This window comes from Lethenteron reissneri, unplaced genomic scaffold (genome assembly GCF_015708825.2).
Source record: "Lethenteron reissneri isolate LAM-NWPU_2019-01 unplaced genomic scaffold, ASM1570882v1 scaffold_216, whole genome shotgun sequence".
Lineage (NCBI taxonomy): Eukaryota > Metazoa > Chordata > Hyperoartia > Petromyzontiformes > Petromyzontidae > Lethenteron > Lethenteron reissneri.
This window is the reverse complement of record NW_026891738.1, coordinates 813,289-885,377: the sequence shown is the minus strand read 5'-3', so window position 1 is coordinate 885,377 and position 72,089 is coordinate 813,289. Positions and strand designations below refer to the sequence as shown.

The 72,089-nt window shown below is 43.5% G+C and overlaps 2 protein-coding genes across 3 annotated transcripts; one reads left to right on the top strand and one right to left on the bottom strand.

Moving 5' to 3' along the window:
• Nucleotides 1–761: 761 nt before the first annotated feature.
• Nucleotides 762–19,803, bottom strand: LOC133339749 (interferon-induced very large GTPase 1-like). Of its 2 annotated transcripts, none has more exons than XM_061547916.1 (3): nt 19,760–19,803; nt 13,250–13,349; nt 762–11,319 (listed from the first exon to the last, which is right to left on the bottom strand). In XM_061547916.1, exon 3 carries the CDS (start codon nt 9,160–9,162, stop codon nt 4,075–4,077), a length of 5,088 nt encoding a protein of 1,695 aa, XP_061403900.1. In that variant the 5' UTR covers nt 9,163–11,319; nt 13,250–13,349; nt 19,760–19,803; the 3' UTR covers nt 762–4,074. Both variants share the same exon structure in this region, with proteins under 2 accessions (XP_061403900.1, XP_061403901.1).
• A 19,044-nt stretch (nt 19,804–38,847) lies between these two features.
• LOC133339745 (interferon-induced very large GTPase 1-like) lies at nt 38,848–62,479 on the top strand. The gene is made up of 3 exons (XM_061547907.1): nt 38,848–38,908; nt 49,401–49,500; nt 51,979–62,479. Exon 3 carries the CDS (start codon nt 51,982–51,984, stop codon nt 59,227–59,229), a length of 7,248 nt encoding a protein of 2,415 aa, XP_061403891.1. The 5' UTR covers nt 38,848–38,908; nt 49,401–49,500; nt 51,979–51,981; the 3' UTR covers nt 59,230–62,479.
• Nucleotides 62,480–72,089: the final 9,610 nt, after the last annotated feature.

Sequence of the window (72,089 nt, the reverse complement as noted above, 5' to 3'; positions counted from 1 at the left end):
CCTTTATATTAAGTTCGCATGCTTGCTTGCTTGCGTGCTTGCTTGCTTGCGTGCTTGCGTGCTTGCTTGCTTACGACCGTGCAAATCTTTCGGTCGTTTTTTAACCCACTTCCCGTGATCCAATCGAGCTGACATTTTCCACACAGACTCGTTGTGCCAGACAATTAATGTGGAGGACGCGGGGATCGATCCCGCGACCTTTGGCATGGGAAGCGAGGGCGCTACCAACTGCGCTACTCCACTACGGCCTGTGGAGCGGTTACACTATGGGCTCTTACACTCTGACGTTCAGCCAAAGCCATGAATGCGTTCTATTTGAATATATGTAAAATAATTTCTTTTTGCGTAAATAGTGTAAAATTTTGGGAATTTTTTTTCACGAACAATAATTGTCTGGCACAACGAGTCTGTGTGGAAAATGTCAGCTCGATTGGATCACGGGAAGTGGGATAAAAACGACCGAAAGATTTGCACGGTCCTAAGCAAGCAAGCAAGCACGCAAGCAAGCAAGCAAGCACGCGAACTTAATATAAATGATTTAAAAAGCAAGGCAATTGAACTCGAAGAACAATGCAAGGAGAATACAACTCTATTTGGGACCTTTTTTGCAAAACAGAACCCGACTTTCCTCACATTCATTGCCGTATGGTCACTATTTTGATCGTCTCATTTTTTTATTTTCCCTTGGTGTGTTTTGTATTTCGTGTTTGTCTTGTTCACCACTTTAAAATGCTGCTTTCATTAAAGCACAAAATAAGTGAATATTTTGATTCTTATACATTTATTGAATAAAACAGAGAGTTATGACCCCAATAAAACATGTAATTGTGACTTTGAAAACATTATCTTAAACTGATATGTTGTCTATCTAGTCGCGCAGCCACTATATCATGCTCATGCTCCGGAACATACAAACAAGTATTAATTAATCAAAATAACTGTGACCCCTTAAGCATTATAAACATTACACAATAAAGATTAGCTTAACAAAAAAAATGCGACATCCAAACAATCCTTAGTTCATTGGTTGTTGGAATACCAACCATATTATTTAAATCAGATTCTTATTCCCCAAAAATACACAGATAACAAATATCATATGGCAGATAGCAAAGCACTATGCCAACACTCCACTTCGCAAATATGACTTAAAGATGTGCAATATATTCCTGTATTGTATTCAGATAGTATAATTTTCATGTATATATGAAGTTGCATGCGATCAAAAATAACAACTCAAATTCCAGAACGACTCCCAATTGCTCACGCACCTTATTTACAATGACCAAATTGGCAATGGACGTAAGTAACTTAAAGTTGTTAATGTAAAATATGAAGCTTCGTGTAAAATAATTATGTGAAAAGTCAATTATTTGTGATGTCTTTGGAAGCGGTTGGCAGTTGTAGAACTTGATCTTTCTTCTTGTCCATCCTTCTGAAGCATTCGTCAGCAATGATGCCACTTTTATTCGTTGCTTTTATGAATCCATCTATGTCGTATTCTTCATCGCCTTCCATATCCCTTCAAAGTGAGGTCTTCCTGCAGCCTGGATTCCAAACAATGCCCAGATGATGATGGGTTGTTCTACTTATTGATCTCAGCCTATTCGTTGGTATTTATAGGACCTCTGAATTTGTCGTTTTGTTGATCCGGCTTACACTCAGCATTTACATTTTAAAGTTGTTTGCTTTTGTCCATTGATATTTATGATATGCCACACTTAATATACAGTTTTTTCCTTTGTAAAACCATATTCATGCTATGCGAATTGTGGTGTTAAAAATAATGTAGACCTTGCAATAACATACAATGGATCTGGAGGAAAGGAAGATGAGTAGGCAGCGTGGACAATATTTGCTAATACGCTTATCTGGATATCACCTAAAAACATTCTAATGCACAAGTCCTCCCCTCAAGTCATACATCATATTGACTTCGATGCATCAAACGAAGAAATTGTATTGATTGTATGCAAAACTGTTATTATTTCTTAACATTTACCAACCTGTGCTATTATATGTCCACGTATGAAAATGTTGTTATCGTCATTATCATCAGCTACTAAACGTTCAGCTTAATAAAGCAATAGCACTGCCATAAATACACATTTTTATATATATAAAACAGATTATTTGTGATAACGGCACTTTTTCATAGCACAAACAGAGGTCAGTAATAAAGAGTGCATAAGGGTTGAACTACGAATGTGAGTTTTGTTTATTTAACTTGTAATGATGTAGGTGTGCCAGTAATGTATCAACCGATTCCACCTTCATCAGTCTCTTGTGATCTACATGTATGCATTTTATATTTACGTCTTAGGCACGATGTTGATCATTGGCCAACCTCTCTTAACGTCGACTGTGCCCTAGAAAATGTGGTTAATAAGTTCCTCTGGTCTTAGACAGATATTTCACAGCATGCTGCCAACCTTACTGTCAATTGTCTACTTTGTATCATAACATCATTAATCGAATAAACGTTTTAAAATCAATAGGGTCACAATACACATCTCTCCAATATCTGAACCTCAACATGACCATTCAACAAATGTTTTTTCACATCCCATCAGCGACACGACATTTTGGAAGCACATCATTTCAGCAACATTGATATTGTAGGGAGTCATATTGGCTGCCTGTTTGTGTTACTCAGTTTAACACGTATGCTTTCGCGACAAATATCTTCCATAATAGAGGTTTTTTGGGTTAGATCGCGTAAATTTGTGTTACTATTTGCAAAGAAGTTGCTAAACATTTCTTATGTTGCTGATTTTCTTGACTGGTTCTATTTGATTAGTTTCCTAACAGTCTCAAGAGCTTTCTTCTGTTTCTGTTGTTTACATTTGCAGTTCTGACAGTACAATGTTCTTTAATTTAGTAAATTAAATGAGCCTTGTAAACCCAGCTAATTTGTGTGTCCCATGTGGTGCCTTTCCAGTCATTGGAAGCATTTGTTGCCATTATGGATTTACAGTACCCTGAGGTTTGCTGAAATTGTGTTGTATTTACTCAGATATGTATTATTGATAGGGTCTGAACGTTTAATTGGAGAGCAAACGAAAGTAATTGTGCGTAATGGTGATATCATTATTTTAATGGGAAAATGGCATTCAGCAAGACAGAATTGCTGCTGAAAAGGGAAATAAGCAGCAAAGAAGAAGTTACTGGTAAAGATGTTTCAATATTTACTTAAATGTTATATTTGGCAGATATCCATGCTGAGAACAGAATACTTGATAATATTAGAACTTTTCAGCTTTGCATTTGACTTCAAATGGCCATATGCTATCCCATGGAAATATATTATTATGCTCATGCTGAAGCAATTTTGGATGAACATAAAAGTTTGAAAGGAACGATCGTGAGAGGCAAAATACCAGTCTTGGGCATTCATTAGAGGGGATGGGCAGCTGATTAAAGCTCGAGAAGACAGTACACAGAGGAGAATCCTCTGCCTCATGAAATAGGGGTCCGACACCAACATGAGGAAGAAAGCGCAAGGCTGGTGAGTATTTGTGGGAACTTGAAGCACAAACTTACCATTAAAACATGCAATATTGATTTTAGATTTAAATTACAAATGTTAAAGTAGAAACACAATTTAATATTAAGCACGTAGTTAGCTGATGTGTAATTTACCACTTTCATTGACATTTCTATTATTAATTTTGTATTTACATTTGAAGTGCATCACAAACAAAATGCACGTTTAAATAAAACAGGGGTATAGAGGAATAAACACATTGAAAATGATTGTACAGTAGATATTTCTTTATGAATTACTTAAAAGATGCATATATTTATTTTGCGCGAAAATGTTCACGTCTAATGTAGATGATCAGTTTACTATAACATCCACAATGTCTCAAGTTAAATGTATGTACATATGCATGCATGTAACGATCGTTAAATGCCATGCCATTTTAGAGATTATGCTGTTTGATGATGACTTGTGTTCGTTGTTATTATTAATAACATACCAATTTTAAATCTGCATACTTTGAAACAGAGCCACGTATTCATAAGTTCATCTGTGACATAGGATGCTCATTTGTAGTTTTATTAATCAAACTACAGTTTCTCTAAATCCTCAATAACATCATCTTCTTTAATACATTCCCAATCTGATGGGATTTTTCCCAGCGCCGCAAATTTTAGGTTATAGCGCTTTTCTAAGTCTGACTTGAACTTGCAGACAAACCATTTCCAATATGGTTGTGTGGTTAAGTCTGGTGTTATGCTCCAACAAGCATATTCTGGCCCGGCTGTACGATAATCCTTCCATGGTATTTTTCTGTCTGGAGAAAATATGTTGCAGTTACTGGCAACTAAACTAGTGCAGATGTCGATGACAAAGTGATCAGTTTCATGCCAATGTCCTCCACTCACTGCCCTGGGGCGGTGAAGGAAAACACTGTGGTCTCCGTCATGATTGGACATCGTGTTTGTGCAGATGGCTTTACACAACGGGCACTGCACCCAGCACCCACATAGCTGCCGAAATAGTATTTCATAAGGTTTGTTATGAACGTGTTTCAAATCATTTAAGCATGTTGAAGAAAATGTATCTTTTACTCCTTCAACCACGGTTTTTAGTCCTTTTGTTAATTCTTCTTTAAGAAATCCAATATCGGTTATTTCGCTGCAGTCGCCTTGGTCCAAAGTGTGTCTTGGGAGCTTGATGACGTCATCAAGCTGTGTGCAAAATGTATCCAGCCATGAAGATGCATCATACTCGTTGTTTTGTACCATTTCAGTTGCTTTATTAATTGCATGAGTAATTGCAGCTGTGTAATCCTCAAGACTTGACTTTAACATCTCATGGATTATTTCATTATCGTTTCCCTTGCAATACTCTTCTACACGTTCCGTAATGTATTTCTGAAAGTGTTTTTTTGGATGGTGAATATATTCATCAAATGCTTTAAAATCTTTCTTCTTCGCTAAATCTATGAGAATGTAGTTTTCTAATTTTGATCGATTTCCGTTGAATGCCAGGAATGTGGACTTCATCCTGCCTGCAATGTTAACACAAACGTTATCATAAACTGCCTGTTGAATGGATGTTTTCAGTTTGTTACACAAAAAATCCACAAAAATAGTTGTGGACGTTGCGCCTTGGCAGCGGATTTTGAAGCTGTCGAAGTATTTTTCTTTCTTACTGGTGAAGTATACTAATGGATCGTTTTCCCTCTGGAAATTCTCATGCATTTTCTGAAATCGCCCCGTAACCTCTGCCAATATGTGGACAGATAAATCAATTTTGAACTTATCTGTGAGCTTACATTTTTCATTGGATTGTGAAAATTTCTGTATGTCTGAATTCATTACCTCTAAAATTTCATATATGTAGGATGGGTTGAAATTAGTTTTATGTTTCTCTTGGGTGGCAATGCATCTATTGACATTTAATTTTATCTCAATAATTAGTTCTTTAATTGACTTAGTATTCTTATCTTTGAAATGGTGACTCAGATATCCAAGCCATTTCGGGTTCATCATGTGTTCGTTTTGTTTAATGTCAAATTCTGTCCCTGTGTGATAGTTCCATATCACTGTTTCTAGGTGTTGAATTTGATTCGCATGAACTTTGTAAATAAGGTTTTCAATTTCTTGTTTTACATCAAGCGTTGCAGGGCTGGTCATACCGTCTTTTATAACTTTAATCCAATCCTTCCAGATTTCATGAAAAGCCCTGTCCCATACTGCTTCATTAACATTTTTTTCTCTCAATTTTGAAGCCAAATCCTTGCTCTTTCTAATAAGTTGATCTTCGTAACTTGATCTCTGAAGATCGAGATTTCTTTTTTTGTTTTTTAGAGCCATCAGGGCAGAGTAGTTTTTGTAAGCATCAGACAATAGCTCTTCTTTCACTGTTTCAAATCCTTTTTCGAATTTAACTTTCCATTGAACCAAGAATTCTGCATCATCTGCGCTATTGAAATGTTCTTCCATTTTCTTTTTAATATCCTGATAGTTTGACAAAATTCTTCGTTCAATCTGTAATCGTGTCATTGTATCTGTATTGTTATCAATGCTGTTATAGAGTTTGTTTTCCTGCTGAAGAACATGACTCCTGAGTTCCCAAGTCCATTTTCCATACATTTCTTCCAGTTTGGTATAAGCTGCGATCTCTATTGTGTTCTTAAAGCTAGAAAAGAAGTTTTTTGCGAGCAAAGCCGTCCATAGATTCTTAATGCGTGCTTTGAATTCTGATATTTTCAAGACGTTGATTGTTTTTTCTTTTGTCGCATTTCTAAGTAACATTTCTTTAAGGTCTTTAACATTTTGGCAGTAGCTTGGATTTGGCGGAGCCATCGGAGGGTCTCCCTCCCAAAGATGAGCAAAGTAACGGATCTGAAAGTTCACGTCAAACCTGATCACTGCGTCAAATGATGCAACAGCGCACTGCTCCTGCTCTGCAGCTATGCGGGTCATCTCATCGAGTTTCTCCTGAAAGCGTCTCCTTCCCTCCATGTTCTTATGGTGTGCATTCACTTCTCCTACGTTTTGGTGGACAAACACACAGCTCGGTGATAACTTCACCTGCCTCATTTTCAGAAACGCCTGCACAGCAATTTGTAGAATGTCTTGCATTTCAGAAGGGTTCTCTCCAAAAATGTTGATCACGGTCATGTTTCCCAGCCCAATCACAAACGTCGCCAGCTCATTGTCATGACTATGTGTTGTATTTGACAGCTCTACAGAACGCAGTCCTTCTGTGTCGACTATCAACACAAAGTCATATCCCAGCTGTTTACTGAACTCTGCCTCCACCTTCACTAACTGCATGTAGGCCCCTCGGGTGCATCTCCCACTGCCAACAGGAAACTGGAGACCAAACATGGCATTGAGTAGCGTGGACTTCCCACTGCTCTGTATTCCCAGTATTGAGATAACAAACAGCTTCACGTTCCCAATTTCATCAATGATTCTGTCCAAGATTGAGCTAATCCAAATGAGAGGGACATGTACAGCATCACCATCCATGAGTTCAAGAGGAAATCCAGAGATCATCATTTCTGCAGCAATCTTGGGCAAAGTAGCTGGGTGTTTGTTAACTGATGGCATTGTCTGTGAAGCTTCATAGATCTGACCAACTTCCCTAAAAACGTGATCAATTCCAAAGGAAGAGGCATCAAGTTCTTCTGATATTTTATCCAACTCTGATTGCTTTATAGCAATGATACTCGTGTTAAAACCTTGTTTTTTCAACGCTATTATTGCCATCCAGGCCTGATGATAAATGAGATGAAGTTGTGTTAAGCGATCTGCAAACATATAATCTGAGTATATGCGTAACCAATGCAGAAAGTATGTTTTTACTGTGCATGACTTATGGTTCAAAATTTCAATCAATGATCTCATAAATTCGTTAAGAGGAAATGCTTTTTCAAGCTGTGCTTTCCTAATGCGTGTTTTTTCTCCTAAAATATTACTTTTGTATTCCTCAACACTTTGCCCCCCCCCCCTTACCATCATGCGAGTCAATTCTTTGTCTTTCTTGCACCACGACTGCCACAATTTCCCTTGAAGAGGCAAAAATTTATCCTTTATGGAACACAGTGGATTGTCACTTATAAGACTCAGCAAAACTTTCGCCATACCCTTGCCCTCTTCACATTGTTTATCATCTTCATCAACAATGAAGCTATGCTGTCTTGCAATAGCTGAGAAAGCTTCGATGCTAATTTTTCTTTCTGAATTGTCTAAAAACAATTTGATTATTGACGTCAATTCATCGATTAACTCAGCCTCATTTCGATTCTCGACAGCAATTTTCGCGTTTGTTCCAGATACTCCACTGGAAACTCTCCTTTTGTCAGCACAGAGGCAAATTAGCGGCTTTGGGGAACTCAAACATTCGTCTAAGATACGTTTGCCTTCTTCATCGCGATCACCATCTGACAGTAATATAACATTTATAGACGAAATCTCATGTAAAAATTTCACCTGTGTTTTGTGTTCTCTTGCATCTCCGTGGAGATTAGTGAATGCTATGCAGTCATTAAATACATCATCGTCCTTCCCACCTGGAAGATACCAGGCGATCTCTGCAACTCCTTTCATTAGTTGACCATTCCTGCTGCTGCCTCGGCAGTATCTATGAAAGAAAACTCGATGCGTTTGATTGCCGAGTAGAGAGTTCATTATCTGAGATTTTGATGCAGGTGATTCACCAAATCTTACGAAGGACACGAGTGCAGTGTTGGCATCAATGATTGCACAGTTTTTAGATTGCACTTTTTTGGTAGATGCATCACGGTATTTCCAGCTCTTTTTCATCTGTCTGAATGACCATATAGGGAATTCTATTTCTGAACGACAAGGATTTGGAACTAAAAGCGGAAGTGCGAACTGGATGAATGAAAGTTTGGTGTAAATGTACTGCCTTACAAAATTGTCTCCACAATGGAAAATTGTCATTTGTAAGTCCATAGGGTGAATGTGGGTTTCAGTGTTTGTCCTAGGCCCATCGCTGTTATTTATTACGTCATTATCATCAGAAAAGAAGCTATCACTATTAGGGCTTTTATTTGTATTTGTGGACTGAGATAAGTTGTTTAATTTGCCTGGGTTTTGATTTTCACACTGAAAACTAACACATCTTGCTCGATAGTCAATCATCATCAGTTTTTGCAGATAAGAAAGAGCAAGTTCTTGTTCTGTGCATCGATCAGGGTTAGTTTGAATTGGAGACCTGTTGATAACACATACATCACTTGTGTGTAATTCCTTGGGGTAGTATTTTATCAGTGAGAGTCTTTCAAGCAGATTCATGAACTTTTCATCATCATTATTTCTTCGTGGTTGAATAGATGGTTTATTTTGTAATTCTTCTTGCCTTGAATATGTGTCCTCTTTCCATCCCCCCTGGGAAATTATTCCTGTATTTCGTATCGTACATTCTTTATTTGAACTACATGTTTGTTCTTTGAAAGTTCCAGCGATAATGGATTCCAGCATCATATCAAGTTTATTCCAGTCAGTTGGCCCTATTTCACTGCATTTAATCACATGGGAAACTTCAGCACACATTGTTTCTTCGACCTGGGATCTCATGAAATCGAACTGTTTTCGCTTTTCGACAAGAGTCTGTGCATTAGACAAACCTGTCCGTAACACGTATGCCTGAGCTCTGGATTTGTCTTGTTGCATTAGTCTTGAGTACTCTCTGTAAGCTGACTCTAGTGCACGTTGAAGATGATCAATGTTGTCGTAATCCAGGGGATGCTGAAATCGTCTTTCTTTTACACAGTAGCCAACAGCAGAAGCAACTGAAATTACGAGTAGCTCTTGTTCGATGAGTTTTGTTGTTCTCAGTGATTGACAGAATGAATTAAATGCATGTGTGATTTCTTTGTTTCTTTTTTCATGTTTTTTTTAATAAGTTGGTGAAAAGTCAATTTTTAAATTATCTTCTGCTTTTGTTAAGATGTTCACGAGATCTTTAAAGTCAGATAATTGAGTAGGGACTCCTTCAGACTCATTCAGCCACTGCATACTGGAGGCGAATTGTGGATAATTGTCAACGTCACAGCTGTTTGGCTCCATAATAGACCGCATAAGCTTTGTGATTTTCACCGTTTTGGTAGGTGCTGTAACAAGATTTGACAAAAATGATTGGAGGGCTGGGTGAGATAAACAGGTGTTTATCCAAGTTAAATTGCTTTTAGTTTCATCATATAACGTTTGTTTCAAATCAAGTATCTTTTCTAAATTATTTTCCATGTCGGATTCTTGCCAATGTTTAATATCTTGCATCACTGACCTGGCTTTAGCATTAGCAGAGACCAATATATCCTCTAGACAAAAATTTAGATTTTGGTTTGTCAAAAGTGTGTATGCCTCCTTGAGCCTGCTAGCTATCAAGGTATTTTGAAAATCATCCTTGTGGTTAAACTTGACAATGTCCCACACTGGAACCAATGATGTGCCTAGATCAATGACAGACCACGTCTTGGTGTTGGATACAATGTCGGTTTTCCATTGTTGAAGAGAACAAATGCCAGGTGGTCCAACTATTGTACCTACGGAAAATGTCACCTTGTTAAGAAGTGGAGCATTGTATTTTTCAGAAAATTCCGTGGTAAATTCGGATGCCATCATGCTCACACCACCTGCACTGCCACTGATGTTGTAGGCAGAAGTGGAATACCTTTCCACTGCCTCCGATATCATATTTCTGTCTTCCTTTTTCTCATCGGAGCTGATTCCCTCTGCTGATGCTTTCCACTTAAAAATCCCACCAAAGTGGACAGGACCTGTATGGGCATGAGAGCCAAATTTCTCAAAAAAACTTCTTAACCTGTTTCTTAGCACATGCGTTTTAAAAGAATCCTTGGCGGTTTTTAAAGTGTTTTCAACGCTTTGTAATTCCTCCAACGCCTCATCAGAGAGCTTGAGTTGATTAAAGTCAAGACTTCCTGAGGCAAGTGGTAGGTACAGGTATTTGGCGCTATGAATGCAGGTATCCGTGAGATTTTCTTGTTGCTTTTTTTCATTGTGTAATGCCTTGCTATGCCGCGAGTTGATTTCTTCATTCAAGGCCTGTAGGAAACCTTCTTCTGTCGTTATGGTATTGAATCCCATTATTTCCACTGCTGTCTCAAATATGTTTTCCTCTTCAGATGATGAAAACTCTTGTTTATTTATCATCGGCTGATGTACTGGCCCAGCAAGATCAAACGACATTGGGATGTTTAAGAGTTTGCCTCTTTTCTTTAGCCTATCCTTTATTTGACCAGTTCGATACACCCCCTCCAAAGCAAGTCCTTTAGATGCATTTTGTAAAAGACTTAGACGTGAAATAGTCCCACGTAAAGTTGAAATGTCTGCTAAATTTAACTGCTTTAGAGAAGTGTTTGCCATATCATTGGAATGGCTGCCATCCCACAATGGGGGTTCTTTGGCTCCTTTCAATTCCATTTGCTGCTCTGTCTCAGTCTCTACGTTGGCCTCACCACTGTGAATTAATCTTTTCTGATGGATTTGTTCCGGATGCTGCTTTGTTGGTGCATCTTGCTTCTGTTTATTTCCAATTGGCTCACATTGTTGTGATTGTTTTAAAACAACTTCATTGCCCGACATTTCCACTAACTTACACAATGCCTTTTTCTCCCATGAATGCCGGCAATGTGGTTCTATGATTTCAAATTCCTCAGGGCCAAAATATTGCAATGCTTTTACATTGGTGATATCCAAAATATTTCGTAGTTTTGGAATCCAAAAAGTTGTATTAAGACCTAAGTCTCTAAGTACTTTGGCAAGCTCATCCACAGCTTTTATGTCGTGTTCCTCCTCTTCAGACATAGCCTTGAATACACACATAGACACCGTCCTTAATTAGTAATACAACATTTAACAATAATACAAATCAATGTATAATTCAGTTGAATATTGAATGTTGTGTTTAATCATAGCATAACAAATATTTAGACGAATAACCAAAGTTCATCACTTATTTTAATGTCAAACATCTGTGAGAACTATTAAATGAAGAACATGAATATTAAATAAAGTATTTCCTTATACCTACCATGCTTATCTACGCTTTTAATAATACAAATTAAATATAAACAATTGATTAAGCCGTTGCATGTTGAAATTTGGAATATAACAGTACGAAATTCATTCATGCAACGGACCCAATTTATTTAGGAGACTAATGGAAAGTGTTTTAACTTACCGTGCTATAACAAGCAGCACTTAAACCATGGCACCATAGCTAATGGATCAATCCTGCCCAGCTCCTGTGCTCAAGCTCCACACGTGGTTCTCATGCCACTTGGCCCGAAACTCTTTTCCTCAAAAAACTACTTTCCAATTGAGAACGTTTTTGGCTGCATGTCATTTCCCAATGCAAATGTTGATAAAAGTCGGTCTTTATCCAATGCTACACCGGCCCCTAGAGGTGATAGTAAGGGGTGTACTGGGGTGGGGCCAACGTCATGTATAGAAAAAACTGGTGCGGCGCTTGGAGTTGACAGGTGGGGAAATACTATTAGGTCTGGTCTTAGAGATCGTGTGTCTACTGTGCAATTGCAGGATCTGGTAGAGGTTAAAAGTGGTGGTGCTAAGGTGTGGTGGTATCAAGAGCTTTGACCGTGATGACATCTTGATCTGAAAGCCAATGCTCTTTGTGCCAGAGTGAGCTAAGGCCATACACGGACACACTGTGTGCACACACTGTGTGCCCCTGTGCGAGAGTAGGGTGGTCTTAGGCACTTCTCAAAGCTACAATCACACTGGGGTCAATCGATCGCATAGGGAAAATGTGTTGGACATCAGATTACATTATCCCAATGTGATATTGTACATTACATCATCCCTATGTGATATTGTACATTACATTATCCCTAGGTGATAATGTATTATACAGTACATTATTAATTGTAGTGGCTGCTGAAGTGGTGATGGCCATTTTTTTTTTCGGGGGCTTGTATACATTGATTACCATCACATGGCCAACCATGACGGTTATTATGCATGTGCCGTTACTTGTGGTACTGGACTTAAGAGCACGGGCCTTTAGTCCTTGCCTCATACAGGTGGTGAGCTGATGTTTAGGTTGGTTAATGACAGCACCAAAAGTGTAACCAACTTTTCTGTAACTTGCTATCCGCGTGCTGGCATAGAATGGTATGCTCTTCTTTGAATGAAAAAATGTGTACGTCTGCATTTAAGCTCATCAAAACTACAGTATCATATGAACAGTTATATGTTTTGACTGCAATCTCCTTAATTCTGTATTAAGTGTTTTTTTTCGAATGCGTAATCCACTTTGAAGCTGTGAATAGCAATTATTATATGCATAAAATGCTTTACAACGAAAACAAATATCAATTCATGAATATAATGGCCAGCACCAATGATTGGTGGAAAACCCGCCAACGCCGCAGTCGCTGCCCACCACTTACATTAACATTGGCTGCTGACATTTGGGCTATGCCCATTTCAAACCTTTATAAACAATTGTCTTTAGAAGCTAACCCCCTTTTCCTGGTGACGACCGCGTGTGTTGCGATCAAAATGTCGTAGTTTTTTTTTATTCTTTGTAATTGTCTTTGGACTATTCTACATGACGTTACAGAAAGACCCGAAGAATATGATTTCAATTATTTGTTTACTACAATTGCATAATTAAACATGCCATTTACATGACAGAGACATTCCAGTCGTGATGCCAAAAGCAACCTAAATCTTCACAATGCAAGTGCCAGAGTTGACCATCTCATGGACTCACCTTTCGCTTGCTCAGAGCACAAAGGAGGCTGGAACTCTCTTCCTGACCCTCTTTATAGACAGACAAGTGCGAGGGTGCGGTGGAGTTGCATTGTGTCCAGCTTGAAAATATAAACAAACCAAACACGTGATTACTTATTTTCAAAGTCCACTACAAAGCAACCACAGTTTCAGATAACTGTGAACTATGCATGAGTTTACTGACTCACATAGACTTTCATTTAAAGGTTATTACAACAACATACACATTGATACAGCATCTAATTATAAGTTAATCTGAACATCATCCTCCAGAGGATCAGCTCCCTCGTCGAGTCAGTGATCCCTGGAGAACAAGCGGGATGTGTGGACTTCTCATCGGCCTATAACACAGCCTGGATTAAGCACTTAATGTGGAAGCTCACAAGGACCATTCCTTGCCTGAAAATAATCCTGGTGATATGGACGATGGTGATCAATAGTTCACTGCGTGTCTATATGAGCAACAAAGCCAGCTCACCCTGGCTCCTTATTGTATATACAGTCGACCTTTATGCATCGCGACTTTCCCCATCGCGGTTTCAATATATCGCGGTGTCGGCATAAGAAATAAAATGGGAATTATTTTGGGGAGTTTTTGGGTGTTTTGCGAAAACCGCAGACGACATGCGAAGTCCAGCAAATGACACACAAAGAGTTTAGTAACGCACAAATGCATCACATACTATCATTGTATGTGTAGTGGTGGTACGTGCTGGCGGGGAGGATCGTGAGACAGCGCGTGGTGGGTGGCTACATCACGGTCCGCAGGCGGGTGTCCACATCGCGGTCCGCATAGGCCCCGCCCCCTGGAGCGGAGGGCTATGTAAGGCGATGTGCGGCAGCACTCGGGGAGTCGTTAACCAGTGAAGACAGAAGACGGAGGAAGAGATAAGGCCCTGAGACCCCTAGCCCCGCTGCCCTTGTAAGGGCCGGGACTCTGTGAGGCTCAGAGGCGAGGCCTTGGGATTCACGGCCCGACGTCCTTGTAAGGGCCGGGCTGTGTAACCCAGTGGTCGAGACCTGTGCCCTGGCACGGCGGGTCCGATAGCTCTCCGTGGGGAGAGCGTAGCCGGAGAGCCTGAGTGCGTGGCCGAGTTAGGCACGCGTAGCGTAGGCGTTATCTCGGCTGTGCCTGTTACTGTTGCACCAGTGTTAATAAATAAGTGCTGCCCCGTCAACTCGTCTCCCGCCATTATTGAGATATTACATATGTATTGTTTAAAACCATAAATATACACAATTTTTGTTTAAGTAAAATTTTGTGAAAAGTTAGTTTGCGCGTTGGTTTGGAGGATGCCAAGCTTGTTTACGGCAGCCTCTCGCGTGATATCTCACAGCCCCTCCCCCGAACCCCCCGGCTGGAGGTGCTCGCGTCGTTCGCCAAGGGGACCAAAACATTTAACGCGTTTTTTTCCAGATCGCGGGGGGGCTGCACCCCTAACCCCTGCGACGTGAAAGGGTCGACATAGAGCTGAACGATGAATCGATTTCAAATCGAAATCGCAATTTGAAACAATGCGATTAGCAAATCTCAAAGGCCGCAATTTTTGGCGATTTGAAAAGTCCTTTTACTTTCTGATTGAAATTGTTTGATTTTTTTATTATAATAACTTTATTTATTTAACTTAGCAATTGTTCTATGTTTGCTTGTTCTATTTGAATAAAAACATTTTAATAAATAAATGTTAAAAGCAATTCATATATTTTAAGTTCTCATCCTTGCATTAGAGCAGTTAAAAGTAGATGGTATCATGTGGTAATGCTCCATCACATGTTTACAAATTTATTAACACAGTGAACATTGAACTGAAGCTTGACTTAAACAAATTAATCGCAAATCAAATCGCAATCGCAACATGTCAGAAAAATCGCAATTAGATATTTTCCCCAAAACGTTCAGCCCTAGATGGACTGTATGCCTGTTATAATTGTTTTTAATGTTTTGTCTATTTTGAATGTCGCAGTTCCTGACAGACAAATATGCGTTCACTGCATGCCAGAAGTCGGGAAAACCAGATGGCGAAGCCACAACAGCATTAGAATGAGAAGTGGGTAATCATAATAAATTAGACATCGATGGAGGGCCTAGAAGACGCAGTACATTTTGCTTTCCGGGAATTAACCGAACTCGTGTAGCGAAGGAGGAAGTAGTTCATGACAGGCCATAAAGGAATCACTCTTGCATGGGCAGGGAGTGACCCAGGAAATTTCATGAGAGAGAATATACGCAAGGGTGGACCCATGGCAAAACACCATAAACTCGCTGCTCACCCAAGGGCAAATCCAGGGCAGAGAGACAAGTATGCCCCTTGCCTTTTCACTCTGTGAATTAACAAACCCTGGTGCCTGGAAAGTTGAAGCGTTCAAATGCCAACCATGCATATGAACATTCTTAAACATCATGGTATTAAAAAGTTACCTTTGGTAATATGATATATTGTTACAGTGAGGGAAAAAAGTATTTGATCCCCTGATGATTTTGTACGTTTGCCCACTGACAAAGAAATTACCAGTCTATAATTTTAATGGTAGGTTTATTTGAACAGTGAGAGACAGAATAACAAAAAAATCCAGAAAAACGCATGTCAAAATGTTATACATTGATTTGCATTTTAATGAGGGAAATAAGTATTTGATCCCTCTGCAAAACATGACTTAGTACTTAGTGGCAAAACCCTTGTTGGCAATCACAGAGGTCAGACGTTTCTTGTAGTTGTCCACCAGGTTTGCACACATCTCAGGAGGGATTTTGTCCCACTCCTCTTTGCAGATCTTCTCCAAGGCATTAAGGTTTCGAGGCTGACGTTTGGTAACTCGAACCTTCAGCTCCATCCACAGATTTTCTATGGGATTAAGGTCTGGAGACTGGCTAGGCCACTCCAGGACCTTAATGTGCTTCTTCTTGAGCCACTCCTTTGTTGCCTTGGCCGTGTGTTTTGGGTCATTGTCATGCTGGAATACCCATCCACGACCCATTTTCAATGCCCTGGCTGAGGGAAGGAGGTTCTCACCCAAGATTTGACGGTACATGGCCCCGTCCATCGTCCCTTTGATGCGGTGAAGTTGTCCTGTCCCTTTATCAGAAAAACACCCCCAAAGCATAATGTTTCCACCTCCATGTTTGATGGTGGGGATGGTGTTCTTGGGGCCATAGGCAGCATTCCTCCCCCTCCAAACACGGCGAGTTGAGTTGATGCCAAAATAGCTCCATTTTGGTCTCATCTGACCACAACACTTTCACCCAGTTGTACTCTGAATCATTCAGATGTTCATTGGAAAACTTCAGACGGGCATGTATATGTGCTTTCTTGAGCAGGAGGACCTTGCGGGCACTGCAGGATTTCAGTCCTTCACGGCGTAGTGTGTTACCAACTGTTTTCTTGGTGACTATGGTCCCAGCTGCCTTGAGATAATTGACAAGATCCTCCCGTGTAGTTCTGGGCTGATTCTTCACCGTTCTCATGATCAGTGCAACTCCATGTGGTGAGATCTTGCATGGAGCCCCAGGCCGAGGGAGATTGACAGTTCTTTTGTTTTTCTTCCATTTGCGAATAATCACACCAACTGTTGTCACCTTCTTACCAAGCTGCTTGGTGATGGTCTTGTAGCCCATTCAAGCCTTGTGTAGGTCTACAATCTTGTCCCTGACATCCTTGGAGAGCTCTTTGGTCTTGGCCATGGTGGAGAGTTTGGAATCTGATTGATTGATTGCTTCTGTGAACAGGTGTCTTTTATACAGGTAACACGCTGAGATTAGGAGTACTCCCTTTAAGAGTGTGCTCCTAATCTCACCTCGTTACCTGTATAAAAGACACCTGGGAGCCAGAAATCTTTCTGATTGAGAGGGGGTCAAATACCTATTTCCCTCATTAAAATGCAAATCAATGTATAACATTTTTGACATGCGTTTTTCTGAATAGTTGTTGTTGTTATTCTGTCTCTCACTGTTCAAATAAACCTACCATTAAAATTATAGACTGATCATTTCTTTGTCAGTGGGCAAACGTACAAAATCAGCAGGGGATCAAATACTTTTTTCCCTCACTGTAAGTGACAATACAGCACATAGTCAGGGGGTAGTGAATACGACTAGTTACATGTTCTTTTAACATCCACTTATCAATACATAAGTGCCATGAGATCTGGGTTAAGCATATAAACTTGATAATGACGTATGGAAGTGTTGTATTGATGTCTTGAACCAAAGGATCATTCAGAAAATATACGTAATACGAATAACGTATATTCTCCACGACAAAAAATGCATGTATTCCAGGGGTATAACCAGAGCCTGCCAACCGCCTTTGTTTTCCCAGTGACTGTCATTGCATGCTGCAGCAGGAATTAATTTTAAGGATGAGTCGACCTAACGAGGGAGAAAAGTCGTTTCACAATAAAAATGGCTACAGACTCACACAACACCTAGGGGCAATTAAGTGTGTCTGTGTTCACACATATCGTGGGATGACCTCCAAAGGGAGGAGTTTGATAGGGGTTATGACATCAAGTGCCAGGATGTCTGCGGAGCCAGAACCAGGAATGACCTCAGGCTGACCCGATGGATGCAAAACGTGTGCAAAGGTGGGAGGAGAATGTCGGGCCGTAATGTATACTAGGTAATTAATCACATGAGCTAGAAATTATATACAAACAGCACACAATCATATTTGTTAGTTCGGCACGGGCAGACTCAGGGACTTGCCCTCGTGACTGGCAACAGAGTTTAGTTCCTACCGAGGCACACTAAGTGTCACGAGAAGGATTATATTACGTTTTTTTGTTTGTTTTTGGGCCGCTTGTAGAGCCAAGGACTGCGCCTGTAGTGTTGCAATAAGTTATGTGGTAGAAGAAAATTGTTAATGAGAGCACCCTAATGGTGAGGTCGTCTTATACAGCTCTTTAATGCCACTGTCGTGCGATGGAATGTTCTGTTAAATACTGTACATTCATTGTAAAGGGCGCAGCCTGAAGTGCAACACATACAGGTTTCCCTCGCTTTGTGGTTATAGATGTGTTCCAAGAAAAAGGGCACACAAACCGAAACCACACAGGGCAGCTTAACTGCCAAACAGTTCATAGCGTACACACATAATGGTCTCCCACGTCCGATCACGAAGCCATATATGAGTGAATTTAAATTGCATATAGCGAATTTTGAGTAGAAATACATTCGTCCAATATCCATGATATTACACAAACCGAACCCGTATAAAGGTTGAAAAACCTGTACTGACTAGCGGCAACCTTAGTCTACACCACATCACTTGTATGTGCATTTATTTACGTACACATAAACACCTCACTTGCATACTTTGGTGTTTAGATTGTGTCCTGTGTTTAAACTTAAGCACGATTTGTTCGCCACAAGTATACGTGGTTAATGCAGACATGAATCCTTGCAAAGGTTGCAGTTTGGTGTTTTAACATCTTAACACCTCTTTCATTGCCAGAAAGGGTAAAACCTTTTCTTATATCTTCTTTGTTCTTTCGGTAAAGTCACATAAAAGGGAAATAATAAAAGTAAAACATAATAAAATAAAATTCTCACGACGTATCGGCCACAACACAAGCAGCCGTCCGCAGGTGAAGAACAGAGCTGTCTGAAAGACAGCGCTCCTATGAACACTGCTAAGCTTGGCAGCGTATATTTTAAGCTGGGTGGGAGGGGCAGAGTGCCTTGACAAAGCTTAAGTATAAGCTGCCAAGCTTAGCGTTGTTCATTACGACGCTGTTTTTCAGACAGCTTTGTTCTTCACCTGAGGACGGCTGTTTGTGTTGTGGCCGAAACGTCGTGATAATTTTATTTTATAATGTTTTATTTTAATTATTTTATTATGTCCCTTCTACGTGATTTTACCGAAAGAACCAAGAAGATGAATCCCTGCAGTCACGAAAGCTTTAAATCGAAACCTATTCTTATTCCCTGAGTTTTTGTTCTATATGTTTCGTTAATGACCACATGTCCGAACACTGTCAAAGAAGGTAGTATGCACTATGATTGGCATATCAGTAGATAAAGCGTTTGATAAATCAAGACTATTAAGGGAGTCGCTAATTTTGTGTTTGGGATATGGATAGTATTATAAACCAACATCAAGGTAAGCGTAAGTGCAAGTGTTCAGGCAAGATTAATGTCTGACATATTTTCAAAACATAATTCTTTTTGTTGTTGCCTAGATTGTAATAACTTATAATTTTTCACTCTTTTGGTGTGTTTGCATGCAGTCCGATATTACATGGCCATGTGTTCAACCTATTTAACTTCGCTATCTCATTAGACATTAACATGTAGTTTAATATGGTATTATTTTTTAAACATAGCCTGTTGACATATCTGATTTACAATAGCCAGCCTATATTAACCACACATAGTCTATACAATGTACGTTCTAACATATATACCGTACATAATTTACCTGTAACTGATTTCAATAGATTTAGCCTATTACTGGCCAATGTACAGCCGACTTGCATCTCTGATAATACTCACGATGTTCAGGTGATAGAAAGCCGGAGAGCGCAAGTCATTCGCTCCGTCTCTTCTGCTCTCTGGATTCACCTAGGCTTTATATTCAGATTCACAAAAAGGTGGAGCTTCCCAGACTCCACCCAGTACTTGATAATAACGAATGTGCGTGTGTGCCTGTGTGTGAGAGACACAACGCGTGTGTGGACGTGAAATAAAGATTGTGAGCGTATGCCCTTCGAGTTGTTGAATATTGCATATGACAAAGGCAGTGAGGATAGCGTATGAATAAGGAGTATTTCGAGCAGTCGAACAATGAGATATAATTTCCAAATTATGCTTAGGCTCTCAATGCACTAAAACTTAAATCACACGCAAACTTGTTATGCATTCATGTGCAACATCATGGGCGAAAGGACAAATAATCAGAACTCCATTCTATATTCACATATAAATATAAAAATAGTTTAGTCCATCGACCGTTGATTTTTCCATGCGAACATCAATCACCAAGCGGCATTTGTAAGCAGTCAAACTACAGACTGGTCTCGATGTGCTAATCATATCCAGCATTTCAGATTTTTTTTTGTCTCACATATATATTTTCGTGAGCTTTTCTTGCTTGGAAAGCATCTCACTGTTTCAGAAGAAAGCAAGACAGCCAACCCCACATTTAGTGCCTCTAAGTGCACCTAGCCTGGCACAGGCGCCGTGGTGACGTCGCCGTCACTTTGTGGCGAATGGCGGATATTGGTATTGGTGTGTGGGGAGCGGTAGTGTAGTGGTGAGCGCACTGTGCTACAAAAGTGGCGATCCGAATTCGATTCTTGCTCACGGCTAACATCAGTGCCGGAAGCCCTGGTGTGTAAACATCGCCACTGGGGATACAAAGGCAGCCGGGCGTGGCGCTAGCCAATCACCCCCACGTGTGCCGTGCCGGCCTTCATAGGCGCTGCTCACTAACAGCACTTGCCCCTATAGCCTGTTAAGGCTACACGGGGGATCATTGTAGTCGTGGTGTGTGTGTCTCTCTGTGGTGACGTCACCGCCACTTAGTGGCGATTGGCGGTTGTTGTTGTTGTCTCTCTGTCTGTGTGGGTGTGTCTCTGTCTGTGTGTGTGTCTCTGTCTGTGTGTGTGTGTCTGTCTGTCTCTCTCTGTCTGTCTGTGTGGGTGTCTGCAATTGTGGTAACTCGTTTCCCCCCTTCTGACTAGTATGACCCAAGGTTCATGAAAAAAAAGTGTTTTTTTCTACTAATGTTACTTTATTTTATATTTTATTTTATTTATTATACAGTATTTTATGTTGTTACATGGAAAAGTACAATACTCCTAATTGTGAGTTTGACTGCTTCTTTTTCTGTTGAACCTTAGCACATTTCTTAACACTCACCATATGGGCATTTAAAAACAGTGGATTTCATGGGACCTCCTTTGCCAGTACCAAAATAGGAGAATACGTTTTCCCCTTTTTTCTGGCAACAAAACAGGTGTTAAGATGTTAAAACACCAAACTGAAACATTTTACAAGGAATCAAGTGTTCATTAATCACAATACTTGTGGTCAGAAAGCGAACAAAAAAAATACTCTGATAGCATATGTATTATCTAACACCGTTTAGAGACTTGACTCGAAAGAAAGCTGTCTCTGTGTAGACCAATCAGTTTCAAAGACAATGCACATATATTATCAGAGTAGGTTTTTTGTTTGCATTCTGACCACAAGTGTAATGCGAGCATAAATGGGGTTGTTGCTGGGCTCTGGCCCAATCATACGGCCCGGGGTATTGGGGGGCGGACCCTGGTCTGCGGGGCGTGTGGGAGGGGCCACCGTTCAGCTCGGCTCCAATGGGAGGCGAGGTGAATGGGGCGGAGCCAGCAGGGCAGTATGGGAAGGCCAGATCTGACGATCCGGAAGGGGAGGAGTCAGGGTCACGTGGGGGGAGAGGATATAAGTGGGAGCCCAGAAGAGATCGGGGTCAAATTTCGATTGAAAGCTTTCGTGACTGCAGGGATTCATCTTAGTGTGAATTATTTTATTATGTTTTATTTTTATTATTTTATTATTTCCATTCTACGTGACTTTACTGAAAGAACCAAGAAGATCGGGGTCAGTTGGGGAAGTTAAGAGGCTGAGCCACGTTGGGTGTCGAGAGGAGATCCGCGCCATCGGCCACGTGGCCGAAGGACCTCAGCACGCCGTCGGCCAGCGGTGTGCGGAGTGCAGGAGTGGAGGAGCTAACGGAGGAGCGTGCACGGCACGCGAGAGGAGACGCTGGTCCCTTATCAGGACCAGCGGGGTGTGAGGAAGAGTGGAGGAGCTGACGAGGGAGCGCGAGCGGGGCGCGCGCGAGACGATGCTGGTCTGCGGAAGAGACCAGCGGGGCGCGGAGAGAGAACCTAAATAAAAGACCAAAGGAGACCAGCAGTGCCTGACGGAGTCTTTTATTACACAAGTATTGTGGTTAATGCAGACATGATTCCTTGTAAAAGGTTTCAGTTTGGAGTTTTAAAATCTTAACACCTGTTTTGTTGCAGGATAAAAGGGGAAAACCTATTCTAATACAGTCGATTATTGTGTTCCGACTCACGAACCGTTCAAGTTATGGACGGGTCTCAGGAATTAATGAGGTTCGTAAACCGAGGACTGCCCTATTCCTTCATGACTGATTAAAGAATACAATTATCTCCTAAACAGCAGCATCCTTGCTTCCACCCCTGATTATCATGGTTGGCTCCATACGGTGCAAAATAATTTCTATGTAAATAAAACAAGTCTGTACCACAGCCTATCAATCAGTATCTGCATATGTAGGCAATTGAGGGTATTTATCTTCATATATTCCTAAACGCCTGATAAAGTAGTAAAGGAATGGATGGATGTGCGTGTGTTGTCTCAGAACTCGTAGTTTGTCCCGAATCACGTTCAAATGTTCATGACATTTGCCATGCTTATAATCTACAATGCCATTGTATTGAAAACTGTTTTGTTAAGATTGCGTAAAAAGATTACACCCTCCAGTCTTGCCTTTACAATACATTCCTCCTTGTAATCACGCGTCAACATGTTCTACCCTGACCGCTGTGAAGCAATCCAGATTTTTTTAAATGTTTGCTTGCATTGTGACTTTCATAGAATCTTAAATATGCCAGTGCCTTCCATCAAATGTCTCTCAGAACGTAGTCTTTGCCTGACAGGTGCATTTTATCATGCACTTTTGTACATAAGTAGGCAGATGTTGCTAATGTTTTAATGTTTTGTTAGCATATGTGATCACCTGCATTTGTACATTTGATTTAATTTTCATCTTTACATTTTCTCGTAAAACCCTTTTGAGATGTGTGTAAGCATCAAACTACTGACTTTGAAAGCTAAAAAAGCGTTCATCTTTACACGTATATCCATTGGGATTTATAATATTGATTTAAAGCTTTCGTGACTGCAGGAATCCATACTTTCTGGTTCTTTTGGTAAAGTCACGTAGATAGATCTCTAGAAGGACCACTTCTGACTTCAACGTAATAAACGACTTCCACGACGACTGTTGACTGGCGTCTCTCTGGGTAATTCCCCTCTCTCTCTCTGCTGTTGACGAGCCGTTCTCTTGCCCACTGTTGGGGCACGCCTCACTTTCTACCCGATCCGCCGCTGCCTGGCGGCGTGCTGGGAGGAGTGGCTGCTCGCTGGGGATTCGCCACGTGGTCGTTGGCGAGGAGAGGTTGAGCGGTGATGCAGTCCAGACCCGAGGCTTCCCACACCGATGACGAGTCTTCTCCTGCCTCCACTTATATTCTTTTTGGCAGAGCACAGCTCCGACTCCAGCCACGCCCCCTCGTGGAACCCTCTAGATCAGGCATGTTCAAAGTCCGGCTCGCGGGCCAATCACGGCCTGCGGTCAGATTTCATATGGCCTGCAGCTTCGGTCTTATAATGTGTTATTTATGGCTCGCTAGCTCTGTCAGAATAAATAAATCATAAAATTTTAAAGATGTAATTCCTCCTTTCACCACTCGGTGGCAGCACCATTATAATGCTCTCTGGCTCGGCATCTGTGCCGCGAACCCTTCTCGAATAATTTCTGCGATGGCGACTGCAAAAAAAAGAAAAGTTGACGGTGAGGGCCGCCGCTTTCAGGAGCGGTGGAAATTACAATACTTCTTCACTGAAAATCGAGGCAATTGTGTTTGTCTAATTTGTAAAGAGACGGCTGCCATGTTTAAGGATTTCAATGTAAAGAGATACTACGAGACTAAACATGCTACAACATACGACAAGCTAACAGGGAGTGACCGCGCTAAAAAAGTGAAGCAACTCCAAGCTGCTCTGGCATCGCAACAGCGATTCTTCACGCGGGCCTGTGAGTCAAGGGAAAACATCACCAAAGCCAGCTAGGAAGTGGCCATGTTAATAGCTAAACAGAGCAAAATTTTACTGAAGGTGCGTTTATCAAAGATTGTGTATTTGATGACAACATGAACTTGACAGAGGAGCTGCCTGACCTCAAAAGCCTTAAAAGGCAAACCAGAGGAACATATTTATTCGCTTCTGTTTGTGAAGCTGTTGATGATATGAAACTACCATGGAGTAAAGTTTCTGGGATCATTACCGATAGTGCGCCTGCCATGGCTGGTGAGCGAAGTGGATTGTCCACACTGATCTGCAATAAAGTCAGCGAAGAAGCAGGCAACGCTATTAAACTTCACTGTATCATTCACCAGCAGGCTCTCTGCGCCAAACATCTCAAATTTGACGATGTTATGAAACCAGTGGCAAAGGCAATCAATTATATTCGTTCTAAAGCTCTATACCACCGACAGTTTCAGCAGTTATTGCGTGACATCCAGGCTGAATACGGTGACGTAATATATCACAACGATGTGAGGTGGCTAAGTCGGGGGTCCGCACTGCAGCGATTTTTCTCTCTCAAAGAGGAAATTGGAGATTTTTTGGGTGAGAAGGGACAACCAATGGAGGAACTGTCTGATCCTGTATGGCTGGCAAATCTAGCTTTTTTGGTTGCCATAACGAAGCATCTGAATGCACTTGAATGTTATCTTCAAGGAAAAGATGCAGTGGTGAGCCAGCTATACGCTCACATTAAAGCCTTTGGAACCAAACTGCAACTTTTCCAAAGACACTTGTCCCAAACAGAGCCCTGCACCGCGCACTTCCCAGCTTTGAAAGAGATCATTCACAGTTTCCCACAGGACAACATCGGTGCGCAAATGAAGAGTTATGCAACTGCTATTGCATCTCTTTCTGTGGAATTTAACAAACGCTTTCGGGACTTTGCAGTTGTTGAAAAGGACATGTTGCTTTTCTCTTCTCCCTTCTCCGTGGATCCTGATGATGCTCATCCACAGCTGCAACTGTAGCTCATTGAGCTGCAGTGTGACGATGAGTGCCGCAGAAAACACCAGCAGTGTTCTCTTGTTGACTTTTACCGGCAGCTGGACAAAAGCAGGTTTCCAGAAATGCGGTCATTCGCTAAGAAAATGCTGAGCTTATTCGGCTCCACATATTTGCGTGAGCAAACATTCTCAGTCATGAACTTAAACAAGAACCGATTGAGGTCAAGGATGAGTGACTCCCACTTGCGTGACATTTTACGCATCTCAACCACTGCTCTCAAGCCAGACCTGGTCTCTTTATTGAAATCTAGATCTCAGTATCACCCTTCTCATTAGTGTCAGCAAGTTATCTGTTCCTTGATCAATCTGAAATTGAGTGTTTTGAACGGAAACATTTGTCACTATTAACAGTGAAAAGCCTAAAGTACACTAATGCACTTGGACTTATGGCAATTATTTTATTAAACTCTTGGATAAGATTTGGTTATAACTGTTGATGTTATGTACCTGTAGATGTGACACAAACTATTGCTTTCTGAAAGATCTTGTAAAAGACAAGGGCAAACTTAACTTGTTTTAAAGTTTAATGATAACAGACCACTTTGCATCTTACCTATAAAAGTCTCCACGCGCTCGCGCTTGCAGGGGATTTGGCTCTCGGACGGTGGCCTTCACGTAGAAAAAAATTTGCCGGGCGGCACCCCCTAAGCCCCACGGTGGGAATAGGCTATTCCGTTTTCCCATCCGTAAACGTTAAAGTACTTTAATTAACAAATTTGTGCCGTTTTTATTATTATTTATCATTTATTGCGCGCCGTCTACCGTACCAACTGACGCCAATTACGTGGGGAGGGGGCGGACCCTACCAAGTACTGCGCATTCGCTCCATCTCACGGGGACATTTTATTTCACGCGTTTAACATGGAATAGATATACAAATCACGCTGGCGATTTTTCTTCACAGTATGATGTCCCCCCCCCCACCACCCCAATGCGTTGCAGTTACTGTTATAAAGTTCTTAGATATTAACTTAATATTCTTGAAGCGCTTACATAGTATTATTCTGCCTCGGGCGGGGGAGTGGTGGGGGGGTAGCGGCCCACAGCCTGGCAATGTCTCACCTCCTCCGGCTTGGCAATATAGGCGAGGCCGCGAGCTCTACACGGGACGACGCGTCACCACGCCAATGTAAAGTATAATTTTATTGCATCTTTCGCTAAGAACTGAGGTTTATTGTTTACTATTATTAAACAAATAAGTTTACAAATATTACAATGATAATTTTTGTGTGCACATAACAACTCTGCTTTGTTTACTATTATGAAACTAATAAGTTGCCTAATATTACAATTATAATGTTCGTGTGCAGAAACTACATGTGTGTCCCTAAAGTCGATGTCTGTGTGTGTGAGTCCATATGTGTTTGTGTGCGTGTAAGTCGATGGGTTTCTACGTGTGTGGGTCCATGTCTGTGTGTAAGTCCATGTGTGTGTCTGTCTTTTTCAAACGGACAACGCCCCATGTGTGTGTGTACGTGCAAGTGTGTTTGTGTCAGTCCATTTGTGTGCGTATCAGTCGCTGTGTGTGTGTTAGTCCACATGTGTGTAAGTCCATACATGTGTGTGTGTCACTCGATGTGTGTGTGCAAGTCAATGCGTGTGTGTGAGTCTATGTGCCTGTTAATCCACGTGTATCTAAAGTACGTCTGTGTGTCACAGTCCATATGTGTATCTGTGTGTTGGGCAATGTGTGGGTCAGTCTATGTATGTGTGTGTAAGTCCATGTGTGTGTGTCTTAGTCGATGTGTGTGTGTAAGTACATGTGTGTTTACATCAATGTGTGTGAGTCCACGTATGCCTGTGTGTGAGTCGATGTATGTGTGAGTCGCTGTATGTGTGTACGTCCATATGTGTGTGTAACTCCATGTGTGCGTATCTCAAGTGCATGTCTATGTGTGTGTGAGTCCATATGTGTGTGTGTCTGTAAGTCGATGTGTTTGTGTGTCAGTCCATGTGTGTGTATGTCTCAGTCCATGTGCGTGTGTGTTAGTCGCTGTGTGTGCATGCATCCATGTTAGTCAGTGTAACTCCATTTCTTTGCGTGTCTGCAGGTCCATGTGTGCATCTTAGTCCATGCGTGTGCTTTATTAACCTGCTCAAGGCCTATGATACCATCAGTAGGCCTGGCCTCTGGGTTGCTCTTTGTGATTTCCGAGTCCCGAACCCACTCAACACCATCCTTAAGGATCTTCATGATGGTGAGCGGCCCCGCATCTTAACTACGTGGCCGTGAGTCAGAGCCATTCCCTTTACACCTTGTGGTGCAACAGGGATGTCCTCTGGCTCCCACATTGGACCACGTAGTTCGTCGAGCCTTCAATGCCTGTACCGGAAGAATTCCCATCTGCTACAGATGCAATGGGAGGCTGATCGATGCCCGCGTGCGGTCAAGGGATGGCTCCCTATTGCTCAACCACGTTATGTATGCCGATGATCTGCTAATGGCTGCTCACTCGGAAGAGGAGTTCGAGGTGCTGCTGCTGAACCTGGAGCTTGCTACCAACAGGTGGGGCCTTACCATCAGCCCAACCAAAGCTAAGCACCTGCCTGGCTATTTTGTACCATCGGACACTCCACCCCCACAACTCCCAATTCGTGATGGGGCAGTTGTGGAGACAGTGGAGAGTTTCCCTGGACAGTGTGCTAATGACCGGCTCCGGTTTAATAGCAGAGGTCTCACTCCGAATCAGTCGAGCTGCAGTATATTTTCATTGGCTGCGTAACGTTGTGTGGAAGTGACCTGGTCTATCACTCCTTACGAAGCTTCAGGTCTTCTCGGCCACGGTCATTCCCTCCCTTCTCTACGCTTGCGAAACTTGGACCCCCCTAATGGAACATCTTCACCGGTTAGAAACATTTAGGCTGGCCTACCTACGATCCATCCTGGGTTTAAACAGGCTGCATTGTGTGAGGAGCTCACAAATCCTTGAAAGATGTCGACAAAGTCCCATCGGTGACCTCCGGCAGGCAAGGCTGCGTTGCCTGAGTTATGTAGCCCGCATGGCCAGCCACCGCATGCCTAAACAGCTTTTGTTCTGCCGGGTCGAGGGGGCTAAACGGGCGCGGCATGGGCTGGAGAAGGCATGGAGTGATGTGCTACAGGAGGACTTGGAGCTGAGTCCACTTGCAGATGACTGGTACCAGCCGTGTCAAGATCGGCCACTGTGGAGGAGGCTCCTGAAGGACGCTACTAGCCAGTTGGAGGCAGTCACCCTCCAACAACAACGGAGGGCGAAGGAGCGACGCTCACAACGAGCGGAGCGCCGGGTGGCTAAAGCACAGAAAGTTGCCACAGTAGGGCCCACAGGTGGTGCATCAAACCAGTCGTCTCAGTCAGTCGACCTGTGCCATCTGGGTTTGCCCCGTGACCTCTTGCCAGCGGGCATTCGACACTTCGCGTGGCCTCAAGGTGCACATAGCCTGGCACAAGCGTTGTTGTGACGTCACCACCACTTAGTGGCGAATGGCGGTTGTTGTTGTTCAGTCTATGTATGTATGTGTGAGTCCATTTGTGCGTGTAACTCTATGTGTGTATCAATGGATTTGCGTGTGTAACTACATGTGTCTGCCTTTTTCGCCCGGGCAACGCCGCGTACTAACCGCTAGTTACTTATAACTCCTGTTTAAAATGTTCATGAGGCAAAGATATTTAACTCATGGAAATTTAAGGTATACTATACATTTTGTTCAATGTTATCTGACTGAATGAAAGGCAGAATTGTGTTTTTATAGTTGTTCACGTCTGCCTGAGTGGCTTATATTTGGTTACATTGTCATTTTTAAAATAAAGGTAATTGGGACAAATTATTTTATAACAGTGTGTATTTTCATGTAACTTTTGTGGTTAAAAAAATGTCAGAAGGAACTATTGGCCCCCGGGCATCTTCACTTAATCAAATTTGGCCCTCTTTGCAAACAGTTTGTACACCCCTGCTCTAGATGGTTCTCGTACATTCACTCTAACTCTGCCCGTTAGCTTTGGCCTAGATGAAATCCCCGCTTTGGATTGGATACCGGTTACCCAGCGGTGGACATTCAGATACCCCTTGTCGCACCCTAGATGGCGCTCTCCCCGTTACAAATTGACATGCTAATCTCTCCCATTAACACAGCTGCTGTGCGAGCGTGCGGCGGCGGGACTCCTTTCCATCTCTAGCCCCACCTCCTTTCCCTTGGGTTGCACCCACCTCAAACCTACATAACCTCTTGTTGCAGTCGCTCTCCCACTATATTTTTCCTGGTTTAGCAGTTCTACTGCTGTATTTTTTCACCTGAAGACGATTGCTTGTGTTGCAATCGAAACGTCGTGATATATTTTTTCTACCTACGTGACTTTACCGAAAGAACTAATGAGTATGTGTGTAATATTGGATTCTGGTTGGAATCCATCCTCATCAAAGGATTTGAACCACAACTAAAGACTACGTATTTATGAACCAAACACTATTGTTATATTACCAGGAAAGCACAACTGAGTTTTTAGCTCGTTAACAGATGATAGCTCAACGAAGTGGTTTATCACGTGGAAATGTATAGCAGCCAAATAATCAAAGAGCATGTTTGTAAATGTGGAGGGAAGAAACTGGAGGACCCGGATAAAAATCAACGGGACTACTCCAAACATAGCAGACGTCAGGGTCAGGATCGAATCCACGACAAGACGAGGTAGGTAACATCTCACCACCGTGATGTGAAAATAGATTAGAGCATTCCAGTAATGCCATTGCCATGAATTCCCCTTCATAAATCATCTTTAAATACCTGGCCTCGCCCCTGAAAGAAATGCATGCGATTGTGTGTGTGTGCGTGCGGTCTCATAATCTGGTGTCATCCATTCGCCCATACGTCATTGTGACTTTCATAGAATCTGAAATGGACAAGTGCCTTGAAAGCGCTTTTAAACAAATCCGCCAAATATCTACAGGACCTCAACTCAGTCACAGCATCAGATGTGCATCCATATTCTTACTATGCCTTTGCTTCTCAGCTTAGGATCGACTCCCTTCCCTCCCTCCACCACTTAAAATCATTCCGAGCTCAGAATGCACAATTCTGCTAACAAAATGCATAATTTGCATATATATTTTACACAAACGTACTTTGCCAAAATTAAAGGTCGCAAAAGGTTGCTCAAGTTTACAGAAACGTTTAAACGATGATGAATTAAAGGAAGCTGGTTTGAGAAAAGTGTTCAGTCATTCGCGATATTCTGTCATACAGCCGAATATGCACATCAGGGAAACTACAATGAGTGTTTGTCTCAAGTCAAACATTAAAAATCCCAATGGATATATGTGTAAAGATAAGCGCTTTTTAACTTTAAAAATCAGTGGTTTGATGCTTACACACATCTCAAAAGGGTTTTACGAGAAAATGTAAAGATTAAAATTATATCAAATGTACAAATGCAGATGATCACATATCCTAACAAAACACATAACAATTAGCACCATCTGCCTACTTATGTACAAGAGTGCATGATAAAATGCACCTGTCAGGCAAAGTCTACGTTCTGAGAGACATTTGATGGAAGGCACTGGCATATTTAAGATTCTATGAAAGTCACAATGCAAGCAAAAATGTTTAAAAAAACTGGAATGTTTTCACAGCGGTCAGGGTAGAACATGTTGACGCTTGATTATAAGGAGGAATGTATTGTAAAGGCAAGACTGGAGGGTGGAATCTTTTTACGCAATCTTAACAAAATAGCTGTGAATACAATGGCATGTATATTATAGGCATGGCAAATCTCATGAACATTTGAACGTGATTCGGGACAAACTACGAGTTCTGAGACAGCACACGCACATCCATCCATTCGTTACTACTTTATCAAATGATGACAAAATAGAAAACGGGTATTATGCATGGTGGCATCTGTATAAACTTAACAAAAACAACATTGTATAAAAGTACGACTGATTTTTTTCAAAATTATAAACCAAGCGTTCAGGAATATATGAACATAAATACCCCCAATTGCCAACATATGCAGATACTGATTGACGTACTCTGATAGCATATGCGTTGTTTTTTAAACTGATTGGTCCACACCAGAGACATTTTTCTTTCAAGCCTAGTCTCAAAACGGTGTTAGATAATACATATGCTATCAGAGTATGTTTTTTGTTTGCATTCTGACCACAAGTATTGTGATTAACACACTTGATTCCTTGTAAAAGGTTTCAGTTTGGTGTTTTAACATCTTAACACAGCTGTTTTGTTGCCAGAAAAAAGGGGAAAACCTATTCTCATATTTTGGTACTGGCAATGGAGGTCCCATGAAATCTATTGTATTTAAATGCCCATATGGTCAGTGTTAAGAAATGTGCTGAGGTTCAACAGAAAGAGAAGCAGTCAAATTCACAATTAGGAGTATTGTAGTTTTCCATGTAACAATATAAAATACTTATAATAAATAAAATAAAACATAAAAGAAAGTAACATAAATAGAAAAAAACACTTTTATTTTCACGAACCTTGGGTCCTGATGCTAGTCAGAAGGGGGGGGGGGGGGCAATGAGTTACCACAATTGCAGACACCTACACACAGACAGACAGAGACACACACACACACACCACGACGACAATGATCCCCCGTGTAGCCGAACAGGCTATAGGAGCAAGTGATGTTAGTAGCAGCGCCTATGAAGGCCGGCACGGCACACGTGGGGGTGATTGGCCAGCGCCACGCCCGGCTGCCTTTGTCTCCCCAGTGGCGATGTTTACACACCAGACGCCGGCACTGATGTTAGCCGTGAGCAAGAATCGAATTCGGGTCGCCACTTTTGTAGCGCAGTACGCTCATTCCTACACTACCGCTCCCCACACACCAATACCAATATCCGCCATTCGCCATAAAGTGACGGCGACGTCACCACGGCGCCTGTGCCAGGCTCGGTGCACTTTGAGGCTCTAAATGTGGGTTTGGCTGTCTTGCTTTCTTCTGAAACAGTGGGATGCTTTCCAAGCAAGAAAAGCTCACAAAAATATATATTTGGGACAAAAAAAAATCTGAAATCCTGAATTTGATTAGCACATCGAGACCAGTCTGCAGTTTGACTGCTTACAAATGCCGCTTGGTGATTGATGTTCGCCTGGAAAAATCAACGGTCGATGAACTAAACAATTTTTCTATTTTTATGTGGATATAGAATGGAGGTCTGCTTATTTGTCCTTTCGCCCATGATGACCCACATATATGCATAACAAGTTAGTGTATGATTTAAGTTTAAGTGCATTGAGAGCCTTATATAATTTGGAAATTATATCTCATTGTCCGACTCTTCGAGACACTCCTTCTTCATACGCTATCCTCACTGCCTATGTAATATGCAATATTCAACAACTCAAAGGGCATACGCTCACAATCTTCATAAATCATCTTTAAAAACCTGGCCTCGCCCCTGAAAGAAATGCATGTGATTGTGTGTGTGTGCGTGCGGTCTCGTAATCTGGTGTCATCCATTCGCCCGTACGTCATTGTGACTTTTATAGATTCTGAAACGGACAAGTGCATTGAAGGCATTCGCTTGGAATGCAGTCCAAAGTGTTTAGGGACCGCACCTTTGCTCTTGCCGGCTTGAACCAGTCTGGCACTGCTTTTTCAAGCTGTCATCATTCAATATCCCACTCAAAAACTCACATTTTTAAAAGTTATAAATGATACTACATATATTTCTCACTTCAATTGCCTATAGACTTGTGATTGATTTGATTGTTATTTATTCAGATAGGCCATGTAAAGGCACTCTAAATATTATCATTATGTGTTTTTTTTATTATTGGGAGCTCTGAGATTATGGATTTGTGTAAACTCTAGAGGATAGAGTTGTAGTAGAACAGTCCAAATGTGATGACAACATGTGGGAGGGTCTTAAGTGACAGATCCTGCAAGGAATATTGGATGTGGGAGATTTTACTCAGGTGGAGATATAGGGCCCGGCAGAATTAAGATATGGGAACAGTTTGGTCAGTTTAAATTATTTGAAGATTGTGCACACTGTCTAGCAGTGCAATGTAAGCGTGAGCATTTCCACACTTAATATACAGTCTTGGCTGAGTGTGGTCTTTTGGAGAAATGAATTAGTTAATTTTAACATTTCCCTTGAAAAAGTTCAGTAACAAAATCCGGTTGGTGCACCATTGGGGTCTGTCCTCAGGTCCTTCCTATTTTCAACAGAAGTCTCTCCGCTCGTCGATGTCACCAAGTTCCATCAATATGCTTATTTCCCACTGCTGCTTAATCCAGAACATTCGCCGGTTCTGCTGGTGTGCATTCAGGCTCAGGTTAAACATTTTTTGGGAGGATCAGGTGTGGTGGTTGCAGACGTCAGGATTCAGTTGTCTACTAATCTAAAGAGCCTCGGCACAATTCTCGATACAAAATATGCCGTATGATTTCCAAATACGAAATATAGTCAAGTCATGCAAGTTTAATTCCATGGCTGTACAAAACATTCGACTACCATTGAGTCATGACATAGCCATTACGGTGGCATGCAGCATCGTATCGATAAGGTTTGATAATTGCAACTCTACTCTACGAGACGATGGCAAAAACATTATAAAGCTGCAGCCTGTGCAACATTTGTTGGCACGTGTCGTGACGGGTACTGCAAGATCACACGATGTCCACCCAGTGCTCATCCAGCTCCATGGGCATTCGGTTGCTAAACGAATACATTATAAGTTTGCAGCCATTACACACAAAATGCTTGCCACAAATGAACCACAAAACCTTTCTAATCTCGTCAAGGATCATACACCATCACGTGACCTCTGCTCATCCTTGCAGTGAATTTTGACTGGCCATCGAATAAAGACGGGTACCGAATCGTATGCGTTCCGTTTCACGTCTTTGTCCATCTGGAACGCTCTTCCTTCCGACATTAGGAAGCTACTGATGAGCATGGTTGTCTACATACGGTGCGAAATAAGTTTAACTAAATACAACTATAGCTACAACAGCCCTTTGATAATCTACAATTCCTGCCTAATGCCTTCAAATTAATTCTCAAAGATTAAATGTCGGTGCCATGGTGACAAACATGCTGGTGAGATGAACTGCAGTGGTGGACTTGCGCACAAACATACACAAACATACTTTGACAAAATTAAAGGGTGTAGCAGGTTGCTCAAGTTTACAAAAAGTTAAAACGATGATGAGTTAAAGGAAGCCGGTGTGAGTAAAGTTTTCAGTCATTCACGATATGCTGTCATACAGCCGAATACGCACATCAGGGAAACTGCAATGAGTGTTTGTCTCGAGTCAAACATTATGAATCCCAATGAATATACGTGTAAATGTTAACGCTTTTTATCTTTAAAAGTAAGTAGTTTGATGCTTACACACATCTCAAAAGGGTTTTACGAAAAAATGTAACAATGAAAATTAAATCAAATGTACAGCGGTCAGGGTAGAACATGTTGACGTGGAGGAATGTATTGTAAAGGCAAGACTGGAGGAGTGGAATCTTTTTACACAATCTTAACAAAACTGCTTTGGATACAATGCCATTGTATACTATAAGCATGGCAAATGTCATGAACATTTGAACGTGATCCGGGACAAATTACGAGTTCTGAGATAGCACACGCACATCCATACATACATTCGCTACCACTTTAGCAAATAACTAAATGGAAAACTGGTATGCATGCATGGTGGCATCCATTTATATAAACTTAAATAAACATTTTTAAAAAGTAGGACTGATATTTTTTTTATATTATAAACCAAGCGTTTAGGAATATTTGAACATAAATATCCCCAATTGCCGCACATATGCAGATACTGATTGACAGGCTTTAAAAAATACTGTCTAATAAATCAAATAAAACATGAAATAAAGTGACATAAAACACTTTCATTTCCATAATACCTTGAGTCCTGATACTAGTCAAAAGGGGGGCAATGAGTTACCACAATTGCAGACACACACACACAGACAGAGATACCCACACACACACAGAGACAACAACAACAACCGCCATTCGCCACTAAGTGGCGGTGACGTCACCACGACGCTTGTGCCAGGCCAAGTGCACCTTGAGGCCACGTGAAGTGTCGAACGCCCGCTGGCAGGAGGTCACGGGCAGACCCAGGTGCCACGGGTCAACTGACCGAGATGACTGGCTGATGCACCACCTGTGCCCCCTACTGTACCAACTTGCTGTGCTTTAGCCACCCGGGGCTCCGCTCGTTGTTGTGAGCATCACTCCTCCGCCCTCCGTTGTTGTTGGAGGGCGACTGCCTCCAACTGCCCAGTAGCGTCCTTCACGAGCCTCCTCCACTGAGGCCGATCTTGACACAGCTGGTTCCAGTCATCGGCAAATCGACTCAGCTCCACGTCCTCCTGTACCACATCACTCCATCTCTTCTCTAGCCCGTGCCGCGCCCGTTTAGCCCCCTCGATCCGGCCGAACAAAAGCTGTTTAGGCATGCGGTGGCTGGGCATGCGGGCTACATGACCCAGCCAACGCAGCCTTGCCTGCCGGAGGAGCTCACCGATGGGACTTTGCCCAGATCTTTCAAGGATTTGTGAGCTCCTCGCACAATCCAGCCTGGTTAAATCCAGGATGGATCGTAGGCAGGCCAGCCTAAATGTTTCCAACCGGCGAAGATGCTCCATTAGGGGGGGTCCACATTTCGCAAGCGTAGAAAAGGGAGGGAATGACCGTGGCCGAGAAGACCTGAAGCTTCGTGCGGAGCGACAGACCAGGTAGCTTCCACACAGCGTTACGCAAACGATGAAAAGATATTGCCGCTCGACTGATTCGGAGTGAGACCTCTGCTGTTAAACTGGAGCCGGTCATAAGCACACTGCCCAGGTATGGGAAACTCTCCACTCTCTCCACAACTGCCCCATCACCGATTGGGAGTTGTGGGGGTGGAGTGTCCGATGGTACAAAATACCCAGGCAGGTGCTTAGTTTTGGTGGGGCTGATGGTAAGGCCCCACCTCTTGGTGGCACGCTCCAGTCTCAGCAGCAGCGTCTCCAACTCCTCTTCTGAATGAGCAGCTATTACCAAATCATCGGCATACATAACGTGGTTGACCAATAGGGAGCCATCCCTTGATCGCACCCGGGCGTCGATCAGCCTCCCATTATATCTGTACCAAATGGAAATTCCCCCGGTACAGTTATTGAAGGCTTCACGAACTACGCAGTCTAAATATATGTTCAATAATGTGGGAGCCAGAGGACATCCCTGTCGCACCCCAAGGTGTACAGGGAAAGGCTCTGACTCCCGGCCACGTAGTTTTACCCGGGCCCGCTCACCATCATGAAGGTCCTTAATGATCGTGAGCAGAGGGTCAGGGACTCCGAAAGCACGAAGAACAGCCCAGAGCTCAGGCCTACTGATGGTATCATAGGCCTTGACCAAGTCAATAAAGCAAAGATGTAGGTCTTGTTGGAATTCCCTACACCTCTGCTGTAGCAGACGGACAGAAAATATGGCATCTGTGCAGGACCGCCCTTTCCTGAAACCGCATTGGGGCTCCGCAAGCCTCTCCTCAGCGTGCCTAGCAAGGCGATGTTGAATAATCCTTGCCAGGACCTTTCCCGGCACACTGAGCAGTGAGATACCCCTGTAGTTGTTACAGTCTGTGCGGTCCCCCTTCTTAAAGAGGGGGACCACCAGGGCATCCTTCCAATCCTGTGGAACCCGTCCAGTGGTCCAGACTGTTGTTATGATGTCATATAGGGCAGTCTGTGCACAAACGCCACCCTCCCTCAGCATTTCGCTTGGGAGATCATCTCTGCCCGGTGCCTTTCCTGGTCTCAGACTCTGGATCGCCTTCAGTACTTCCTCAACAGATGGCACCTCAGCCAGCCACTCACAGGGGGTGACCTCTTCCAATATTTGAGGCACCGCAGCCTCAGCAGGGTTGTCCCCACTTTGTGCCATGATGTTTTCCTGGCTGAGAGATTTCCCCTCCCCCAGGACCTCACAGAAATGCTCAGCAAATCTGCAAACCTGTTCCTGGGGGTCGGAGATTGGATTACCTAATGATGGTAATAGGTGTGGCGCTGCAGGTTACTTTTTTGATGGAGTTAAATAGTCATTTGTGATCGCGGGCCACTGAGGCAGACTCCATCTCCTCAGCAACCCGCGACCACCACCCATCCTTGCAGCGCCTTACGGCTCTCCGAACCTCCGAGCGAAGGCTGCGGTAAACCTCCTCATTCTCTGACGTGGGATGCTGTAGCCGATGAGAGTGGGCCTGTCGCTTTTTCTCAACTAACCTGAACACCTCCTCTGTCAGCCAGGGTTTCTGGGGAGGTCTGGACCGCGTACCCAAAGCAGCCATTGCCGCTGCATGAGTCACAGTCCTAAACCTCGCCCATTTACCCTCGACATCAGGAGGAGTGGGGGAAGATGCCAACCCCAGCTGCAAGCGATGATGAAACTCTCGCTTGCATCTTTCATCAGCTGAGACCAGGCCACTTTTGGTTGGAATGGGGTCCTGGGTGTACACCCACCACCGGAGTGGAAGAATGGCAGGCGCATCTTACAGATGACTAGTCGATGGTCAGAGGGCAGATCAGCTCCACGGTAGGTCCTGGTGTCAAGGACATGGGCTCGCATCCACACAGAGACACACACACAGACACACACATCACGACGACAATAATTCCCCGTGTAGCCTTAACAGGCTATAGGGGCAAGTGCTGTTAGTGAGCAGCGCCTATGAAGGCCGGCAAAAACACGAGGGAGTGGGTGGCCAACACCACACCCGGCCCCCTTTGTCTCCCCAGTGGCGATGTTTACACACCACACCCAGGCGCTGATGTTAGTCGTGAGCAAGAATCGAACTCGGGTCGCCACTTTGTAGCGCAGTACATTCACCGCTACACTACCGCTCCACACACACCAATACCAATATCCGCCATTCGCCACAAAGTGACGGCGACGTCACCACGGCGCCTGTGCCAGGCTCGGTGCACTTTGAGGCTCTAAATGTGGGGTTGGCTGTCTTGCTTTCTTCTGAAACAGTGGGATGCTTTCCAAGCAAGAAAAGCTCACGAAAATGTTTATTTGAGACAAAAAAAAATCTGAAATGCTGGATATGATCGAGACCAGTCTGTAGTTTGACTGCTTACAAATGCCGCTTGGTGATTGATGTTCGCATGGAAAAATAAACGGTCAATGGACTAAACTATTTTTCTATTTATATGTGGATATATAATGGAGTTCTGCTTATTTGTCCTTTCGCCCATGATGCTCCACATATATGCATAATAAGTTCGTGTATGATTTAAGTTTTAGTGCATTGAGAGCCTTAGTATAATTTGGAAATTATATCTCATTGTCCGACTCCTCAAGACACTCCTTACTCATACTCTTAGTTTTTTCGGTAAAGTCACGTAGGTAAAAAAATGAAATTAAAATTTATAAAAATAAAATAATAAAAATCACGACGTTTTGGAGGTAACACAAGTCTCCGTCATCAGGTGGGACCGTCACAGCCATATTTGCTTTATCAAGTGAGTACGCTATCCTCACTGCCTTGGTAATATGCAATATTTAACAACTCGAAGGGCATACGCTCACAATCTTTATTTCACGTCCACACACGCGTTCTGTCTCTCACACACAGGCACACACGCGCATTCGTTATTATCAAGCACTGGGTGGAGTCTGGGAAGCTCCACCTTTTTGTGAATCTGAATATAAAGCCAGGGTGAATCCAGAGAGCAGAAGAGACGGAGCGAATGACTTGCGCTCTACGGCTTTCCATCACCTGAACATCGTGAGTATTCTAAGAGATGCAAGTCGGCTGCACATTAGCCAGTAATAGGCTAAAAGTATTGAAATCAGTTACAGATAAATTATGTACGGTATATATGTTAGAACGTACATTGTATAGACTATGTATGGTTAATATAGGCTGGGTATTGTAAATCAGATATGTTAACAGGCTACGTTTAAAAAATAATACCATATTAAACTGCATGTTAATGTCTAATTGGTTAGCGATGTTAAATAGGTTGAACAAATGGCCCTGTAATATCGGACTGCATGCAAACACACCAAAATAGTGAAATATTATAAGTTATTACAGTCTAGGCAACAACAAAATGACGTTTTAAAAATATGTCAAACATTAAACTTGCCTGAACACTTGCACATACGCGAACCTTGATGTTGGTTTGTAATACTAGCCATATCCGAAAAACAACATTATCCTTTTTTCACTGTTTGCGACTCCCTTAATAGTAATTATTTATCAAACGCATTATCTATTGATATGCCAATCACCGTGCATACTACCTTCTTGACAATGTTCGGACATGTGGTCATTAACGAAAAATATAGAACAATAACTCGGGGTATAAGAAGAGGTTTTACCCTTTCTGGCAATAAAAGAGGTGTTAAGATGTTAAAACACCAAACTACAATCTTTTCAAGGATTCATGTCTGCATTAACCACGTACACTTGTGGTGATCACATTATGCTTAAGTTTAAACACAGGACACAATCTAAACACCAAAGTATGCAAGTGAGGTGTGTATGTGTACGTAAATAATTGCACATACAAATGACGTGGTGTAGACTAAGGTTGCCGCTAATCATTACAGGTTTCTCTCACTTTATGCGGGTTCGGTTTGTGTAATATCATGTATATTGGACGAATGCATTTCTACCCAAAATTCGCTATATGCAATTTAAATTCACTCATATACGGCTTCGTGATCGGACGTGGGACACCATTGTGTGTGTGTACTCTATGAACTGTTTGGCAGGTAAGCTGCCCTGTGTGGTTTCGGTTTGTGTGCAGTTTTTCTTGGAACACATCTACAACCACAAAGCGAGGGAAACCTGTATGTGTTGCACTTGAGTCTGCGCCCTTTCCAATGAATGTGCAGTATGTAACAAAACATTCCATCGCACGACAGTGGCATTAAAGAGCTGTATAAGACGACCTCGCCACTTGGGTGCTCTCATTAACAATTTTCTTCTACCACGTAACTTATTGCAACACTACAGGCGCAGTCCTTGGCTCTGCAAGCGGCCCATAAATAAACGAAAAAACGTAATAGAATCCTTCTCGTGACACTTAGTGTGCCTCAGCAGGAACTAAACTCTGTTGCCAGTCACGAGGGCAAGTCCCGGAGTCTGCCCGTGCCGAATTAACAAATATTATTGCGTGCTGTTTATATGTAACTAGCGGTTAGTACTCGGCGTTACCCGGGCGAAAAAGGCAGACACATGTAGTTACACACGCAAATCGACTGACACACACACGTAGAGTTACACACACAAATGGACTCACACATACATACATACATCGACTGAACAACAACAACCACCATTGGCCACTAAGTGGTGGTGATGTCACGACAACGCTTGTGCCAGGCCATGTGCACCTTGAGGCCACGTGAAGTGTCAAACGCCCGCTGGCAGGAGGTGACGGGGCAAACCCAGATGGCACAGGTCGACTGACTGAGTCGACTGGCTGATGCACCACCTGTGGCCCCTACTGTGCCAACTTGCTGTGCTTTAGCCACCCGGCGCTCCGCTCGTTGTTGTGAGCGTCGCTCCTCCGCCTTTCGTTGTTGTTGGAGGGCGACTGCCTCCAACTGCCCAGTAGCATCCTTCAGGAGCCTCCTCCACAGAGGCCGATTTTGACAGGGCTGGTACCAGTCATCCGCAAGTGGAATCAGCTCCAAGTCCTCCTGTACCACATTACTCCATTTCTTCTCCAGCCCGTGCCACGCCCGTTTAGCCCCTCGATCCGGTCGAACAAAAGCTGTTTAGGCATGCGGTGGGTGACCATGCGGGCTACATGACTCAGGCAACGCAGCCTTGCCTGCCGGAGGAGGTCACCGATGGGATTTTGTCCACATCTTTAAAGGATTTGTGAGCTCACACAATGCAGCCTGGTTAAACCCAGGATGGATCGTAGGCAGGCCATCCTAAATGTTCTAACCGGCGAAGATGTTCCATTCGGGGGGTCCAAGTTTCACAAGCGTAGAGAAGGGAAGGAATGACCGTGGCCGAGAAGACCTGAAGTTTCCTGCGGAGTGATAGACCAGGTAAATTCCACACAGCGTTACGCAGCCAATGAAAAGATAATGCGGCTCGACTGATTCGGAGTGAGACCTCTGCTGTTAAACCGGAGCCGGTCATTAGCACACTGGCAAGGTATGGGAAATTCTGCACTGTCTCCACAACTGCCCCATCACCAATTGGGAGTTGTGGGGGTGGAGTGTCCGATGGTACAAAATAGGCAGGCAGGTGCTTAGTTTTGGTGGGGCCGATGGTAAGGTCCCACCTCTTAGTGGCAAGCTCCAGGTTCAGCAGCAGCACCTCGGACTCCTCCTCCGAGTGAGCAGCAAGTAGCAGATCATCGGCATACATAACGTGGTTGAGCAATAGGGAGGCATCCCTCGACCGCACCCGGGCATCGATCAACCTCCCATTGTATGTGTACCATATGGTAATTCCTCCGGTACAGCCATTGAAGGCTTCACGAACTACGTGGTCAAAATATATGTTAAATAATGTGTGAGCCAGAGGATATCCCTGTCACACCCCAAGGTGTAGAGGGAATGGCTCTGACTGACAGCCACATAGTTTGACGAGTGGCCGCTCACCATCATGAAGGTCCTTAAGGATCGTGAGCAAAGAGCGAGGGACTCAGAAAGTACGAAGAACAACCCAGAGCCCAGGCTTACTGATGGTATCATAGGCCTTGAGCAGGTCAATAAAGCACACAGATGGACTAAGACGCACACATGGACCTACAGACACGCGAAAAAATGGACTTACACTGACTAACATGGAGGCATGCACACAGCGACTAACACACACGCACATGGACTGAGACACACACACACACATATCGACTCACACACAAACACATCGACTCACACACACATGGACTCACACACACATAGACATCCACTTAAGATACACACACATGGAGTTACACACACATATCGACGTATACACATACAGCGACTCACACACATACATCAACTCACAGACAGATATACGTGGACTCATTAACACATTGACGTAAACACACATGTACTTACACACATACATATGAACTACGACACACACACATGAACTTACACATACATAGACTGACCCACACATTGCCCTACACACACATACACATATGGACTGTGACACACAGACATGTACTTTAGATACACATGGATTAACAGGCACATAGACTCACACACACGCATTGACTTACACACACACATCGAGTGACACACACACATGTATAGACTTACACACACATGTGGACTAACACACACACAGCGACTGATATGCACACAAATGGACTGACATACACACACATGGGGCGTTGTCCGTTTGAAAAAGACAAACACACACATGGACTTACACACAGACATGGACCCACACACGTAGAAACCCATCGATTTACACCCACACAAACACACAGACATCGACTTTAGGGACACACATGTAGTTTCTGCACAAGAACATTATAATTGTAATATTTGTAAACTTATTTGTTTAATAATAGTAAGCAATAAACGTCAGTTCTTAGCAAAAAATGCAATAAAATTGTACTTTACATTGGCGTGGTGACGCCTCGTCCCATGTAGAGCCCGCGGCCTCGCCTAGATTGGCAAGCCAGAGGAGCTGAGACATTGCCAGGCTACTGGTTGGGCCGCTACTCCCGCCCCCCCCCCACCATCCCCCCGTCCGAGGCAGAATAATACTATGTAAGCGCTTTAAGAATATTAAGTTAATATCTAAGAACTTTATAGCAGTAACTGTACGCATTGGGGTGGTGGGGGGGAAGAGAAATCGGCAGCGTGATGTGGATATTTATTCCATGTTAAACGCGTAAAAGGAAATGTCCCCCGTGAGCTGCAGCGAACGCGCTTCACTTGGCAGGCTCCGCCCCCCCACGCAATTGGCGTCAGTTGCTACGGTCGACGGCGTACAATAAGTAAATAATTAATAATAGAAACGGCACAAATTTGTTAATTAAACTACTTTAACGTTTACGGATGGGAAAACGGAATAGCCTATTCCCACCGCGGGGCTTGGGGTGTGCCGCCTGGTAAATCTTTTTCTACGTGAAGGCCACCGTCCGAGAGCCAAATCCCCCGAAAGCACGAGCGCGTGGAGACTTTTATATATAAGAAAGAAAAAGAAGAAGATTTCTAGCTAATGTGATTAATTACCTAGTATACATTACGGCCCGACATTCTCCTCCCACCTTTGCACACGTGGTGCATCCATCGGGTCAGCCTGAGATCATCCCTGGTTCTGGCTCCACAGACATCCTGGCACTTGATGTCATAACCCCTATCAAACTACTCCCTTTGGAGGTCATCCCACGATATGTGTGAGCACAGACACACTTAATTGCCCCTAGGTGTTGTGTGTGTCTGTAGCCATGTTTATTGTGAAACGGCTTTCCTCCCTCGTTAGGTCGACTCATCCTTAAAATTAATTCCTGCTGCAGCATGCAATGACAGTCACTGGGAAGACAAAGGCGGTTGGCAGACTCTGGTTATACCCCTGGAATGCATGCAATTCTTGTCGTGGAGAATATACGTTATTCATATTACGTATATTTTCTGCATGATCCTTTGGTTCAAGACTTCAATACAAAACTTCCATCCTGCTGCAGCATGCAATGACAGTCACTGGGAAGACAAAGACGGTTGGCAGGCTCTGGTTATACCCCTGGAATGCATGCAATTCTTGTCTTGGAGAATATACGTTATTCGTATTACGTATATTTTCTGAATGATCCTTTGGTGCAAGACTTCAATACAAAACTTCCATACGTCATTATCAAGTTGATATGCTTAACCCAGATCTCATGGCACTTATGTATTTGTAACGGGTTCCGGAGACACTTGTAGAGGTAACTTCTTTATTACATTCCAACCAACAGTCCAACAGTCCTGATACTCTGTAACAGCTCCCAGGTACACAGCCTAGGTACACAGCCTAGGTACACACTCTGGCTATGCTCCGGAACTCGCCCTCACAAGGTCGTAGAGTCGGGAGTTCCAGAGTCCCACCACTGGCTCTCACAACCTCCCAGGGTCCTCAGATGGCTGGTCTTGGGTCTTGGGTCTTGAGCTACGACTGGCCCTGATCGTCCAGGGAGCTCTGCTTTTATGCCTAGTCCCCAACGAGGGGTGGGGCCGTGTGCGCCCCCAGATCTCCCACAGAGCACACACAGCCCCCCCCTTTGGCGGCGCCAAGGCTTAAGCGCCTGGGCCACCCGGGAACCCAACGCCTGACGCCAAGAGGCTTAAGCGTCTGACCCACCTGGGAACCCACGCCTGGTGCCAAGAGGCTTAAGCGCCTGGCCCACCCAGGGTCCCAGAGCCCCAAGCAGCCCCTCCCATCTTATGTCACTACATTACCCTCCTCTATGTAGCCTCCAGCCGTCCCGGCTGTTAATAATTAGAAAGTTTAAATTAACGAAAGGGAGAGAGAGAAAAAAAAATACGCGAGCCTCAACAGGAAAATAAAAAGAGAACAAGAAAGCAACCATAAATACCATAACCAACCTGTACAACTTTACACTATATACAAGCGTCAATCAACAAAAAGGTGAAGCAATGACACGTGAACAAACGACCCGCGGCACACCTAACCCTCCTCGGGATCCGCATAGAAAACGGGGAATTAACAACAACAAATATACAGATTCCGACGCGTTGGATGCACAACCACCGCATGGATGGCAGGGTTCCACATCACCCTGCCAGCCTCCCATCCGTCAGGTGGAGAGAAGGCGAAGACCAACATGTCAAGCATCCCTCTACACACACTAATCCGGACGTCTGTCTACGTCCCGGGTCGAGAAGTCGTACTGGGCAAAGAAGTCGCACTTCAGGGCTGCTCCAGTATCTACATTTTAAAATATATATATAAAATTGACATGACACAAACAAAATAAATCTGCCTGCTCCTGTCCATAAATGGTGGCCGCACGCGTGAACCGCATCTCCAAAAGGCATCCCGTGCTTGCGTCTCAGCAGCCCTCAATGAGGACCACCACCGACATTACATGTCAACCGTTAGCACCCCCCCCCCCAACGTGGCGTCTTCATCCTAAAACCGCGCACGTCGGCCATATCGGGAGGCTTCAACCCAGTCTCTCTCCAAGACTCGCATCGCAGCATATAGCTGTACCGACCGAGCTGAGACGACCCAGTCTCTCTCCAAGACTCGCATCGTAGCATATAGCTGTACCGACCGAGCTGAGACCCAATCTCTCTCCAAGACTCGCATCGCAGCATATAGCTGTACCGACCAAGCTGAGACGACCCATCGTTCACTCCCTGCACAACATGCACCCTAACAACTGAGGGATACAGTCCCAACGTAACGGGACAACTACACCTGAACACCACGAATCTCCAGCCCACTGTTTCAACGCGCCTCGGAGTGTTTCAATCTCCGGGCCGTCAGGGCGAGCCTACTGCTCCAGACGCACCACGGAGGGTCTCAACCTCCGGGTCGTCAGGTCAAGCCGTCAGCGATTCCATGACGGGACCACACTCTCCGAGCCATGTGAGCGCACAGCCCACTAGGCTAGACATGCAACGGGTGTCTCTATCTCCGGGCTGTCAGGTCAAGCCGTCAGCCATAGCATGACGGGACCACAACTCTCGTGTTAGACACGCAACACCCGCTGGGCCATCCTGGTCAGGATCTGCACCCCAAGATATTTGAGAGCCAGCCTGACAATTCCAAATCCTTGGCAGCATGTCATCATCTCAAGATAAATGCCCCATACAGTCTATACATCGTTAACAATGACAGCACAAGCTATACATTAACAATCACGAACAAAGCTCAATACAAACCATACATTGTTAACAATCACAAGCAAAGTTTCGCACACACATTGACAACACTCACGAGCGAAGCTCCACACAGTTTACCCAACAACAGTCACGACTCCCCGACGACAACGAAGAAAATGTCAACAAAAAAATCATTAATCCGGAGCGCGTAAATGGACGAAGTGTCAGGGGCCTGGTCTCCCGACCTCCAACCTTTGGCCAGAGCAGCAAAGGCGGCGACCAGCGTGTCGGTCGATGTGCCGGCCCCGGCGCCGGTTACAGTAAGAATGGTGCCCTCACTGTCCGGTCGCAGCGCTGATGACGCGGTATGCTAGGTTGAAGCCAGCTGTCGTCCGGCAGTGAAGGTCGCAGCGCTGATGACGCAGCGTTGCTTGGTTGGACCACGTTGGGCCCGGAAGTGACGTTGCTCCCAGCGGTCATTGCTCCTCCGGTGGAAGTGATGTCATTCCCGGAAGTATCCCTCACATCCGTTGGGGGGAACGCCGGTGGCGGGAATGGCGGCGGCGTCCACCATGTTTGTGGCGGCGGCGGCGGCGGGCTCGGGCGAGCGCCGCGCCTCCTCTCTCCCTCCCGCCATCGGCCGCGAGCACCGCATCTCGCCCAGGAGGGAGGCGGTGGCGCAGAGCAGCTCTGCGAGGCGAAGCAGCGCCTCCTCCATCCCTGCTCTCGACGCTGGAGAGGGGACGGTCGGCGGAGCAGACAGCTGCTCAGCCGGCGGTGCGGTGTGGTTGTTGGCCGGCGGTGCAGCGTCGCTGTCGGCCGGCGTTGGCCGCCCCATCGCTGCTTGCTCCTCGACATCGCCGTCAGGACCGAAGGTACGTGGCTTACTTCTTGTCTCCATAGCCACTTCTGACGCCAAATGTAACGGGTTCCGGAGACACTTGTAGAGGTAACTTCTTTATTACAATCCAACCAACAGTCCAACAGTCCTGATACTCTGTAACAGCTCCCAGGTACACAGCCTAGGTACACAGCCTAGGTACACACTCTGGCTATGCTCCAGAACTCGCCCTCACAAGGTCGTAGAGTCGGGAGTTCCAGAGTCCCACCACTGGCTCTCACAACCTCCCAGGGTCCTCAGATGGCTGGTCTTGGGTCTTGGGTCTTGAGCTACGACAGGCCCTGATTGTCCAGGGAGTTTCGCTTTTATGCCTAGTCCCGAACGAGGGGTGGGGCCGTGTGCGCCCCCAGATCTCCCACAGAGCACACACAGCCCCCCCCCTTTGGCGGCACCAAGGCTTAAGCGCCTGGGCCACCCGGGAACCCAACGCCTGACGCCAAGAGGCTTAAGTGCCCGGCCCGCCCAGGGTCCCAGAGCCCCCAGCAGCCCCTCCCTTCTTATGTCACTACATATTGATAAGTGGATGTTAATAGAACATGTAACTAGTTGTATTCACAACCCCCTGACTATATGCTGTATTGTCACTTTAAAATATCTAGTATCACCAAAGGTAATTTTTAATACCATGATGTTTAAGAATGTTCATATGCATGGTTGGCATTTGAACGTTTCAACTTTCCAGGCACCAGGGTTTGTTAATTCAGAGAGTGAATCGGCAAGGTGCATACTTGTCTCTTTTGCCTGTATTTGCCCTTGGGTGAGCAGCGAGCTTATGGTGTTTTGCCATGGGTCCACCCTTGCGTATATTCTCTCTCAGAAATTTCCCTGGGTCAATCCTTGCACATGCAAGAGTTATTCCTCTATGGCCTGTCATGAACGTCTTCCTCCTTTACAACACGAGTTCGGTGAATTCCCGGGAATCAAAATGTACACCTTCTTCCAGGCCCTCCTCAGCTCTGGTTATTCTCATCATACCAATTTGATAGATGTCTCATTCATTCTGTTTACCCACTTCTCATTCTAATACTGTTGTGGCTTAGCCATCTGGTTTTCCCGACTTCTGGCATGCAGTGAATGCATATGTGTCTGTCAGGAACTGCGACATTCAAAATAGACAAGACATTACAAAAAATTATAATAGTCATACAGTCGATCTAGGGCTGAACGATTTGGGAAAAATATCTAATTGCGATTTTTCTGACATGTTGCGATTGCGATTTGATTTGCGATTAAATTGTTTAAGTCAAGCTTCAGTTCAATATTCATATGTGATGGAGCAATACCACATGATACCATAAAAATATGAACTGCCCTATATAGTCTAATGCAAGGATGAGAACTTAAAAGATATGAATTCCTTCAAACATGTATTTATTAAAATGTTTTAATTCAATTAGAACAAGCAAACATAGAACAATTGCTAAGTTAAATAAAGAAAGTTATAATAATAAAACATAAAACAATTTCAATAAGAAAGTAATAGGACTGTTCAAATCACCAAAAATCGCAGCCTTCGCGATTTGCCAATCGCATTGTTTCAAATTGCGATTTCGATTTGAAATCGATTCATCGTTCAGCCCTAAGTCGACCCTTTCACGTCGCAGGGGTTGGGGGCGCAGCACCCCCCCCCCCCGCGATCTGTAAAAAACGCGTTAAATGTTTTGGTCCCCTTGGCGAGCGAAGCGAGCACCTCCAGCCAGGGGGTACAGGGGAGGGGCTGTGAGATATCACGCGAGAGGCTGCCGTAAACAAGCTTGGCATCCTCCAAACCAACGCGCAAAATAACTTTTCATAGAATTTTACTTTAAAAAAATTGTGTATATTTATGGTATTAAAGAATAAATACATTGATATTATGCATATATGTGATGCATTTTTGCGTTACTAAACTCTTTGTGTGTGATTTGCCGGCCTTCGCATGTCGTCTGCGGTTTTCGCAAAACTCCCCAAAAGAATTCCCATTTTATTTCTTATGCCGACCCCGCGATATATCGAAACCGCGATGGGTAAAGTCGCGATGCAGAAGGATCGACTGTATATACAATAAGGAGCCAGGGTGAGCTGGCTTTGTTGCTCATATAAACACGCAGAGACCTATTGATCAGCGCCGTCCATATCACGAGGATTGTTTTCTGGCAAGGGATGGTCCTTGTGAGCGTCCACATCAAGTCCTTATTCCAGGCTGTGCTATAGTCCGATGAGAAGTCCCCACATTCTGCTTGATCTCTAGGGATCACTGACTCGACGTTCCAGGAGTTTGTAGGTCGTTTACATGCGTAATATTAGCCCATAGCTTCCCAGGTCATCGGTTGGTTTGTCGGGTTTGAGTATTGCAATGACCAACACCTCCCACAATGGTTTTGGGATTCATCCGGTTTAAATGGTTTTGTTCAGATTAACTGCTATTTAGATGCTGTTTCAATGTGTATGTTGTTGTAATAACCTTTAAATGAAAGTCTATGTGCGTCAGTAAACTCATGCATAGTTCACAATTATCTGAAACTGTGGTTACTTTGTGGTGTACTTTGAAAATAATTAATCACGTGTTTGGTTTGTTTATTGTTTCAAGCTGGACACAATGCAACTCCATCGCACCCTCGCACTTGTCTGTCTATAAAGAGGGTCAGGAAGAGAGTTCCAGCCTCCTTTGTGCTCTGAGCAAGCGAGAGGTGAGTCCATGAGATGGTCAACTCTGGCACTTGCATTGTGAATATTAAGGTTGCTGTTGGCATCACGACTGAAAAGTCTCTGTCATGTATATGGCATGTTTAATTATGCATTTGTAGTAAACAAATAATTGAAATCATATTCTTTGGGTCTTTCTGTAAAGTCACGTAGATAGGTCCAAAGACAATTACAAAGAATAACAAAAAACTACGACGTTTTGATCGCAACACAAGCGGTCGTCACCAGGAAAAGGGGGTTAGCTTCTAAAGACAATTGTTTATAAAGGTTTGAAATGGGCATAGCCCAAATGTCAGCAGCCAATGTAAGTGGTGGGCAGCGACTGTGGCGGTGGTGGGTTTTCCATCAATCATTGGTGCTGACCATTATATATTCATTATTTGATATTTGTGTTCGTTGTAAAGCATTTTATGCATATAATAATTGCTATTCACAGCTTCAAAGTGGATTACGCATTCGAAAAAAAACACTTAATACAGAATTAAGGAGACTACAGTCAAAACATATAATTGTTCATATGATACTGTAGTTTTGATGAGCTTAAAAGCAGACGTACACATTTTTTCATTCAAAGAAGAGTTTACCATTCTGTGCCAGCACGCGGATAGCAAGTTACAGAAAAAATGGTGAAACTTTTGGTGCTGCCATTAACCAACCTAAACATCACCTCACCACCTGCATGAGGCAAGGCCTAAAGGCCTGTGCTTTTAAGTCCAGTACCACAAGTGACGGCACATGCATAATAACCGTCATGGTTGGCCATGTGATGGTAATCAATGTATACAAGCCCCCGAAAAAGAAATGGCCATCACCACTTCAGCAGTCACTACAATGGATAATGTACTGTACATATCAGATTGGAATAATGTAATGTGATGTCCAACATATTATCCCTATGCGATCGATTGACCCCAGTGTGATTGTAGCTTTGAGAAGTGCCTAAGACCACCCTACTCTCGCGCAGGGGCACACAGCGTGTGCGTGTGTGGCCTTAGCTCACTCTGGCACAAAGAGCATTGGCTTTCAGATCAAGATGTCATCACGGTCAAAGCTCTTGATACCACCAAACCTTAGTACCACCACTTTTAACTTCTACCAGATCCTGCAATTGCACAGTAGACACACGATCTCTAAGACCAGACCTCATAGTATCCCCATATCTGTCAACTCCAAGCGCCGCACCACTTTTTTCTATACATGACGTTGGCCCCACCCCAGTACACCCCTTACTACTACCTCTAGGGACCGGTGTAGCATTGGATAAAGACCGACTTTTATCAACATTTTCATTGGGAAATGACATGCAGCCAAAAACGTTCTCAATTGGAAAGTATCTTCTTGGTTCTTTCGGTAAAGTCACGTAGAAGGGAAGTAATAAAATAATAAAAATAAAACATAATAAAACAATTCTCACGACGTTTCGGCCACAACGCAAGCAGCCGTCCTCAGGTGAAAACTAGGTCTGTCAAGGCGACAGCGTCTGAATGAAACAGCACACGTGCTTGGAGCATATATATAAGCTGGGTTGGAAGGGGGGAAAAGGGGCGCCTTGACAATAGAATATGCATATCAAGAGGAATTGAGCATATTTATGGGAAATGCAGGTATGTGATTAGTGATTAATACCTGCATTTCCCATAAATATGCTAAATTCCTCTTGATATGCATATTCTATTGTCAAGGCGCCCCTTTTCCCCCCTTCCAACTCAGCTTATATATATGCTCCAAGCACGTGTGCTGTTTCATTCAGACGCTGTCGCCTTGACAGACCTGGTTTTCACCTGAGGACGGCTGCTTGCGTTGTGGCCGAAACGTCGTGAGAATTGTTTTATTATGTTTTATTTTTATTATTTTATTACTTCCCTTCTACGTGACTTTACCGAAAGAACCAAGAAGATGAATCCCTGCAGTCACGAAAGCTTTAAATCGAAATTGGAAAGTAGTTTTTTTAGGAAAAGAGTTTCGGGCCAAGTGGCATGAGAACCACGTGTGGAACTTGAGCACAGGAGCTGGGCAGGATTGATCCATTAGCTTTTGGTGCCATGGCTGAAGTGCTGCTTGTTATAGCACGGTAAATTAAAACACTTCCTATTAGTCTCTTAAAAAAATTGGGCCCGTTAAAGGAATTGATTCCGTACTGTTAAATTCCAAATTTCAACAAGCAACGGCTTAATCGTTTGTTTAAATATCTAAATTGTATATATATTTAATTTGTATTATTAAAAACGTAGATAAGCATGGTAGGTATAAGGAAATACTTTATTTAATATTCATATTCTTTATTTAATATTTTTCACAGATGCTTGACATTTAAATAGGTGATGAACTTTGGTTATTCGTCTGAATATTTGTTATGCTATGATTAAAACAACATTCAATATTCAACTGAATTATACATTGATTTGTATTATTGTTAAATGTTGTATTACTAATTAAGGACGATGTCTATGTGTGTATTCAAGGCTATGTCTGAAGAGGAGGAACATGACATAAAAGCTGAGGATGAGCTTGCCAAAGTACTTAGAGACTTAGGAATTAATACAACTTATTGGATTCCAAAACTACGAGATATTTTGGATATCACCAATGTACAAGCATTGCAATATTTTGGCCCTGAGGAATTTGAAATCATAGAACCATATTGCCGGCATTCATGGGAGAAAAAGGTATTGTGTACGTTATTGGGAATGTCGGGCAATGAAGTTGTTTTAAAACAATCACAACAATGTGAGCCAATTGGAAATAAACAGAAGCAAGATGCACCAGCAAAGCAGCATCCAGAACAAATCCATCAGAAAAGATTAATTCACAGTGGTGAGGCCAACGTAGAGACTGAGACAGAGCAGCAAATGGAATTGAAAGGAGAAAAAGAAACCCCATTACGTGATGGCAGCCATTCCAATGATATGGCAAACACTTCTCTAAAGCAGTTAGATTTAGCAGACATTTCAACTTTACTTGGGACTTTTTCACATCTAAGTCTTTTACAAAATGCATCTAAAGGACTTGCTTTGGAGGGGGTGTATCGAACTGGTCAAATAAAAGATAGGTTAAAGAAAAGAGGCAAACTCTTAAACATCCCAATGTCGTTTGATCTTGCTGGGCCAGTACATCAGCCGATGATAAAGAAACAAGAGTTTTCATCATCTGAAGAGGAAAAAATATTTGAGACAGCAATGGAAGTAATGGGATTCAATACCATCACGACAGAAGAAGGTTTCCTACAGTCCTTGAAGGAAGAAATCAACTCGCAGCATAGCAAGGCATTATACAATGAAAAAAAGCAACAAGATAATCCCACGGATACCTGCATTCATAGCGCCAAATACCTGTACCTACCAATTGCCTCAGGTAGTCTTGACTTTAATCAACTCAAGCTCTCTGATGAGGCGTTGGAGGAATTACAAAGCGTTGAAAACACTTTAAAAACCGCCAAGGATTCTTTTAAAACGCATGTGCTAAAAAACAGGTTAAGAAGTTTTTTTGAGAACTTTGGCTCTCATGCCCATACAGGCCCTGTCCACTTTGGTGGGATATTTAAGTGGAAAGCATCATCAGAGGGCATCAGTTCAGATGAGGTAAAGGAAGACAGAAATATGCTATCGGAGGCAGTGGAAATGTATTCCACTTCTGCCTACAACAGCAGTGGTAGTGCAGGTGGTGTGAGCATGATGGCATCCGAATTTACCACGGAATTTTCTGAAAAATACAATGCTCCACTTCTTAGTAAGGTGACATTTTCCGTAGGTACAATAGGTGGATCACCTGGCATTTGTTCTCTTCAACAATGGAAAACTGACATTGTATCCAACACCAAGACGTGGTCTGTCATTGATCTAGGCACATCATTGGTTCCAGTGTGGGACATTGTCAAGTTTAACCACAAGGATGATTTTCAAAATACCTTGATAGCTAGCAGGCTCAAGGAGGCATACACACTTTTGACAAACCAAAATCCCAATTTTTATCTTGAGACCATATTGGTCTCTGCTAATGCTAAAGCCAGGTCAGTGATGCAAGATATTAAACATTGGCAAGAATCCGACATGGAAAATAATTTAAAAAAGATACTTGATTTGAAACAGACGTTATATGATGAAACGAAAAGCAATTTAACTTGGATAAACACCTGTTTATCTCACCCAGCCCTCCAATCATTTTGGTCAAATCTTGTTACAGCACCTGCCAAAACGGTGAAAATAACAAAGCTTATGCGGTCTATTATGGAGCCAAACAGCTGTGACGTTGACAGTTTTCCACAATTCGCCTCCATTATGCAGTGGCTGAATGAGTCTGAAGGAGTCCCTACTCAATTATCTGACTTTAAAGATCTCGTGAACATCTTAACAAAAGCAAAAGAACATTTGAAAGTTGACTTTTCACCAACTTATTCAGAAATTCATGGAAAAAGAAACAAAGAAATCACACATGCATTTAATTCATTCTGTCAATCACTGAGAACAACAAAACGCATCGAACAAGAGCTACTCATCATTTCAGTTGCTTCTGCTGTTGGCTACTGTGTAAAAGAAAAACGATTTCAGCATCCCCTGAATTACGACAACATTGATCATCTTCAACGTGCACTAGAGTCATCTTACGGAGAGTACTCAAGACTGATGCAACAAGACAAATCCAGAGCTCAGGCATACGTGTTACGGACAGGTTTGTCTAATGCACGGACTCTTGCCGAAAAGCGAAAACAGTTCGATTTCATGAGATCCCAGGTCGAAGAAACAATGTGTGCTGAAGTTTCCCATGTGATTAAATGCAGTGAAATAGGGCCAACTGACTGGAATAAACTTGATATGATGCTGGAATCCATTATCGCTGGAACTTCCAAAGAACAAACATGTAGTTCAAAGAAAGAATGTACGATACAAAATGCAGGAATAATTTCCCAGGGGGGATGTAAAGAGGACACATATTCAAGGCAAGAAGAATTACAAAATAAACCATCTATTCAACCACAAAGAAATGATGATGATGACAAGTTAATTAATCTGCTTGAAAGACTCTCGCTGATAAAATACTACCCCAAAGAATTACACACAAGTGATGTATGTGTTATCAACAGGTCTCCAATTCAAACTAACCCTGATCGATGCACAGAACAAGAACTTGCTCTTTCGTATCTGCAAAAACTGATGATGATTGACTATCGAGCAAGATGTGTTAGTTTTCAGTGTGAAAATCAAAACCAAGGCAAATTAAACAACATATCTCAGTCCACGAATACAAATAAAAGCCCTAATAGTGATAGCTTCTTTTCTGATGATAATGATGATGACGTAATAAATAACAGCGATGGGCCTAGGACAAACACTGAAACCTACATTCACCCTATGGACTTACAAATGGCAATTTTCCATTGTGGAGACAATTTTGTAAGGCAGTACATTTACACCAAACTTTCATTCATCCAGTTCGCACTTCCGCTTTTAGTTCCAAATCCTTGTCGTTCAGAAATAGAATTCCCTATATGGTCATTCAGACAGATTAAAAAGAGCTGGAAATACCGTGATGCATCTACCAAAAAATGGCAATCTAAAAACTGTGCAATAACTGATGCCAACACACCGCTAGTGTCCTTCGTAAGATTTGGTGAATCACCTGCATCGAAATCTCAAATAATGAACTCTCTGCTCGGCAATCAAACGCATCGAGTTTTTTTTAATAGGCACTGCCGAGGCAGCAGCAGGAATGGTCAACTAATGAAAGGAGTTGCAGAGATCGCCTGGTATCTTCCAGGTGCGAAGGACAATGATGTATTTAATGACTGCATAGCATTCACTAATCTCCATGGAGATGCAAGAGAACACAAAACACAGGTAACATTTTTACATGAGATTTCGTCTATAAATGTAATTTTACTGTCAGATGGTGATCGCAATGAAGAAGGCAAACGTATCTTAGACGAATGTTTGAGATCTCCAAAGCCGCTAATTTGCCTCTGTGCTGACAAAAAGAGAGTTTCCAGCAGAGTATCTGGAACAAACGCGAAAATTGCTGTCGAGAATCGAAATGAGGCTGAGTTAATCGATGAAGTGACATCAATAATCAATTTTTTTTTAAACAATTCAAAAATAAAAATAAACATCGAAGCTTGCTCAGCTATTGCAAGACAGCATGGCTTCATTGTTGATGAAGATGATAAACAATGTGAAGAGGGAAAGGATATGGCGAAAGTTTTGCTGAGTCTTATAAGTGACAAGCCGCTGTGTTCCATAAAGGAGACATTTTTGCCTCTTCAAGGGAAATTGTGGCAGTCGTGGTGCAAGAAAGACAAAGAATTGAAACGCATGACGGTAAGGGGGGGACAAAGTGTTGAGGAATACAAAAGTAATATTTTAGGAGAAAAAACACGCATTAGGAAAGCACAGCTTGAAAAAGCATTTCCTCTTAACGATTTTATGAGATCATTGATTGAAATTTTGAACCAAAAGGCATGCACAGTAAAAACATACTTTCTGCATTGGCTACGCATATACTTAGATAATATGTCTGCAGATCGCTTATCACAACTTCATCTCACTTATCATCAGACCTGGATGGAAATAAAAGCGTTGAAAATACAAGGTTGTAACACGAGTACCATTGCTACAAAACAATCAGAGTTGGATAAAATATCAGAAGAACTTGAAGCCTCTTCCTTTGGAATCGATCACGTTTTTAGGGAAGTTGGTCAGATCTACGAAGCTTCACAGACAACGCCATCAGTTGACAAACTCCCAGATACTTTGCCCAAGATTGCTGCAGAAATGATGATCTCTGGATTTCCTCTTGAACTCATGGATGGTGATGCTGCACATGTCCCACTCATTTGGATTAGCTCAATCTTGGACGAAATCATTGCTAAAATTGGGAACGTGAAGCTGTTTGTTATCTCAATACTGGGAATACAGAGTAGTGGGAAGTCCACGCTACTCAATGCCATGTTTGGTCTCCAGTTTCCTGTTGGCAGTGGGAGATGCACCCGAGGGGCCTACATGCAGTTAGTGAAGGTGGAGGCAGAGTTCAGTAAACAGCTGGGATATGACTTCGTGCTGATAGTCGACACAGAAGGACTGCGTTCTGTAGAGTTGTCAAATGCAACACGTAGTCATGACAATCAGCTGGCAACGTTTGTGATTGGGCTGGGAAACATGACCGTGATCAACATTTTTGGAGAGAACCCTTCTGAAATGCAAGACATTCTACAAATTGCTGTGCAGGCGTTTCTGAGAATGAGGCAGGTGAAGTTATCACCGAGCTGTGTGTTTGTCCATCAAAACGTAGGAGATGTGACTGCTCACAATAAGAACATGGAGGGAAGGAGACGCTTTCAGGAGAAACTCGATGAGATGACCCGCATGGCTGCAGACCAGGAGCAGTGCGCTGTTGCATCATTTGACGCAGTAATCAGGTTTGACGTAAACTCTCAGATCCGTTACTTTGCTCATCTTTGGGAGGGAGACCCTCCGATGGCTCCGCCAAATCCAAGCTACTGCCAAAATATTAAAGACCTTAAAGAAATGTTACTTAGAAATGCCAAAAAGGAAAAAACAGTCAATGTCTTGAAGATATCAGAATTCAAATCACGCATTAAAAATCTATGGACGGCTTTGCTCGCAGAAAACTTCGTTTTTAGCTTTAAGAACACAATAGAGATCGCAGCTTATACCAAACTGGAAGAAATGTATGGAAAATGGACTTGGGAACTCAGGAGTCATGTTCTTCAGCAGGAAAACAAACTCTATAACAGCATTGATAACAATACAGATACAATGACACGATTACAGATTGAACGAAGAATTTTGTCAAACTATCAGGATATTAAAAAGAAAATGGAAGAACATTTCAATAGCGCAGATGATGCAGAATTGTTGGTTCAATGGAAAGTTAAATTCGAAAAAGGATTTGAAACAGTGAAAGAAGAGCTAGTATTTGATGCTTACAAAAACTACTCTGCCCTGATGGCTCAAAGACACAAAAAACGAAATCTTGATCTGCAGAGATCAAGTTATGAAGATCAACTTATTAGAAAGAGCAAGGATTTGGCTTCAATATTGAGAGGAAATACAGTAAATGACGAAGAATTGAAGAATGATTTTGATAAAATCTGGAAGGAGTGGATTAAAGTGATAAAAGACGGTATGACCAGCCCTGCAACGCTTGATGTAAAAAAAGAAATTAAAAACCTTCTTTACGACGTTTACGAGAATCAAACTCAACACCTAGAAACAGTGATATTGAATTATCACTTAGGGACAGAACTTAACGTTAATCAAAACGAACACATTATGATGAACGCGACATGGCTTGGAGCTCGGAGTCACCATTTCAAAGATGAGGATACTGAGTTAATAAAAAAAATAATTACTGACATAAAATACAAAGTCAGGAGCTGCATTACCACCCAGGAGAAACATAAAACGAATTTCAACCCATCCTACATACGTGAAATTTTAGAGATAATGAATTCAGACATACAGGAATTTTCAAAAACCAATCGAAGATTTTGGCTCACAGATAAGTTCAAAATTGATTTATCTGTCCACATATTAGCAGAGGTTACGGGGCGATTTCAGGAAATGCATGAGAATTTCCAGAGGGAAAACGATCCATTAGTATACTTCACCAGTAAGAAAGAAGAATACTTCAACAGCTTCAAAATCCGCTGCCAAGGCGCAACGTCCACAACTATTTTCGTGGATTTTTTGTGTAATAAACTGAAAGCATCCATTGAACAGACAGTTTATGATAAAGTTTGCATTGACATTGCAGGCAGGATGAAGTCCACATTTCCGGCATTCAACGGAAATCGATCAAAATTAGAAAACTACATTCTCATAGATTTAGCGAAAAAGAAAGATTTTAAAGCATTTGATGAATATATTCACCATCCAAAAGAACACTTTCAAAAATACATTACGGAATGTGTAGAAGAATATTGCAAGGGAAAAGATAATGAAATAATTCACGAGATGTTAAAGTCAAGTCTTGGGGATACCACAGCTGCAATTACTCGTGCAATCAATAAGGAAACGGAAGTTGTACAAAAAAACGAGTATGATGCATCTTCATGGCTGGATACATTTTGCACACAGCTTGATGACGTCATCAAGTTCCCAAGACACACTTTGGACCAAGGCGACTGCAGCGACATAACGGATATTGGATTTCTTAAAGAAGAATTAACAAAAGGACTAAAAACCGTGGTTGAAGGATTAAAATATACATTCTCTTCAGCATGCTTAAATTATTTACAAAACGTTCAGAACCAACCTCACGAAATACTATTTCGGCAGCTATGTGGGTGCTGGGTGCAGTGCCCGATGTGTAAAGCCATCTGCACAAACACGATGTCCAATCATGACGGAGACCACAGTGTTCCCATTCACCGCCCCAGGGCAGTGAGTGGAGGAATGTGGCATGAAACTGATAACTTTGACACCGACATCTGCACTAGTTTAGTTGCCAGTAACTGCAGCTTAGTGCTTCCAGACAGAAAAATACCATGTAAGGATTATCGTACAGCCGGACCAGAATATGTTTGTTGGAGCATAACACCAGACTTAACCACACAGCCATATTGGAAATGGTTTGTCTGCAAGTTCAAGTCAGACTTAGAAAAGCGCTATAACCTAAAATTTGCGGCGCTGGGAAAAATCCCATCAGATTGGGAATGTATTAAAGAGCATGATGTTATTGAGGATTTAGAGAAACTGTAGGTTACGTAGGTAGAAAAAATAATAGATCACGTTTCGATCGCAACGCAAGCAATCGTCATCAGGCGGAGGAAAGATGATGACGATTGCTTGCGTTGCGATCAAAACGTGATCTATTATTTTTTCTACCTACGTAACTTTGCTGAACGAACCAAAGAGTATGGATTCCTGCAGTCATGAAAGCTTCAAATCAAGAATAAATTGTAGGTTGATTAATTAAACTACAAATGAGCATCCTATGTTACAGATGAACGTATGAATACATGGCTCTGTTTCAAAGTCTGCAGATTATAATTCTTTATGTTATTAATAATAACAACGAACACAATGCATCATCAAACAGCAACATCTCTAAAATGGCTTGGCATTTAACGATCGTTACATGCATGCATACATTTAACTTGAGACATTGTGGATGTTATAGTAAACTGATCATCTGCATTAGACGTGAATATTTTCGCGTAAAATAAATATATGCATATTTTTAGGTAATCCATAAAGAAATATCTACAATCATTTCCAATGTGTTTATTCCTCTATACCCTTGTTTTGTTTAAACGTGCATTTTGTTGGTGATGCACTTCAAATGTAAATACAAAATTAAGACTAGAAATGTCAATGAAAGTGGTAAATTACACATCAACTAACTACGTGCTTAATATTAAATTGTGTTTCTACTTTAACATTTGTAATTAAATACTAAAATCAATATTGCATGTTTTAATGGTAAGTTTGTGCTTCAAGTTCCCACAAATACTCACCAGCCTTGCGCTTTCTTCCTCATGTTGGTGTCGGACCCCTATTTCATGAGGCAGAGCCTTCTCCCCTGGGTACTCTCTTCGAGAGCTTTATTCAGCTGCCATCCCCTCTAATCAATGCCCAAGACTAATATTTTGCCTCTCACGATCGTTCCTTTCAGACTTTTATGTTCATCCAAACTTGCTTCAGCATGAGCATAATAATATATTTCCATTGGATAGCATATGGCCATTTGAAGTCAAATCCAAGTATTCCGTTCTCTGCATGGATATTTGCCAAATATAACATTTAAGTAAATTTTGAAACATCTTTACCAGTAACTTCTTCTTTGCTGCTTATTTCGCTTTGCAGCAGCAATTCTGTCTTGCTGAATGCAATTTTTTCCATTAAAATAATGATATCACCATTACGTACAATTACTTCATTTGCTCTCCAATTATACGTTCAGACCCACCTATAATACATATCTGAGTAAATACAACGCAATTTAAGCAAGCCTCAGGGTACTGCAAATCCATAATGGGAACAAATGCTTCCAATGACTGGAAAGGCACCACATGGGACATACAAATTAGCTGGGTTTACAAGCTCATATAATTTACTAAATTAAACAACATTGTACTGTCAGAACTGCAAATGTAAACAAATACAAAATAAGATCAAAGTCTGTGCCAAGACATTGAACTATTTATTTCTCGACAGAAATAGAAGAAAGCTCTTGAGACTATTAGGAAACTCATCAAATAGAACCAGTCAAGAAAATCAGCAACATAAAAAATATTTAGCAACTTCTTTGCAAATAGTAACACAAATTTACGCGAACCAACCCAAAAAACCTCTACGTGTCAAACTGAGTAACACAAACAGGCAGCCAATATGACTCCCTACAATATCAATGTTGCTGAAATCATGTGCTTCCAAAATGTGTCGCTGATGGGATGTGAAAAAATATTCGTTGAATGTTCATATTGAGGTACAGATATTGGAGAGATGTGTATTGTGACCCTATTCATTTTGGAACTTTTATTCGATTAATTATGTTATGATACAAAGTAGACAACTGACAGTAAGGTTGGCAGCATGCTGTGAAATATCTGTCTAAGACCAGAGGAACTTATTAACCACATTTTCTAGGGCACAGTCGAAGTTAAGAGAGGTTGGCCAATGATCAACATCGTGCCTAAGACGTAAATATCAAATGCATACATGTAGATCACAAGAGACTGATGAAGGTGGAATCGGTTGATACATTACTGGCACACCAACAACATTACAAGTTAAATAAACAAAACTCACATTCGTAGTTCAACCCTTATGCACTCTTTATTACTGACCTCTGTTTGTGCTATGAAAAAGTGCCGTTATCATAAATAATCTGTTTTATATAGATACAAATGTGTATTTATGGCAGTGCTATTGCTTTTTTAAGCTGAACGTTCAGTAACTGATGATAATGACGATAACAACATTTTCATACGTGGACATATAATCGCACAGGTTGGTAAATGTGAAGAAATAACAGTTTTGCATACAATCAATACAATTTCTTCGTTTGATGCATCGAAGTCAATATGCTGTATGACTTGAGCGGAGGACTTGTGCATTAGAATGTTTTTAGGTGATATCCAGATAAGCGTATTAGCAAATATTGTCCACGCTGCCTACTCATCTTCCTTTCCTCCAGATCCATTGTCAGTTATTGCAAAGTTTACATTATTTTTAACACCACAATTCGCATAGCAAGAAGATGGTTTAACTAATGAAAAAAACTGCATATTAAGTGGAACATATCATACAAATCAATGGACAAAAGCAAACAACTTTAAAATGTAAATGCTGAGTGGAAGCCGAATCAACAAAACTACAAATGCAGAGGTCCTATAAATACCAACGAATAGACTGAGATCAATAAGTAGAACAACCCTTCATCATCTGGGCATTGTTTGGAATCCAGGCGGCAGGAAGACCTCACTTTGAAGGGATGAGGAAGGCGATGAAGAAAAGGACATAGATGGATTCATAAAAGCAACGAATAAAAGTGGCATCATTGCTGACGAATGCTTCAGAAGGGTGGACGAGAGGAAAGATCAAGTTCTACAACTGCCAACCGCTTCCAAAGACAACACAAATAATTGACTTTTCACATAATTATTTTACACGAAGCTTCATATTTTACATTAACAACTTTAAGTTATTTGCGTCCATTGCCAATTTGGTCATTGTAACTAAGGTGCGTGAGCAATTGGGAGTCGTTCTGAAATTTGAGTTGTTATTTTCGATCACATGCAACTTCGTATATACATAAAGATTATACTATCTGAATACAATACAGAAATATATTGTACATCTTTAAGTCATATTTGCGAAGTGGAGTGTTTGCATAGTGCTTTGCTATCTGCCATATGATATTTGTTATCTGTGTATCTTATATTATTTGGGAATAAGAATCTGATTTAAATAATATGGTTGGTATTCCAACAACCAATGAACTAAGGATTGTTTGGATGTCGCATTTTTTTTGTTAAGCTAATCTGGATTGTGTAATGTTTATAATGCTGAAGGGGTCACAGTTATTTGTATTAATTAATACTTGTTTGTATGTTCTGGAGCATGAGCATGATATAGTGGCTGTGCAACTAGATAGAAAACATATCCGTTTAAAATAATGTTTTCAAAGTCACAATTCAATGTTTTAATGGGGTCATAACTCTCGGTTTTAATCAATAAATTTATAAAAATCAAAGGATTCAATTATTCTGTGCTTTAATGAAAGCAGATTGTCAAAGTGGTGAACAAGACAAACACGAAATACAAAACACACCAAGGGAATTTGAAAATAATAATAAATGAGACGATCAAGATAGTGACCATATGGCAATGAATGTGAGGGACGTTGGGTTCTGTTTTGCAAAAAAGGTCGCACAAAGAGTTGTATTCTACTTGCATTGTTCTTCGAGTTCACTTGCCTTGCTTTTTAAATAATCCACACGGTCAGGTTCAAGAATCCGCATTACTTGTAAGTCTAAATCAATGATTGTGTATTTATTAGAACAATTCTTCGAGGAGCAAATAAATGCAGAGAGTAGATTTTACCTCTGCCTCCACCAGCCACTAAGGCCAACTGGTGGTTGTAGTCAAGAAGGCCGATGGTTCACTGAGGTTTTGCGTAGTTATTAGGCAATTAAATCAGGTGACTCGGGATGATACTTATCCCTTACCGAGTATTAACGACTCATTGGAGGCATAAGCAGCATCAATTTGTATTTGTTCATTCATTTCTCAATCCGCTTGTTCTGGTGAGGTTCACGGCGGCAGCATGTTGAGTCTGGCAGTTCAAACCTCCCTTTCCCTGCCAATGGGCTCCAGCACTACTATGCACTCCACTACTATACATTAAACTACCATGCGCCACTATACACTACACTATACTCTACACTATACACTGCTATACACTACACTACATATTGCGATACACTACACTTATATGTGTAGTATCTTGAAGGAGACGGATACTTCTTTAGAGGCCACACGCTTTTATTTCAATAACAGCTAGACATCCTGACGCACTGGGGGAATAGCCTAACCCCACAACCTAGGGAGGTACCGCCTCCACTCTATTCCAACTACTCTCCTTCCCTAGTCTACAGCTACTCAGCCCGGGGACGCTTAACGCCACCCTCAGCCCACTCAGTCCCGGCGGGGCGGCATCCTCGGGGCTTGGGGTCCAAGATCTCCGGCGGCACCTTCCTTCAGCTTTAGATGAGATGGACTGCTCCCGCTCTCCGGGAGCCGTCTTATATATCCCCTCTCTGAGGGGCGGGGGTGTCTCGGGGCCCTGGCTCTCGCCAGCCCCCTCCCCTCAGAGCGGTTCCAACCGCCTCTCTGCCCGGCCGGTCCGGACCAGTCCAGACCGATACGTACCCCTCCCCTAGGTTGTGTAACCTGTGTCAACCTTGACCACCACATATGCACAACAATACACTAGTATACACCACTATACTATACACTACACTATACACTACATTACTATACACTACTAGACACGTATTCTAGCTTGACAGTCCGGCTAGCGTGTCTGGGGATGCCCCCGGGGTCTTCGCCATGTGGGACGTGCCCGGTAGAGTACCAGAAGGAGACTATCGGAGGGCATCCTAACCAGGTGCCCGAACCACCTCAACTGGCTCCTCTCAATTCAGAGGAGCAGCAACTTGACTCTGAGGCTCTCCCCGATTAGCAAGCTCTTCACCCGATCACGGATAGTTAACCTGGCAACCCTGCGGAGAAACCTATTACCCAAGGATGATGTTCCAGATCCATCCCTAAATCTAAGCCAGTTCCGCAACAGACACAAAACAGTGTTGTTTCAGAGAACCTACTTCAACGTGTGAGCAATGCGCATTCCTGATGGACTGGACTAATAAGACTGCGCAATATCAAATGTTCTTACTTACTTCTTACTTACTTACTCATGACCATAGGTGAGGGTGTGAATGTAGATCGACCTGTAAACCACGAGCTTTGTACAGTGCCCGCAACACTGCGGGCGCCGCACCAATCTGCCGGCCGCTATCACGCTCCCACTCACCATCACTCGTGAAAGAGCCCCCGAGGTACTTAAACTTCTCCACTAAGGGCAGCTGTTCCCCTCTCACCTGGAGAGACCAAAGCACTGTCTCCCGGGAGTGAACTATGACCCAGATTTGGAGGTACTGATCCTCATCCCAGCTGCTTTACACTCGACATACAACCATTCAAGTGCATGCTAGAGATCACAGACTGACGGGGCAAAGCGGACAACGTCATCTGCAAAAAGAAGCGATGCCACCTCCATACCCCTGTGATGGATACTCTCCCTTCTCTGCTCTTGCGAAACGTGGACCCCCCGAATGGAACATCATCACCGGTTGGAAACATTTAGGCTGGCCTGCCTACGATCCATCCTTGCTTTAACCAGGCTGGATTGTGTGAGGAGCTCACAAATCTTTGAAAGATGTGGGCAAAGTCCCATCGGTGAGCTCCTCTGGCAGGAGAGGCTGCGTTGGCTGGGCCATGTAGCCCGCATGCCCAGCCACCGCATGCCTTAACAGCTTTTGTTCGGCCGGATCGAGAGGGCTAAACGGGTGCGGCACGGGCTAGAGAAGAGATGGAGTGATGTGGTACAGGAGGATGTGGAGCTGACTGGACTTGCCGATGACTGGTACCAGTGGTGTAAAGATCGGCCTCTGTGCAGGAGCCTCGTGAAAGACCCTGCTACTGGGCAGTTGGAGGCAGTCGCCCTCCAACAACAACGGAGCGCGGATGAGCGATGCTCACAACAACGAGCGGAGCACCGGGTGACTAAAGCACAGCAAGTTGGCACAGTAGAGGGCACAGGTGGTGCATCAGCCAGTCATCTCAGTCAGTCGACCCGTGGCACCTGGGTCTGCCCCGTGACCTCCTGCTGGCGGGCGTTCGACACTTCATGTGGCCTCAAGATGCACATGGCCTGGCACAAGCGTCATGGTGATGTCACCGCCATTTAGTGGCGAATAGCGGTTGTTGTTGTTGCACACGTGTGTATGTGTGTGTGTATGTGTGTACGTATGTGCGTATGTGTGTGTGTATGTTTGGGGAGCGGTATTGCAACGGTTAGCGTGCTGCGTTACCAACCTGGCGACGCCATTTCGACTCTCAATCGATAATTTTTTTAAACATTTATTTTATTTTAGTCATGTTAATTAATATTATGTTGCATTTACTATACGGTATTTATTACAGCATCACAAATAAATGTACATTATTTCGTCTTAATTATTAGATAACAATGTTCATTTTTTTTGTTAAATTACAAAAACATTTAATACCCCTGTCTGTACGTGTATTTAAATTGCATGTTGTGTTCCGGCTTATGAGCAGTTCGACTTACGAACGGGCCTCATGAATGGAAACCGTTAACAAGTCAAAGGCCTCCCGTACCTGTGTAAAATAGTGCGTAATTTCTAGCATCATAGTAAAAATGTAGGCTTTGTTTTTTCTTCAAAATTACATTGGTGAGCCGTAAATATAACTCTCAGATAACCGGCACATTTGATTACCCAGCACCCTCCATTCCCCATTGATGACGGATAACGTAACTTCTCTGGTATTTCTACAATTCAGAGTATTTATTTAAAAAAAAAACTGTTCAGGGCCACGTTGTCAGCAGCAGGGGGCAGCGCAGCAGCATCCACAGCCTTACGAACAACCTCACTCACGTACAAGCTAACGAACTATTCGATGTACGAAAGCATCTCAGGGACGAATCATGTTCGCAAGTCGAGGAGGGTGCGTGTATTGTTGCGCCGCGCTAATGCTGCCACGTTTCTGCTCCCCCCCCCCGAGTGGTGAAGTATGGTCAAACAACCCCCACGACCCCCTCACGGCATGGGGAGGCCCTCATCCAGCAGTGACTTGAACGTTTAACACCTGGTAGGAGGCTTTCGCGAACCAATATCATCCATAATGCAGGATTTTTTGGGTTAGATTGTATAAATAAATAAATGTGTCATTTAACCCGCCATCATCCGACACAGCCAATTAGTAAGGTTTGTAACGTAAACAGAACGTGCCAATTCATTACTAGCGTAGAGGTGTAGTGGGTGACACACGTCACGTGCGCCCTCGGAGAGAGTGGCGTCGTGGGACGTGACGTCAGGCTGGCCGTGGAGGACGATGACGTCATGCCCCCAGGGGGGTATTTAAAGGGCGACCCGGGATGGAACCGGGGTTCGTCGGGGGTAGGAGTGGGGACTCGGGGAGTTGATCCTCACACGAGGCTAGGGGAGCCTCCTCCGCCCAACCGGCCGAGGTTGGGGATGGTCCCGGGCCGGGGCAGGGTGGAGATGCGAGTTAGCCGGGGTGTAGGGATCCCAGTACCCTGTCCCCTGGGGGAGTTATTGGCTAGGGGGGTGCTTGTTCGGCGTAAGCCTTATCCACCTGGCGTAAGCCTTGAACAACTTGGCGTAAGCCATTAAATAAACGTGACGTGAGCTCCTAACAGAAACCTGCCTCGGAGTTATAAATTGCACCTCAACACTAGTACAGCAATTCTAGACTTGAAGCTTTCGTGACTGCAAGGAATCATATTCTTAGGTGTTTTCGGTAAAGTCACGTAGGTAAAAATTAATAAAAATAATAAAATAAAAATAAAGATCACGACGTTTCGGAGGCAACACAAGTCTCCGTCATCACACTGGTGTGTTGGAGACCAAACCCACAAATTTGGTGATTTTTGAAATCCACAATGTTGTGTTTACATGACAAACCTTACTATTATGAGTCACATGAGGAGTCGACGTTTGACGACCGTCGGTTGGAGGAGGACGACGATGGATCAGGATCAGTGGAGATTCAAAGCGATTGGAGGAGAGATTCAAACGTAGAAGGCGGGAAGCGAGGGTCGTCTGTAGGGGGTGCCGGTTGACGACTGTTGCTTGGAGGAGGACGTTGATTGGTCGAAGGGAGCGGGGCGAGCGAAGCTTCCAGAGGGAGAGGAGGGGGGGAGGGCGGCTCGGGAAATATGAAAGGGGACAGCACAAGGGGGGGAGGGGGAAGGTTTGTAGAGAAGACGAAGTTGAAGCATCAAGAACCAAGCCCCGGGCTAGGATGCCGCATGGACGTCGTGGGCGGTGCTGGTGACTCCATCGCCGTGGACACAATTCTCCCTCCTGGCTACAGGCCCCTCTCAGCCCCCCCCCCCCCCTTCGTCTTCCCAATGCAAATTTGACTGATCACCTCTCAGCCCCTCCAAGATTTCTGTTGCACCCCCAACTACGACCAGGCCTATCCAAAACCCCTCTTTAGCAATCGATTTTGCTTTGCTGCATAAAAACTACACCGTGGACAATAACCCAATGATTTATTTCAAATTATTGTTACGCTATGTACAATCTTCATAATCGCTCTAAAGCACATTGATAAAGGCGCTATTTAAATCTCATTAAGATAATATAGTGCTGTGTCCGCGGTAATGGCTCTGAGTAACATACCAATGTGTGTCGGCGTCACTACAAAGGTATAGATTTTGTTCAAGTTTAGAAAATTGAGAAAGAATACTCACAATCATCAAATCAATGTGGGTACTCAGTGAGAATAACACTTTCCTGCATGGAAGACTCCACCCACCAAGTGGACAGCATCCAATCAACATCAAACAAACGTGACCACTCACTGTGTGTACAGATATTGCAACTACAGTACTGTAGGGGTGATCGCGTGGGTTTCGGATTTAACGGAGCAGCATATTTGTTCCTGTTAAGCACCGTGCATGACTTGTACATGCAACATTTCCAAGAATCCATAACAGAGGTTTTTGAGGGTTAGATTGAGTAAATATAAACGTTCCGTTAAACCCGCCCCCACCTGACACAGCCGATTAGTGAGGTTTGTCACCGAAACCGAACATGCCATGTTCGTTACTAGTCAACCACAACATTTACAATTGGAGTAGCCGTGACGTTTCGCCAGTAATTCCAACAACGAGCATAACCACTCTCCATGCCCCGCCCCTCTCAGCCGCTGGCCCCGCCCCCTTTCATCACCAGCCCCGCCCCTCTCAATCACTCGCCCCGCCCTCTTTCCCTCTAGCTCCGCGCTCCTCCTCCCCGTCTGTGTGTATCCTCAGTGAGTGAGTAGAGAGAGAGGAGAGTGAGAGGCGATGGGGGACCGAGCCCAGATCGCGATGGCTTCTGCCCGGCTGATGCTGCTGCTGGTCGCTCTACCGCCACTCGCACCGGCGGAACAAGGTAACAACAAACAAACAACCAATAAACAACAAACAAACAACAGCCAACAACGACAACCACAGCGATGACAATTCCAAATCGACGACGCGCATTCTCCAACCGAGGATCCCCACGCCCACCAATGACGCAGGACACAAACGCGGAGTTCCAGGGTCCAAGCGACAACAGAGAGAGATAATTATTTGGGTCGAGAGAGAGCTAATTATTTGGGTCTATCGGTAAAGTCACGTAGAGAGGTTCAAAACAAAACTTTTACGCAAAAAACGTCGACATTTCGATTGCAATGCAAGTTGTCATCTCTTTTTTTCTCCACCTGATGACGAGCGATCGAGACGTCGTAGTTTTTGCGTCATTTTTTTTAACCTCTCTGCGTGACTTTACCAAAAGAACCAAGAATATGAATTCCTGCAGTCACGAAGGTTTTAAGTCAAAATTTGACTAGAGAGAGAGATTAAATAAAGATAGAGACGATAATCTCAAAAGGAGAAGTTGACAAAAACAACGATCGAACACCCAACACCGATCGCCCCTCCGTCGCAAGCGGCAGAGGCGTTCCGTTCGACCTGTGCGTTGCCACCGCTCACTCCAGGGGGTGGTGAGTAGGGGGGGTGGTGGCCGCTGTTGTACCGACAGATGCGGCACAGAATCCCCTTCCCGCCTGCTGGGAACCGCACCAGGTACTCATTGGAGTGAGTGGGTTAGTAGGTGAGTGCGTGGGTGAATGGGTGGGTGAATGATTAACTGAATGGGTGGGTAAATGGGAGGGAGGGTGGGTTGGTGAGTGAGTTGGTGATTGAGTGAGAGAGGGACTGAGTGGGTGAGTGAGTGACTGAGTGGGTGAGTGGGATGGTGAGTAAGTTACTGAGTGGGTGAGTCGGTGGGTGAGTGTGTAACTGAGAGAGTGAGTGGGTGACTGGGTGGGTGGGTGAGTTAGGGCGAGTGAGTGGGTGACTTGATGGATGAGTGAGATGGTGAGTGAATGACTGGGTGGGTGAGTGGGTTGGTGACTGCGTGATTGAGTGGGTGTGTGAGTGGGTGACTGAATGGTTGAGTTTGTGGGTGAGCAAGTGACTAAGTGGGTGAGTGGGTCAGTAGGTTAGTGGGTCGGTGAGTGACTGAATGGGTGAGTGAGTGACCGAGTGGGTGGATGAGTCAGTGAGTGGGTTGGTGAGTATGTGGGTGAGTGGGTGGGTGAGTGGGTAACTCAGTGAGTGACTGAGTGGGTGATGATGATGACTTCAGCCACTTGATTGAGCTGCTATCATCTCTAATGGCCTGGTCGCTCTGACAAACAGCGACATAGCTCAGTGTGGCCTTACCTGGTAAGATGAACATAGTTCAGTTTTAGTGAGGGTCTTCATGAGAATGGGTCTGTATGGGTCTCTATTGGTCTCTATGTGTCTCTGTCGGTCTATGGGTCTCTATGAATCTGTAAAAACATGCTCTTAGATTATTTGGCTGCTGCTATATATATATTTCCACGAGATATTATTTGTGGCCAGGTTGCGTCTGAGTGGGTAGGTGAGTGGGTGGGTGAATGTGCGGGTGAGTGAGTGGGTGAGTGAGTGGGTGAATTGGTGGGTGAGTGTTTCAGTGACTGAGTGGGTGAGTCGGTTAGTGGGGCAGTGGGTTAGTGGGTGAGTGAGTGATTTGACTGAGTGGGTGAGTGAGTGGGTGAGTGAGTGGGTGTGCGGGTGAGTGGCTGGGTGACTAAATTGGTGAGTGGGTGAGTGAATGACTGAGTTGGTGATTGGGTGGGTAGCTGAGTGAGTGACTGAGTTAGTGAATGTGTGGGTGACTGACTGAGTGGGTGAGTGGTTGGCTGAATGAGTGACTGAGTTGGTGATTGAGTGGGTGGCTGAGTGACTGACTGAGTCAGTGTGTGGGTGGGTTACTGAGAAGGTGAATGGGTGAGTGAGTGGGTTGGTAGGTGAGTTATTGGGTAAGTTGGTGGGTGGGTGATTGAGTGGGTGTGTGAGTAGCTAACTAAGTGACTAAATTGGTGAGTGGGTGATTGGTAGGGTGAGTGAGTGACTGAGTTGGTAATCGGATGGGTGTCTGAGTGAGTAACCAGTGGCGTCACGACCAGCTCTGTCTTCGCACGCCATTGCCTTCACATCTCTTGATATGTATAAAAATGCTTAAACCAACTCCGAAATCGCCCTCTCTTATCTCCAGCCACGCACACCACATCTTTCCACGTGTAGGTGGCTGGAACCGCTGATTTAATGACCGATACTTGCATGGCCTATTTTGTTCCCATAGTTAATTATTTTTTTTGTTATTCCTCTAAAGTTTTACACTCCTCAGTTCGACAGGAGAGCTTGGTGTATGTTGTGTGTGGTGTGTAGTGGGTGGTGTGTGATGTAGTGTGGTGTGTGTGGTGTGTTGTGTTTGGTGTAGTGTGGTGTGTTTGGGGTGTAGTGTGAGTGGTGTGTGTTGTGTGTGGTGTCGTGTGGTGTGTTGTGTATGGTGTGTGTGGTGTGTTGTGTGTGTGTTGTGGTGTGTTGTGTGTGTGTTGTAGTGTGGTGTGTGGTGTAGTGTGGTGTGTGTGGTGTAGTGTTATGTGTTTGTGAGCTGGCTCCTCGTTGGTGTCGGACGGCAACGCTGTGGTGGGCAGTGCCGTGGGGTGAGTGCCAATTCCGATTGGCCTTTCCCCTCATGGCGTTTGTAGCCACCACAGCAGCCAAATGAGGGCTCTGGACAGGTGCGAGGGGCTGGTAACCCCTCCACCTTCAAATAAATTACCACGATACCACGGAATCAAAATCTAATTACGCTTGTGCCGGAGGCCCCTGGGAAACAGGCGTCCATGACATCTCCTGGCCAAACCCAATTTTTTAGGAGCCAGAACATTGAATCCTTATCCTTGGGGTTTCTCCAGAAAAAGAAAAAAGACACTGCGGGTGGCTACGTGGAATGTTCGAACGCTCACTGTGGAGGAGAGGCTGCTACTCCTCTGTCGGGAGCTGGAATGGAACCGCTTGGATCTTTGCGGTATTCAGGAGGTCCGGTGGACTGGCTGTGTCTCCTGCCACCAAAATAATGAAGAGGGCGTGGGAGCGTGGCAGTGAGGTGTGGGAAGCTGGAAGCCCTAGGCCACTGTAGCCTCACCTTCCCATCATCCAGTGGCGAGGAGTGGTGGTCGTGGTTACTTCTGGCCCCACCGAAAATGAACATCAGTGGTTAGATGCAGGCAAGGCCGGTGAGTCAGGTGCCTTCGATGACCTCGTGTCACAGGTGCTGGCTATTGTGGCCTCTCGGGATAGAGTCATCTTGTTGGGTAACTTCAATGCCCGAGTTGGTCATGATGCTGGCACCTAGTCTGGAGTGATTGGAAGC

Bases quoted from the DNA above. Each gene is read 5' to 3' on its own strand.
- LOC133339749 (XM_061547916.1), bottom strand. From the start codon at position 9,162: ATGCAACAAGACAAATCCAGAGCTCAGGCATACGTGTTACGGACAGGT.
- LOC133339745 (XM_061547907.1), top strand. From the start codon at position 51,982: ATGTCTGAAGAGGAGGAACATGACATAAAAGCTGAGGATGAGCTTGCC.